This window comes from Hordeum vulgare, chromosome 2H (genome assembly GCF_904849725.1).
Source record: "Hordeum vulgare subsp. vulgare chromosome 2H, MorexV3_pseudomolecules_assembly, whole genome shotgun sequence".
NCBI classification, from domain to species: domain Eukaryota; kingdom Viridiplantae; phylum Streptophyta; class Magnoliopsida; order Poales; family Poaceae; genus Hordeum; species Hordeum vulgare.
The window spans coordinates 568,882,496-568,952,514 of record NC_058519.1 but is presented as its reverse complement, the minus strand read 5'-3'; the positions used below and the strand labels follow the sequence as shown (position 1 = coordinate 568,952,514).

Here is a 70,019-nt window from a genome sequence, read left to right as displayed (position 1 = left end):
CCCCAGCCGGCCCAAACTGGGCCAAGTGGCCCAGCCGGCCCCCCCCGCCAAACCCTAACGCCCTCCTGGCGCCACCCCACCCCCACGCCAACTCCCCCCCCTGGGCGCCGCCGCCGCCAGCCACCCCACCCTCGTGGTGGGGCCCCACCCCCACGCCGCCACCTCTCCCTCCCGTGACTCTCGCCCCCTCCCCATCCCACGACCGAGCCCCTCCACTCCCCTGCCGAGCCCCCCTCCTCTCCCAACTCCCGTCGCCCCTTCCCCTCAGATCCACCCCTCCCCGGGCCGGCTCCTTCCATCCCGCCGGCGAGCCCCTCCCCGCCGGCAGCCCTCTCCCCCGCCGGCCCCCTCCCTCCATCCTCTCCACGACCTCCTCCCCCCACGGCCACCTCCCTCCCCCGGTGGCCCCTCCCCTCGCCCCGCCGGCCGAGCCCCTCCTCCCCGCCGGCCAAGCCCTCCTCCCCGCCGGCCGAGCCCCTCCCTCCTCGCCGGTGAGCCACCCACTCCGCCGGCAGGGGGCCCCGGTTGCCTCGGCCCCCCATCTCGGCGGCCGGCCCCTTCCGGAAGGTCCCTCTCCGGCGGCCCTCTCTACGGTGGCCGCCCCTCACCGCCGGCGGCTCCATCTCCGGGGGGCCCTCCTCACCGGCTCCTCCTCGCCGGCACATCACCACCGGAACCTCACCGTCACCGTCTCCACCGTCACTTCGCGCGAACTCCGGCTTCACCGGGCCGTCACGTCACCGTCGGTGAGCCCCTCCTCGGGCTCCTCCCACCTTACCGTTCTCCTCGACGTCACGGTTCCGTTCCGGCAAACGGGGCCTCGATCCGTCGACGGTGGACTCCGGTAGAAGGATTCGAAGTTCGTGTTCTTCTAGGTGGAGTAGCAAAAGAACTTCTCTGTTAACAGAGAGATGAGAGATGAGTGTTGAGAGAAAAGAAAAATGAAAAGGAATAAATTGTGTATTAGATGCGTATGTATGAATGTATGTATGAGATGTGATGTATGTATTTGTGTATTTGGGTATTTAGAGAAATACGGTATTTGAGCGGTTAGGTATCTAATAAAAATAGATGAGAAATTAGCTTTAGGCCACTTACCGGTGGGGCCAATGCACCGCTGTCAATGACAGGGAGGCCCCATGCGATAATTAAAAATAATGTTTTTCTTAAATAAATAAATAAATAGATATATTAGTTATAATAATTAATTAACATAATTAGAGTATGACACGTGGGTCCCTCGTTGAATTAATCTGATTAATAAATAATTAATCTTAAATGAAACTTGTGCCTATGACGTTCGGGACCCGCTGGTCAGTTGACCGGTCAAATGTGATGTCAGCCTGACATCGCGATGATGTCATAATAGGATTTTACTAAATCTTTTAAATCTGTTTTTAATTCTTAAATAAGTAATAAAACTTCAAAAATTAATATTAAATAATCCGTAAGTCAGATCAAAATATTTTCAACATGAAAGTTGATCAGCAAAGCGAGACGAACCCGGATCCACGGCCCGTTCGTCTGTCACGCGTCCCTAGCATAGCAAACATGGAACTTTTCCATCGTTTCCAGTGTAACCGGTAGTAGCCCGAGACCCGGAAAATATCGTTAGATATTCTTCCGACCCGTCTATGACGGATGTTGCTCCGTTAGCTCATGTCTAGCCTGCATATTTCCATGTCATGCTTTGTGTTGCATCGGTGCTATTATTTATTGTTCCTTCCCCCTCTTCTTACCGGTAGACCCCGAGACTGACGCTGCTGCCGGGTACATCTACGACCCTGCTGATCAGTCCATTGCCGCAGAGCAGCAAGGCAAGCAAACTCCCCTTGATCATTCCTATATCGCCTATGTCTTTCTTCCTACTGCTTGCATTAGTATTTTGCTACTGTTGTAGTTAGCTCCTATATCTGATGCATAGCCTGTTTTTGATGAACTGCTACTTTCAGTCCTGTACCTTTAATATGCTTAGTATAGGTGGAGCAGTCATCCCCTCTGACCCCGTAGATCAGTTGCCCCGCTTGTTTCCAAATCTCGATCTCTGATCGACGAGCCAGACCCGACACAGCACGTTCACCCCCCTTCGTTGTACGACGCTACAGGGATACTATCGGGTACCGAGGGTGACACCTCGCTAAGTACTCCTGATGATATCTCTGTAGTATAGCTAGTCGGTCGTGGTTATCGAGGGTGATTCCTCTTTCACCATTCCCGATGACGTCTCTGTCGTGCCACCCCGCGAGTGTGGGACCCCCGAGGGTGATTCCTCTAAGCCCACCTTGATGGGTACATCGTTCGGAATCCAACGAGGGTGATACCTCGGATTCCCCCGATGTTACAACCACACAGTTACTCGACCATGTTACTGGGATCATTGGTGATTAGTTGTAAGACGGGTGGATTCCCGCGAGACCGTGTTGTTGGCCTAATTAAAATGCTAATGGATTTGGGTATTTGATCTGGGTTGGTCGGAGACCTTTTCGCACTAACCGGCTACGCGGGAAGAATTATGGGTACTCGACGTCGCGGTATCAGCCGAAGCTTTTCAGATGCCAGCAGTGTAGCGGCGCGCGCCCGAGTGGTCCCGAGATGCATCGCGCTTGTGATTAAGGGATGCTAGGACTGACGTCGGCCGCCCACGCCACGTGCAGGAGCGTGAAGGGGAACTGGGCCCATGAACCCTTTGTGCTTAGGATTTAGACCGGCGGGCTGGCCTCTCTGATTTGTCTTAGGTGGGGCTGCGACGTGTCGATATTCCGAGGCCGGGCAGGACCCAGAAAAGTATGTCCGGCCAGAGTGTTATCGAGCGTGACGGGACATGTGGTGCACCCCTGCAGGGATGAAAATTAACTATTCGGATAGCCGTGTCCACGGTTACAGGACGACTTGGAGTTGTGCCCCGATCTTATACAACTACAATTGTTACTTAACTGGAATTAGTTTGCTTCGGGATTGCTTCCTCGCAGGGAGTCGAGGGAGGATCTTTAGGCGTGACCTCACTTTAATATTGCTGCAACAATATGACTATTAATGTGTTCCCCCTGTTCTACTCTCGTCTATTGCTGCAAGACCCTGAAGATGCTAGTCTTCGATAGGACTAGGCCTTCTCTCTCTATTCTCGCATTGCTGCAGTCAGTCCACATATAACCCCCTTCTTTGATACTGATGCATTATTAGGATAGTTCTGATGTAAGACTTGCGAGTACTTTGGATGAGTACTCACCGCTGCTTTGCTCCCCCCTTGTTCCCTTGGTCCGTTTGCTGCGACCAGATGATGAAGCCCAGGAGATGGAGGTCCCCGCCACCGACGACTGCTACCCCGACGGTGCCTACTACTACGTGGAGGCCGCTGATGATCAGGAGTAGTTAGGAGGTTCCCAGGCAGGAGGCCTCGCCTCGTTCGATCGTTGTATCTTTTGTGCTAGCCTTCTCTAAGGCACCCCATGTTTTATGTCTGTACTCAGATATTTGTTGCTTCCGCTGACTCGTGTGCTTATCGAGCTTTCGTATTCTAGCCCTCGAGGCCCCTGGCTTGTAATATGAAGCTGATGTTATTTTATTTGTGTCTAGAGTTGTGTTGTGATATCTCCCCGTGAGTCCTTGGGTTTGATCGTACGCATTTGCGTGTATGATTAGCGTACGATTAAGCCGAGGGCGTCACAAGTTGGTATCAGAGCCAACTGCCTGTAGGTAGCCCCCTTTCCAACTCCTTGGCCGAAGTTGAGTCTAGTGTTTGAAAAAACTTTACTAACACTGATGTTGTGGCTTACGGGCCCACATCTCAATTGGGTGGTATTAGTATCTTTTACTCCTTTTCTATACTCTGGGCTCTACTTTCTCTTCTCTTTCGGGTCAAAGATTTTACTAACTCTAACATTAGGTTCTCGAATCACATCAATCCGGAGCGCTGGACTATCTACTCTTTTTCTCCTGAATATGTATTACACACACTGTCATTGACATTCGTCAATCTTAATTTTCAGATGCGTCCCGCAAGACAACACGTGCGCCTGACACAGGCCACCGAGACGACTGGGTTCCCGGCCATTTTGGTCGATCTCCTGACCAGGCTGGGATATCGCTGGTACCCCGAGTACACCGTGTTCGAGGATTTCCGCGAGTACAACCAGTGCCAGTACCAGGCTGAGGTTCGCATCTTCGACCAGAGGGGCGGTGAGACCCTCGAGCGCCACGTGTTCTGTGGTATTGGAGTGTCGGTCGAGATGGCCGTCCACGATGCGGCCTACATCGCCATCACCCGTCTCCGTGGAGCGTACCCTCACCTGGAGGAGAGCCCTTTCAGATACATCCCGCATGCTCCTGCTGGGGATGAGACTGGGTCTGATCTCACTGCCTACGCTTCTGACGTTCGGGAGCGCAGCGACCGTTCCTACGTCGCTGTCTGCGCCCCCTACGTAACGCGTCGGTACGACGCGCGGATTCTGGTGCAGTACACTGAGGCAATGGATCGTGCTTTCCGAGCTCTGACTGTGGAGTTGTATGCTACGCGCACTCGTCTTTACGACGCATTGACAGAGCTGCAGCCATCACACTGTCCGAGGGTTCCCCCTTTGTGCATCCGCGAGCCGAGCAGGACAGAGCTACCATCAGCTCTCGAGTGGACTGATGTTGGGGGTAGAACCCCTGCACTTGGACCTCAGCTCCTCGACTGGATGCGGTACCGTCACCAGAGTCACAACGGGACACAGGGTCCTGTCCCTACCTTCTATCACCGCCAGCTACCAGGATTCGTTCGTCCTCTCCGACGTTGATGTAGACTTATCGCTACATCTCGTTGTGGTACTCTTCCACCGCGTGCCTGCACGCCGCCTAGTGAGTCCAGGGTATCGTCAAATGCGTCCGGGCTATCGCCAAATTTCGAGTTTTTAATCATTAGTCTGTAATCGAACTTATGTATGGGTCTGTATGTCGAACTCAGCTACTATGGAGTATCTATCGCATTTCCCTTTCGTTATGCTTGGTTACTTCATGAATGCGTGCGATGCCTTTCAATTACTTTAAGCTAAACTACCCCTGCTAAATATTTAACAGGATGGTTAGACCAGCTGGCCGCCCGCGTGGCCGTGCCAACGATGCACCACCCCCGCCTCCTGAGTATATGGCGGGGATGATCCAACAGTTTGAGCTGAACCGCCAGTTTATGCAAGGGCTCATGGATCAGTTCCAAAGGCCGAACATGAACCAACCACAAGGCGTGACACTGCAAGACTTCTGCCGCCTCAACCCTGCGATCTACCGCAGCTCAACTCAGCCTCTTGATGCTGATGACTGGCTCCGTGACATTTCTTATGAGCTAGAGTCTGCCAATGTGCCCCTGGCGAGCTATGTCAACTTTGCCGCCTACTTTCTGAAGGGTCCCGCTGCTCAATGGTGGGACAGCCACAGGCGCTCTCAGCCCGATGGAACTATCATCACTTGGGCAGAGTTCAAGGCTGCTTTCCGTGCTCGATACATTCCCCAGGGAATCATGGACCGGAAGAAGCGTGAGTTCCGCAACTTGGTCCAGGGCAACAAGACTGTGGATGCTTATCAGCGGGAATTTCTGGAATTATCTCGCTATGCTGAAGAAGACATTGCGACTGATGCACGCAGGCAGGAGAAGTTCCGTGAAGGCCTCCACCCTGATATCAAGCTGACACTCCTCGTTCAGGACTATGCTGATTTCGCCACCCTCGTGAACAAGGCTATTCAGGTTGAGACTGGTCTGCAGGAATACAAAGATAGCAGCAAGCGCAACCGTGACATGGGCTCATCTTCGGGCTCATCTGCACAGAAGCGGAAGATCTGGATCCCCAACAACATGTACCATGCACCTGCTCCTACTCCGAGGCCGTCCTATGCTGCACCTCGCCTGCCTCCTCCACCGCCTAGGCAGCCGAGGCTCCCAGCTCCACCGCCTCGAGTTCCTCCTTCCCGTCCCGAGGACGGGCTGTGCTTCAAGTGTGGCCGTCCAGGTCACCGTGCTAGAGACTGCAGGCAGAATCAGAATCAGCTGGCACTTCCCGCAACTGGCCGTGGCAACAACCAGAACCGCAACTTCAACACTAAGCCGGCTTATGTTCGTGGTCAGGCCAACAACATTGATATGGGTCAAGCTCAAGACCAGCCTGCTACCGTGATGGGTACACTTCTCGTTAACTCAGTACCTGCTTCTGTATTGTTTGATACAGGAGCATCGCATTCCTTTATGTCGGAAAATTTTGCATACATGCATGACATTAGGAGCGAAGAGATGAACCTCCCGATAGTGGTAAACACCCCTGGGGGCGAATGTCGAACCTCTGTGGTTTGCCCCCATGTTCCAGTTGAAATTGAAGGATTAGAATTCCTTGCCAACCCCATCCTACTAAAGTCATCCAACATTGATCTCATATTGGGGATGGACTGGTTGAAAGCTCATACGGCATCGATCGTTTGTGCCACCAAAACCGTCCACCTCCTACACCCTTCAGATGAACTAGTAAGCTACCATGCTCATCTCGTCCGTAATGCTGAGGCACGGCTGTATGCCTTGAATGCATTAAATGCGTCGCCTCTTGAAGGGATTGAAAACATTCCAGTGGTCCGAGAATTTCAAGATGTCTTTCCAGAAGAACTTCCGGGGATTCCCCCTGCTCGAGCTGTCGAGTTTGTCATTGACTTGGTACCCGGTACCACTCCTATTGCCAAGCGTCCTTATAAAATGCCACCACATGAACTCCTTGAACTTAAGCAAGAAATTGACAACTCGCTCCGTCTGGGTTTCATCCGTCCGAGTTCCTCTGCTTGGGGAGCACCTTCTCTCTTTGTTAAGAAGAAGGATGGGACAAATCGATTGGTTCAAGACTATCGTCCTATCAACCAGGCCACTATTCAAAACAAATATCCTCTCCCTCGGATAAATGATTTGTATGATCAACTTGCTGGTTCCACCGTTTTCTCTAAGCTCGACTTGAGATTGGGATACCACCAGATCCGTGTTCGCAAGGAGGATATTCCAAAGACCGCCTTTGTTACTCGATATGGATCATACGAGTACACCGTCATGTCCTTCGGCTTAACCAATGCACCGGCAACTTTCTCTCGATTGATGAATTATATATTCATGGACTACCTCGACAAATTTGTCGTGGTATATCTGGATGATATTCTGGTGTTTTCAAAGAACAAAGAAGAGCATGCTGAACATCTTCGTCTTGTACTGGATAAGCTTCGGGAGCATAAACTCTATGCGAAGTATTCCAAATGTGAGTTCTGGCTAGACGAAGTGACTTACCTTGGTCATGTGATTTCCAAGGATGGTATTGCGGTCAACCCCGAACGAATTCAAGCTATTCTTGATTGGACTCCCCCGAAGAATGTCAAGCAAGTCAGAAGTTTTCTCGGACTCGCCAGCTATTGCCGTCGATTCGTCGAGAACTTCTCCAAGATTGCGAAGCCCTTAACCAACCTGCTTCACAAAGGTGTTAAGTATGAATGGACTGATAAATGTCAGGAAAGTTTCCAGGCACTCAAGGACAAACTAACGTCCGCTCCAGTACTTGCTCCTCCAGATACGAAAAGGGATTTCGTCATATACTGTGATGCTTCTCGTCAAGGAATAGGTTGTGTCCTAATGCAGGACCGCAAGGTGATCGCTTATGCTTCACGTCAACTGCGTGCTCATGAAGAGAACTACCCAGTTCATGATCTCGAGCTTGCCGCAGTCATTCATGCATTGAAGGAATGGCGACAATACCTTGTCGGTAATCGCTGTGAAATCTACACCGACCATCAAAGTCTGAAGTATTTGTTCACTCAACCGGAGCTGAACCTGCGTCAACAAAGATGGATGGAGCGTATAGCAGATTTTGACTGTAGTATATCATATACCCCTGGCAAGGCTAATGTAATGGCTGATGCCTTAAGTCGCAAGTCATACTGCAACCACCTCCAGGTTCATGAGGTTCACGATCGTCTGCAAGAGGAATTCCGTAAGCTGAACCTCCACATTGTTCCTCAGGGCTACCTTGTTCCGCCTCCTGAAGAGTATCAAAAGATGAACCTTCGTGTTGTTAATCAGGGTTCCCTCAGTAACCTAGTGGTTGAACCAGATCTTGTGAGCTCCATAAAGAATATACAGAACTTTGACGATGATGTCGACAGGATTAAGAGCTATATTGCAAAGGGTAAACCCTCCTTTTTCACTGTTGATGAAGGTGGCGCCTTGTATTTCAAGGGTCGCCTATTCGTCCCAAATAAGAAGGAAAATCTCAGGATGACTGGGAAGGTGATGGAAGAAGCTCATGACACACCATTGTCTATTCACCCGGGTAGTACCAAGATGTACCAAGACATCCGGCAAAGATTCTGGTGGCCCAATATGAAACAGGACATTGCACGCTATGTGGCAGAATGTGATATATGCCGGCGTATCAAAGCAGAACACCAAAAGCCTGCTGGAACTCTGCAACCTATCTCTATTCCCGAGTGGAAATGGGATCACGTTGAAATGGACTTTGTCACTGGTTTTCCCAGGTCTCAGAAAGGTAATGATGCTATTCTTGTCGTCATTGATCGACTGTCCAAAGTTGCACATTTCCTGGCCGTCAAAGAAACGATTAATGCTAGTCAGCTGGCAGATCTTTATATGTCAAGAGTTGTTTCACTTCACGGTATTCCGTTGGTAATCAGTTCGGACCGTGGCAGCTTGTTTACTTCAAAATTCTGGGAAAGTTTTCAGAAGGCTATGGGGACTCATCTGTCCTTCAGCACTGCATTTCATCCTCAATCCCAGGGACAAGTTGAACGAGTCAACCAAATTCTCGAGGACATGCTTCGAGCTTGTGTCATTTCTTTCGGTAAGAAATGGGAGGAATCTCTCCCGTATGCCGAGTTCTCTTACAACAATAGCTATCAAGCTAGCCTGAAGATGGCCCCTTTCGAAGTATTGTATGGGCGAAGGTGTCGAACTCCTCTGAATTGGTCAGAAACTGGGGAAAGATCACTCTTCGGTCCGGATATTATTCAACATGCCGAAGATCAAGTCCGCATTATTCATGAGAATCTGAAGGCTGCTCAGTCTCGTCAGAAGAGTCAGTATGACCGTCATCATCAAGATATGGTCTATCAACCTGGCGAAAAGGCTTATCTTCGTGTCACACCAATGAGAGGTGCACACCGTTTCGGAATCAAGGGCAAGTTAGCTCCTCGTTATATTGGTCCTTTCACTGTTCTTGAAAGGCGTGGAAGAGTGGCTTATCAATTAGAACTGCCGGCGAACCTTTCTCAGGTTCACGATGTCTTCCATGTTTCTCAGCTCCGTCGCTGCTTCAAGGACCCTATTCGAGCAGTGGATCACGATATGCTTGAGCTACAACAAGACCTCTCTTATAAAGAGCATCCGGTCCGCATTCTCGACCAAGCTGAACGTAAGACTCGTCGCAAGGTCACTAAGTTCCTTAAGGTGCAGTGGTCAAATCACTCTGAAGGTGAAGCCACTTGGGAACGCGATGATCATCTTCGTGATGAATACCCCGGGCTCTTTCCCTCTACCTCTTAATTCTCGGGACGAGAATTCTTGTTAGTAGGGGAGAATTGTGACATCCTCGACTTTTGCTACAGTGATTATTGTAATTAAGCTACAGTGATCAATCGCTAACGATGCCACGTCATCGGATTCCCATCTCAGACCCGCGTAGATTCGCGTCTGTCCGGATCGATGATTTGAAAGAAAAGGGAAGCCCTTTATCGGTTCATTACAAGTGTTAAAAGGATATATATGTAAGGGGAAAGTATTAAAGAAATAATAATAAAAGAAAGGAAAGAAAACTGAAAGAAAGAAATAATAAAAAGAAAAGGGAAAAGAGAAAACAAAATAAAAACAAAACAAACAAAAAAAAAAAAAAAAAAAGGAGAAAGCCCCCCCCCCAGCCGGCCCAAACTGGGCCAAGTGGCCCAGCCGGCCCCCCCCGCCAAACCCTAACGCCCTCCTGGCGCCACCCCACCCCCACGCCAACTCCCCCCCCCTGGGCGCCGCCGCCGCCAGCCACCCCACCCTCGTGGTGGGGCCCCACCCCCACGCCGCCACCTCTCCCTCCCGTGACTCTCGCCCCCTCCCCATCCCACGACCGAGCCCCTCCACTCCCCTGCCGAGCCCCCCTCCTCTCCCAACTCCCGTCGCCCCTTCCCCTCAGATCCACCCCTCCCCGGGCCGGCTCCTTCCATCCCGCCGGCGAGCCCCTCCCCGCCGGCAGCCCTCTCCCCCGCCGGCCCCCTCCCTCCATCCTCTCCACGACCTCCTCCCCCCACGGCCACCTCCCTCCCCCGGTGGCCCCTCCCCTCGCCCCGCCGGCCGAGCCCCTCCTCCCCGCCGGCCGAGCCCCTCCCTCCTCGCCGGTGAGCCACCCACTCCGCCGGCAGGGGGCCCCGGTTGCCTCGGCCCCCCATCTCGGCGGCCGGCCCCTTCCGGAAGGTCCCTCTCCGGCGGCCCTCTCTACGGTGGCCGCCCCTCACCGCCGGCGGCTCCATCTCCGGGGGGCCCTCCTCACCGGCTCCTCCTCGCCGGCACATCACCACCGGAACCTCACCGTCACCGTCTCCACCGTCACTTCGCGCGAACTCCGGCTTCACCGGGCCGTCACGTCACCGTCGGTGAGCCCCTCCTCGGGCTCCTCCCACCTTACCGTTCTCCTCGACGTCACGGTTCCGTTCCGGCAAACGGGGCCTCGATCCGTCGACGGTGGACTCCGGTAGAAGGATTCGAAGTTCGTGTTCTTCTAGGTGGAGTAGCAAAAGAACTTCTCTGTTAACAGAGAGATGAGAGATGAGTGTTGAGAGAAAAGAAAAATGAAAAGGAATAAATTGTGTATTAGATGCGTATGTATGAATGTATGTATGAGATGTGATGTATGTATTTGTGTATTTGGGTATTTAGAGAAATACGGTATTTGAGCGGTTAGGTATCTAATAAAAATAGATGAGAAATTAGCTTTAGGCCACTTACCGGTGGGGCCAATGCACCGCTGTCAATGACAGGGAGGCCCCACGCGATAATTAAAAATAATGTTTTTCTTAAATAAATAAATAAATAGATATATTAGTTATAATAATTAATTAACATAATTAGAGTATGACACGTGGGTCCCTCGTTGAATTAATCTGATTAATAAATAATTAATCTTAAATGAAACTTGTGCCTATGACGTTCGGGACCCGCTGGTCAGTTGACCGGTCAAATGTGATGTCAGCCTGACATCGCGATGATGTCATAATAGGATTTTACTAAATCTTTTAAATCTGTTTTTAATTCTTAAATAAGTAATAAAACTTTAAAAATTAATATTAAATAATCCGTAAGTCAGATCAAAATATTTTCAACATGAAAGTTGATCAGCAAAGCGAGACGAACCCGGATCCACGGCCCGTTCGTCTGTCACGCGTCCCTAGCATAGCAAACATGGAACTTTTCCATCGTTTCCAGTGTAACCGGTAGTAGCCCGAGACCCGGAAAATATCGTTAGATATTCTTCCGACCCGTCTATGACGGATGTTGCTCCGTTAGCTCATGTCTAGCCTGCATATTTCCATGTCATGCTTTGTGTTGCATCGGTGCTATTATTTATTGTTCCTTCCCCCTCTTCTTACCGGTAGACCCCGAGACTGACGCTGCTGCCGGGTACATCTACGACCCTGCTGATCAGTCCATTGCCGCAGAGCAGCAAGGCAAGCAAACTCCCCTTGATCATTCCTATATCGCCTATGTCTTTCTTCCTACTGCTTGCATTAGTATTTTGCTACTGTTGTAGTTAGCTCCTATATCTGATGCATAGCCTGTTTTTGATGAACTGCTACTTTCAGTCCTGTACCTTTAATATGCTTAGTATAGGTGGAGCAGTCATCCCCTCTGACCCCGTAGATCAGTTGCCCCGCTTGTTTCCAAATCTCGATCTCTGATCGACGAGCCAGACCCGACACAGCACGTTCACCCCCCTTCGTTGTACGACGCTACAGGGATACTATCGGGTACCGAGGGTGACACCTCGCTAAGTACTCCTGATGATATCTCTGTAGTATAGCTAGTCGGTCGTGGTTATCGAGGGTGATTCCTCTTTCACCATTCCCGATGACGTCTCTGTCGTGCCACCCCGCGAGTGTGGGACCCCCGAGGGTGATTCCTCTAAGCCCACCTTGATGGGTACATCGTTCGGAATCCAACGAGGGTGATACCTCGGATTCCCCCGATGTTACAACCACACAGTTACTCGACCATGTTACTGGGATCATTGGTGATTAGTTGTAAGACGGGTGGATTCCCGCGAGACCGTGTTGTTGGCCTAATTAAAATGCTAATGGATTTGGGTATTTGATCTGGGTTGGTCGGAGACCTTTTCGCACTAACCGGCTACGCGGGAAGAATTATGGGTACTCGACGTCGCGGTATCAGCCGAAGCTTTTCAGATGCCAGCAGTGTAGCGGCGCGCGCCCGAGTGGTCCCGAGATGCATCGCGCTTGTGATTAAGGGATGCTAGGACTGACGTCGGCCGCCCACGCCACGTGCAGGAGCGTGAAGGGGAACTGGGCCCATGAACCCTTTGTGCTTAGGATTTAGACCGGCGGGCTGGCCTCTCTGATTTGTCTTAGGTGGGGCTGCGACGTGTCGATATTCCGAGGCCGGGCAGGACCCAGAAAAGTATGTCCGGCCAGAGTGTTATCGAGCGTGACGGGACATGTGGTGCACCCCTGCAGGGATGAAAATTAACTATTCGGATAGCCGTGTCCACGGTTACAGGACGACTTGGAGTTGTGCCCCGATCTTATACAACTACAATTGTTACTTAACTGGAATTAGTTTGCCTCGGGATTGCTTCCTCGCAGGGAGTCGAGGGAGGATCTTTAGGCGTGACCTCACTTTAATATTGCTGCAACAATATGACTATTAATGTGTTCCCCCTGTTCTACTCTCGTCTATTGCTGCAAGACCCTGAAGATGCTAGTCTTCGATAGGACTAGGCCTTCTCTCTCTATTCTCGCATTGCTGCAGTCAGTCCACATATAACCCCCTTCTTTGATACTGATGCATTATTAGGATAGTTCTGATGTAAGACTTGCGAGTACTTTGGATGAGTACTCACCGCTGCTTTGCTCCCCCCTTGTTCCCTTGGTCCGTTTGCTGCGACCAGATGATGAAGCCCAGGAGATGGAGGTCCCCGCCACCGACGACTGCTACCCCGACGGTGCCTACTACTACGTGGAGGCCGCTGATGATCAGGAGTAGTTAGGAGGTTCCCAGGCAGGAGGCCTCGCCTCGTTCGATCGTTGTATCTTTTGTGCTAGCCTTCTCTAAGGCACCCCATGTTTTATGTCTGTACTCAGATATTTGTTGCTTCCGCTGACTCGTGTGCTTATCGAGCTTTCGTATTCTAGCCCTCGAGGCCCCTGGCTTGTAATATGAAGCTGATGTTATTTTATTTGTGTCTAGAGTTGTGTTGTGATATCTCCCCGTGAGTCCTTGGGTTTGATCGTACGCATTTGCGTGTATGATTAGCGTACGATTAAGCCGAGGGCGTCACAGAGACATCCCAGGACCGAGGCATGTCTGCGACCAGCAGACGCCGGAGATTAGGCAGCAGGGACGGCGACGGAACATTGTAACATTAGACATGTGAGTCGTGTGCCTTGTGGGAGATCAGTCAGCATTGTAACATTGCCGATGTCGCAATTAGCCAATTGCAATACGAGCCTTGTTGCAAAGGAACAACGCACCGCTTACTGCCACAGTCCGTCGACTTGTCGATGCTTCAAGTCCAGGGCCACAACACTGTTGTCGCAAGGATTGGAGGGGAAGGTGGCTACCGACCGCTTCAAGACAACGTGCGCTCGGATCTCACCGAGGGCGAAGTTGCAGATGATGATGTGAACATCGCAGTTGAGCATGACATTTTTGTAACATCCAAGGTGTTGCGGGAGGGGCTGGTAATGCGAGCTCGTCAGATATTTTTCCGCACGCGACATCGGGTTGGACCGTGCTGCAACGACGTTATCTTGCTGGGTGCCAGTGCATCGAGCTAACCGGATTACAATGTTCCAATCGTTTCTAGAACATCGCCGGTGTTGCAAAATGTTGTGGTGCGTGGTATGAGGAGGACAGTTGCAACATCACTGATGTTTCTGATAGATAGCTAGTTTAGGAATTTGTGAGACGAGGGGGCACTGGGGACTGCAACATCACTAATATTTCTAAAACGTAGCTAACATTGCGATGTGTGAGACGAATGGACCCTAGAGGCCGTTTTTAACAGGGACATCAAAATACAAGCAGCAACAAACCACATTAGAGTGAGTACAACAACACTTTGCAAATATTAAATCAAATTAATATTGAAAGACGAATTAACTAGACGAAATGCTCCGTTCACGTCCTGCATGGATGGAACATTCAACCAAAAACTATAACCGGAGAAGCGGTCGAGGAAGAAGGACCCCCATTATTCGTGATCTGCTTAAGCGTCCTGTCCTTCTCCTCGTCGGCCCACTGTGAGTATTGTTGTTGCGTCACCATCTCCCAGTCCCAGTGCCCCTTGTCCCGAACATGCCCCTTCTTGAACACGGCGACGAGGCGCAACGCCGGGCTGCACATTCCGATGACAGACCTGAGAAGGTAAACCTGCCTCTCCGTCCCGTCAAAACCAACCATCACAAACTCCTTGAGGCGACGGTGCCCAGGCAGCATGGCGGGCTGCCACAGTATCTCATCGCCGCTGGGTTCCTCTTCCTTGGGTGAAATGTGGATATGGAGGGTCTCGAGGGAAGGCGCCGTCTCAAGGAGGAGAAGGGGCCATGAGACATCCCAGGACCGAGGCATGTCTGCGACCAGTAGTCGTTTGAGATTAGGTAGCAGTGGCGGCCACGAGGAGGAAACAGATGGCACGATCCATCTGTCAGGTCCAGTGAAACGAATAATCAGGTCCGTTATGTCCGGGACGCCTTGGAGAAAGAAGCCAAGCTTGAGCTTCATGAGTGGCGCAAAGTATCGGCGAGCTGCTTCGTTTGTGACACCCATGCACAGGGTGAAGTTAGATTGCCTGAGACAGGGAAAGGAGGTGGTCTCAAAGCGCACTCTGGTGCCCAGGGAGGCCAGGCGCTCGAGTCTGGGAAGAGCCCTGAGGCCTATCCGTATGAACCCGAGGCAGTTGTCGACAACAAGCTCCCTCAGCTCTGACTCCGGGGCGTCCACCGTAATCTGCCCATTGCCTGCGCTGTAGCAGGAGATGAGGTGAAGCACCTTTAACTGCGGGCACGAGGTGAAGATGCCCTCGTATGCTGACTCGGGCGTTGATATTGGAGTGTCTTGCAGGACGAGCACGGTGAGCACGTTGTGCCCGTGCAGCGGTGGGATCACGCAGCCTCCAAGCTTGAGACTTGTCAAGCATGATGCACGGGGGTCCTCACAGATGCCCTGACTGGGGAAGGCATGGAATTTTCGAGGCTGCCAGTATAATGGCTTAGCAACGGCAACCAGATCATGGACGTCCCAAGCATTGACTGCCGTCGAAATGAGCCGGTTGATGCAGCCAGTGTTGTGGGTCGAGAAGAACTCAACCGTCAGCCTGCTGACCCTCCGGCCGACACCATCCAAGAGGCGCTCGACGGAGCTTCTCAAGGCTCGCATGGCACGGCGCTCGTACCTCCTGATGTGAGGCATGGACTTCTCCACCTTGGCCGTGGCAAATACATCCTCCAAGTCAGTTACCTCGGAGTCCTGAAGGAGGACCCATCGGTGGTAACGCGGCGGGAGTATGTCTCCGACGCTCAAGTCGAGGAAGGGGAGCTCGCGGGCGAGACCGGCCCAGCGCTTAGACAGCATCCGCGAGCCGCGAACTGTGCGGGTGTCAAGGCGGCCCAGGATGTCGAGGAGGAGATCGTCAGGTAGGGAGCTAATCCGGTCATCACCGTGGACCGCCTGCGGCCGGCGGCAGCGCACGAATCGATTCCTCCCGCTCCTAGCCATGAGTGAGCTACCTCCAAGTTGCCAGTAGATGCGGCTGGTTTGTGGCCGCGGTGGTGATTATAAGGAGCCGTCGGCATGGACACTGAAATCTTCTCGGATTCGATATGACAAGTTTGTGTGGATCAACGACCCGGAATCGGAGTAGAAATAATAATCCGTCGCCCGCGAGGAGTCTGTGATTTGGGGGAGCGAGAGCATAGGTGAACCTGCAGAGATTTTTGGGCAATTTTGGGCTAATTGCCGCTTAATTAGGAAGCGCCACTTGTAAATCGGAGGAGATTGCGGTGGAGCTTTTCCTGTGGACGCCGCGACGGGAGATCCTATACGGCGCTGCAGGCGCCGGTTGGTGCTTCTCGCGCCTGCAGCGCCCCCTCGGGCCGGCCAATAAAACATCTCCTGACGCCCCGCTGCAGGTCTTGAAAAAATTACATTGATTTTTTAAAACGTGAATTACAAAACGTACATTAAAATTTTATTGAATTGAAAAGCACTGAATCAGATTTGAAAAACGTTCAATGATTATTCAAAAAAATTCACAGATTTTTAGAATATGTTCATGGATTTTCATAAAGTTTACAAAATTCGAAAAAAATCATCGAATTTGGTAAAACAATTCATAAATTTTTAAAAATAGCTCGATTATTTTGAAAAAAGTTTACGAATTTTTAAAAATGTTCACCGATTTTCATAAAAAGTTCACAGATTTCAAAAAAAGTTTATCAATTTTTAAAAATAGTTCATGAATTTTAAAATATATTCACCGGTTTTCAAAAGAAGTTCAACGATTTCAGAAAAAAAATCATAAATTTTTAATTTGTTTTATTGATTTTGAAAAAAGTTCACGAAATTTAAAATATGTTCACCGATTTCAAAAAAGCGTTCATCAATTTTAAAAAATAGTTCATTGATTTCGAAAAAAGTTTGTGGATTTTAAAATATGTTCACTAATTCTGAAAAAAAGTTCATCGATTTCGAAAAAAGTTCGTGAATTTTAAAATATGTTCACTAATTCTCAAAAAAAGTTCATCGATTTAGAAAAAGGTTCACAAATTTTAAATTATGTTCACGGATTGTAAGAAATGTCCACCAATTTCGAAAAAAAGTTCTTCGATATGGAAAAAAGATTTCATCAAATTCGAAATAAAGTTTGTCGATTTGGAAAAAAGTTCACCAATTTGAAAAAAAAGTTCATCGATTTGTCTCCCAGTCCCAGTGGCCCTTGTCCCGAACATGGCCCTTCTTGAACACGGCGACGAGGTAAACCTCACGAGCTAAAACGCCGGGCTGCACACTCCGATGACAAACCTGACGAGGTAAACCTGCCTCTCCGTGCCCTCAAAACCAACCGTCACAAACTCCTTGAGGCAACGGTGCCCAAACTATAGAATTATGGTTTCTGTAACCTTGACCTTTAGTCTAGATGTTTTCTAGTACAATTCACTTGAATTTGAGTACAACAACACTTAATAAATCAAGGGAAAATCTAAATAGAAGCGCCGCATGCTGGCGGTCCTGTGCAGCCGCTCGGGTCGCATGCAAGCAGGTGCTATCTGAGCTGTACTTATTTTCTAAACAACCTCGTTAGAGAAATGGTACACAATACGCTACCTATAGCCTTCTACAGTGCACTACACTTTACACGTTTGCAGCAGGCACGTGGCTAGTGCTATTCTCTTTTACATGAAACTGGATGCTGTTTTTTCTTCTTTTTTTCTTCGCAACAGCCACACGATCATAGCCTATAGTATAGGATTACAAAGGTTAAAACCTGGTAGGTAGGTATTTTTAATATGACTAGATGTGCAATTTTTAGAAACATAACTAACTAGCTAAGCAAGTACAACTTATAATTCTGGTAATTTGATGTAATTATTTTTGCAAGCTATATGAATAAAATGATAACTCGGCACAATGAAAATGACAAGTACCATTGTGTAATTTTTTTTGTCAAGCTACATGAATTAAAGATGGCAACTCGGCACAATAAAAATGACAAGTACTAGTGTGTAATCTTTTTCTGGCAAGCTATATGAATTAAAGATGGCAACTTGACACAACTAAACACTAGACAACCAAAATGTAAAAATAGTAGGCAAGTAAGTTATTTTTAATCTGGCCAACTCATAATATGAAAACTAATTCCGGTAATTTGGTGTAATTTTGTTGGCAAGCTATGTGAATAATTTTGTCACAGGTTGTGTTTTGCTAATTTAAATATGTTAACTTGTCATATTTACATACAACTTTGCTACAAAATTATTTTATGTGCTTGCTAAGTTAACTATGCCGAGTTGTCATATTTACAAACGATTATCCAAAAAGATTTATTTTATGTGCTTGCTAAGTTAACTATGTCGACTTGTCATATTTTTGCACGTAATCACCCAAAAAAGTTGTTTGTGATTGTCAGTTTAATTATGTCAAGACGTCATATTTATACACAATTTTTAAAAATATGGTGATTAAGTTATATTTTATCAGACAAGTAAGTAGTTACTAATATGACAAGTAAGTGCATCAAATGTGGTAAGTACGAGCAAAAAAAAGTTATCGAAACATATCGACATGTGATCTAGTTTGAAGATTTCGTCGAAACAAAATCAACGGTGAAAACGGATCATCGATTTAATTAACGGTTTAAGAGATAAAACTTTTTAAAATTCGGTCATTTTAGACCAAATCTGATGACATCATTGGATTTGCATGACAAGGGTTTGGCGGTAGGCAATGCTTTTTAAAGTAATCTAATTAGTAAAGCAACACTATTTTTACATTAGAAGGATGATTAGCTGGGCCGCTGCACCGCAAGACATAGATGCGGCGCCGTTATGTAGTGTTCTCCATAAATCAAATCAACCAAAATACCGGAAACCTACCAATTAACTACAGAAATGCTCCTTTTCTCCTTATGGATGGGCAAAAATAACAGATAAAAGATCAGCCAAAAACTATAACCGGAGAAGCGGCCGAGGAAGAAGGAACCCCATTATTCATGATCTGCTTAAGCGTCCTGTCCTTCTCCTCGTCGGTCCACTGTGAGTGTTGCTGCTGCGTTACCATCTCCCAGTCCCAGTGGCCCTTGTCCCGAACATGCCCCTTCTTGAACACAGCGACATGGCGCAACGCCGTGCTGCATACTGCCATGACAAACCTGACGAGGTAAACCTGCCTCTCCGTCCCCTCAAAACCAACCATCACAAACTCCTTGAGGTGACGGTGCCCAGGCAGCATGGCGGGCTGCCACGATATCTCATCGCCGCTGCTGGGTTGCTCTTCCCCTTGGCAGGGCGGCGGGGCAATGTGGACATGGAGGGTCTCGAGGGAAGGCGCCGTCTCAAGGAGGAGACGGGGCCACGAGACGTCCCAGCACCGAGGCACGTCGGCGACCAGCAGACGCCGGAGATTAGGCAGCAGGGACGGCGAGGAAACGGATGGCACGATCCATCTGTCAGGTCCAGTGAAGCGAACAATCAGGTCCGTTACGTCCGGGATGCGTCCCACAAAGACGCTAAGTTTGAGCTTGAGGCGTGTCGCAAAGTATCGGCGAGCTATTTCGTCTGTGACACCCATGTGCAGGGTGAGGTTGCATTGCCTGAGGCAGGGAAACGAGGTGGTCTCGAAGAGCACTCTGGTGCCCAGGGATGCCAGGCGCTCGAGTCGAGGAAGAGCCCTCAGGCATATCCGTGTGAAGCCGATGCAATTGTCCACAACAAGCTCCCTCAGCTCTGACATGGGGGAGTCTACGGTAATGTCCCCATTCCCATTGCCTGCGCTGTAGCAAGAGATGAGGTGAAGCACCCGCAGCTGCGGGCACGAGGTGAAGATGCCCTCGTACGCCGACTCTGGCGTCGACATTGGTGTGTCTTGCAGAACGAGCACGGTGAGCGCGCCGTGCCCGTGCAGGGACGGGAGCGCGCAGCCTCCGAGCTTGAGGCTTCGCAGGCGTGACGCACGGGGGTCCTCACAGATGCCGTGGCTGGGGAAGGCATGGAAATTTCGGCGTTGCGAGTAGACTGGCTTAGCAACGGCCACGACATCATGGACCTCCCAAGCATCGATGGCCGTGGAGATGAGTCGGTTGATGCAGCCGTTGTTGTGGGTAGACAAGAACTCAAGCGTCAGCCTACTGACCCTCCGCCTCCGCCCGACACCACTGGCCGCCGCCTCCAAGTCCAAGAGGCGCTCCACTGAGCTGTTCAAGGCGCGGATGGCGCGCCTCTCGTACCTCCTGATGTGAGGGATTACCTTCTCCACCTTGGCCGTGCAGAATTGGTACTTTAAATCTCTTACATTGGAGTCCAGCTGATGAAGGAGGACCCATCGATGGTAGCGCGGTGGGAGTATGTCCCCGATGCTGAATTCGAGGAAGGGGAGCTCGCGGGGGAGACCGGCCCAGCGCTTAGACAGCATCTTCGAGACGCGAACTGTGCGGGTGTCAAGGCGGCCCAGGATGTCGAGGAGGAGATCGTCAGGTAGGGCGCTAATCCGGTCATCACCGTGGACCGCCTGCCGCCGCCGGCAGCGCACGAATCGATCCCTCCCGCTCCTGGCCATGAGTGAGCTAACTCCACCTGCGCCACCAGTCGTCGAGCTTGTGGCCGCGGTGGCCATTAAAAAGAGCCATCGGCTGGCATCCACACTGAAATCTGCCCGGAATCGGACTAGAAACGGAAACCGCCTACAAGAAGGGAAGGGGCTGGGATATGCATGGCGGCCAGAAGGAATTTGGCATTTTTTTTACATAGTACACACGCCAAGCCAATATATACACGCGCATACACTCATCCCTATGAATACACACACGCACGCCCTATCCCTATGAGCATCTTCGAAACACCAAGCCGGCATATCATCTTTAGATTTATGAAGTCACTGTAGGCGCCTTCGAAAACGTCTCTTTTCAATGAAAGTGTATCGCCGAAAATCCAGAAATAATGCAAGCATCAGGATTTGAAACCTGGTGGACTCGGGATACCACTGTCCCTCTAACCATTCAACCACATGTTGGTTTGCAAGGAATTTGGAATTTGAGGCGTCAGGGAAGAGTGGCCCAAAGTTTCCTATTCACGCTATTTCTATGGAAAATCGTTTAAAATCAACCGGCTCATCACCTTGCTTTGTAAGTCGCCTCTGATGCGCGCCAGGTGTTCGGTGGACCTCTGAGCCGCTTATCTCTCTCTGTCTTATCCTTTCCTACTCTTATCTTTTTTCCTATAGATGCGTTGAGCCGCTCGTTCTTCTCCTTCTTTTTCTTCTTCGCACGAAACATCACAACCATGGCAGCGCCATAGACCCATGCACTGCCGTCACCGCTCGTGTTGCTGCAACGTCCGCCCCTACACGCCACGCTCTACATTGCTGTTGTAAACCGTCGTTGCCTCGCGCCGCTGCATCGCCACAGCTCCTGCGGAGCAGCTTGCGTCATCGTCGTCGCGCTCTGCTTTGAAGCTTCCGCCACGCATAGTGCATCCTAACATCTGTCTTCATCGATGACATTGCACTGGAACACACACAAAGTTGCAATGGAGCGCCGCCGAGGTTGTTGAAGCTCCGTCGTGGCTCCATTGAAGCTTAGCCGGAGCTGCAATGGAACGCCGTCGGAGTTGCGATGGAGCTTCATCGGCGGTTTGATGGAGCGTCACCCGAGGTTTTGGGGAAGGGGCCTTTTGGTGTTGCATTGGAGCGTTCACCGCCGACACCATTGCAGCTCCACCGAAGCGCTCGCCGGTGACTAGACATAGTGTTTTGGTGTTACTATGGAGCTCTCGTCATGGCGGCTCTCCGATGCTGTGATGGATGTTCGTCAACGATTTGCGTTGCTCGGAGATAGAAGCAGGTAGGCTGGTTGGATGCACGCAAAAGAAAAGCATCAATGTGCGTTAAAATATGTAAGAGATCTCCAGCAGACCCCATAAAGACCCCATAAAAACTGATCCGTAAAAACGCATGCGTATAAGGTGCAGTGTAAACATTTCTAAAGTGCGAGATTGCCTCGAATAGAACATACCTCGTAAATAAAACTGTATCCAGCTATAGCCCTTTTTTTCCTTTTTCCTCCCGTCCCGACAAGTCTGTCTCGAGCCACGACGTGCCTTGCCCTGCCGACCTGGCGCCGCTCGCCTCGCCAACGCCTCGTCTTGGCGCCGCCCATTCCCTGCCACGCATGCAGTGGAGGAGCCCTGCATCGCCCTCCTGGCCGCGGGTTCCCTACCGCACCCGCCCATCCCCGATTGAGCCTGACACTGCCCGCCGCCACGCGCACGTTCCCCGTAGTGGCCGCCCGAGCTCCCTCACCCCTTCATCGCTCTTCTTCGATCTCGCCTCGTCGTGATCAGGCCGCCGGTGGCTTGCTCCGCCCTGCCCATGGACGGCCTCGCCTTGGCAGTAGCCGTAATTTCGACCTGCCGCGAGAAATTCCGGCGTGCGGCGGCTTCTTCCAACGTGCGACAATGGATTCCGGTCAGTTCCGCGGCGGCGCATTTGCTTCGAGGAGGTTTGGCCGATTTACGGGTTAAATTGTATATTGTCTTCAAAACCGTACATATAAGGGTTTTGCGGATATATTTACCGTGTCCTTTAAAAAGTTTACGGGTCAAACAAGTTTTACGGAGTCGCGCCGTTTTTTTGACCAAAATTATAAACGTGTCTTTGTTTTATGGGTTTAATCATTATATGGGAACTGCTAAAGATGCTCTAAGGGTTCGAAAGAATTGATCATACGGCTTGTGCCCCCGACTGATTACACTAGGAAGGATGTCAGATGATTCGTACTAGTCGCCTTTTTCTATTTGGCACACCATGCAACGAATGGGAAATACTATTTGCCGCTAGTTGCGTTAAGCCGCCGCCGCTTCGCACATGCGAACGAACGAGCAGCACCGCAATCCGTTTAACCGTTTCAACGCCTGTGGTTTTGAGAAGCTTATGAGGTTCTAGCCGATTTTTTTTGGTTTTGAGAAACTTCTAGAAGGTTTCCTGAATCGGTTTTCTTCTTTGTTCTACTTTCTCTTTTTTCCTTTTTTTGTATTTTTATTTTGTTTCTATTTCATTTTTTTATTAACTTAAAATTTATGCACAATTCAAAAAATGTTTACGATTTCAAAATTTATGCATAATTTGAAAAGTGTTCATGGTTTCAACAAAAAATCATAAATAAAAAAATGTTTGTGGTTTCAAAATTTATTCACAATTCGAAAAATGTTCACAATTTTGTATTTTTTTACGAATATGAAATTTGTTCATGTATTACAATTTGTTCACAATTCAAAAATTGTTCTCGTCTTAATGAAAAATGTTCACAATTTTATAATTTTGTTCAATAATTTAAAAAACTTATGTTTGAAAATTTGTTCACAATTGAAAAAATGTTCGTGGTTTCAAAATTTGTTCGATTATTCAAAAAATGTTCACAATTTAATAATGTTGTTCACGAATTTGAAATTTATTCATGTTACAAATATTTGTTTGCAATTCGGAAAATGCTTACAGATTCAAAATTTGTACACAATTTGAAATTTGTTCACAATTCAAAAAATGTTTCTGTTTCGAAATTCGTTCACAAATTCAAAATATGTTTGCCGTTTTATATTTTTGTTAATGAATATGAAATTTATTCACGTTTCAAAATTATTTCAAAATTTGAGAAATTTTTATGCTCTCCTTGTTTCACAATTCAAAAAATGATCATAATTTTATAATTTTGTTCACGAATTTGAATTTTGTTAATGTTTCAAAAGTTATTCACAATTCGAAAAATGTCGCGGTTTCAAAATTTATGAACATTTGTTTTCAAGTTGTGAACAAATTTAAAGTTCGTGAACATATTTTGGATTTTCAAACAAAGAATTCAAAACAACGTATTGTCTAGGCAATACACTGGCAGCGCTCGAAATGGAGCAAAATGGGCTGGCCCATTTTGTGGCTCAAGGCAATCCTTTCTGTATCCGGTTTTGGCAAACTAGTCTTATTAATTATTTTTGGAATCCATCTAGAAGGTTCTTGAACATTCGTTTCAAATTTCTTTTAATTTTTTCAATCTATCTTTTTCCTGCTGATTTCATTTTTTTTCTTTGATTGTTTTTCTACAAATGTTTACATTTTTCATATTTTGCTCATTTTTTCTAGATGTTCCTATTTTCAAAGTTTGATCACGAGTGTTATTATTTCAAAATACTTTCACCTTATTAATAAAAATAACAAAATATTCAGAAATAAAACTAAATTGATGGAATTTTAAATTTTTGTTTAAAGTTTTAAGAAATATTCGAGAATTCCTGCTTTAAAATGTTGCTCACAAATTAAAAATTAAATGCTTTATTTTTTAAAATATATTTATTTGCGAAAAATAAAATCTTGTTCCAAATTTCATAAAAGGTATAAATCTTTCGCTACTTATAGTTTATATAAACTTACCTGCATTTTAGACAACAAATTTATGAACTAGAGTAGCTAGCGACGTGGTTCATGAGACGTCATGTGATCGATCCCAGTCACACACATATTTTGGAAAAAATTTGTCAGCTGCCCTTTAAGTTTTCTTTACGTGCTGCAAATCTTGCATTAAACGCAGCTGATTGCATTGGCTGCGATGTCCTATTCCGCGTGTAGGTCGCAAGAAAGAGACTTAATGCTTACCCCCTCACAGGCTAGTTCTAGAACCATCCCAGTGCTAGTTTTTTTTTCTTTTTTTAATTCCTTTTTATTTTTCCTTTTCATTTCCTTTTTTATTTCTTTATTATTTTACTTTTATTTAATTTTGTACATCTTTAATATTCATGAACCTTTCAAAAATTCATGATTTTGTAGCCTATATTAATAGTTTTGACAGTAGTGTGAAGCATAAACACAGTTTGTTTGACAAAAGAGAGACAATTGGACAGCATGATCCATGAATTAGGAGATGATTTGGCATCATGACCCATGAAGCAGATAGGCAAAATAGTTGTCATAACACAATTTTTTTCATTGTATTTCCTTGATCTGTTGCAAATAATAGGAGAATGATATGTTTTATAAATAGTAGGAGAATATCATCAACTCCAAAAATATTAAACAGGGTAAATTGGGACAAAACAGTTGGACATGTCGTTAGAATGCTCACAAAATATTAAACATGGTAAATTGTGGCCACACTTTTGCTAAATGGGGTAAAACGGATGAGATCTCGCTAAATAGGGTAATTTGTGTCAAAAATATCAAAATAAGGGGTAAAAATCGGAATTGACTCTTTTAAATAAAAGTTAGCCCAAAATATAATGAATTTTGATACAAGACTAGAATTGTGGTTTCTGCAACCTTAACATGTTTTCTACAATTCACTTGAATGCAAGTACAACAGCACCTTATACATCAAATCTCCCCTAATAATAAAGCGCGGAGCGCTTCTGTCGTCCGTCGTGGCCGTTTTGCAAAAAACACCCTGTCGTTTTCGTTAATCAACCCGCAGTCCGTCTTCAAGTGAGCCCGAACCGTTATTTTTGTATTTTACACAAAACCCCCTGACATTAACGCTAAATAACCCGTAGTCCATCTTTCCCGTCACTAGCCCGCCGCCCACGCCCAATCCCGCCCCGCCTCACCGCGCGCCGCCACCACCTACCCTGCCGACGCTCGCAGCTTCCACCATCAGTGCACCTCCTACCATGCCCCTTCCCTCCCAGCCTCACCACGCATCGTCACCACCTACCCCGTCGGCGCGCCTACCCCTATCTCCGGATCTAGGCGGGTCAAAGAGCGTCTGGGAAGGCAGACGGATCCGGTGTGAGTGGCGAGGCAGATCCGGAGGTGGGAGGCGAGGCGGGGGTCGCCGGTGATGAGGAGGGAAGGCCAGAGTGCGGATTCTCGGGAGGATCCATGGCATTCATGGTTCCGGCAAAAGGAGGACATGGAGGCGAGGAATAAAATACGAGAGAAAGGAGGGGTGGGTGGCGATCTAGGAAGGAGCTCGCCGGAGCCGTACCCAGAGGTCAACACTCTGCACCATTCCTCCTTGCTCAGCTCTTCCCTGCCGATTGATGATCACTCAAATCACAACCGGATGGGTTCCCTCACAGGTAAACTCCCTCCCCAACCTCCTCATCTCGCATCGCTTTCGGCGGCCACCTGAAGTCCGGGAACGCCATCTGACTCCGATACTCTGCAACCGCAGCTCTGAAGCAGATGTTCGACTCCTCCACCTGCACGAACCATCTGGCAGCGACTGGCGGCGCCGTGCTGCTCAGGCTTGTGCTCGCACTCCAGCTGCTTGTCAAAATTCCTCAGAGCAGAGGGTCGGCGCAGCAGCTCGTCACGCTCGGCTCACCGCTGCACTTGTCTGCTCTGGTGTTCGGTGGCACCCTGGGTTTGGTCTATCTTGGGCTAGGACTCTGGATGCTGGGGAGTAACTTCAGTCAGGATGCTTCTACTGTTTACCTTCCACATTGGTGGCTTGTCACGTTATCTCAGGGCTTGAATCTGATCCTTACCAGCGTGGCTTTCAGCGTCAGGCCTCGGCTTCTCGGAGCGGCATTCGTCAGGTCTTGGCCGGTCTTGCTGACCATCTAGGCAGCATCATCTGACAAATAGTGCAAGCAGTATGTTGGAAATGAATGGATCCATGTTATGCAGCTTTGTGGCATCGGCAAGTGAGTGCTGCCCTCTCAATTCTTTTGTTGGATATATGAAGTATTTGTACAATGCTGTTTCTTTTTCAGTCTGATTAGTAACTCGAAGTTATTCTTACTGCAGGTATGCAGCTGATGCTTATGCAATATTTTGTGCATGTTCGATGTTGCTATGTGTTCGTGTCACACATGTGTGACACTTATTATGGTAAAAGAAAATATTTTGATGGGAGTGCCATGTCCAAATCCAAGGTAATCCAGTATTTTAATATGTATTTACCGTAGTATCTGAACGTTATCCGTGTTGTCGAACATTGATGTTCTCTAATCATGGCGTGCGAGCCTGTCGCGTGATGACTCGGTGCCGGCGAAGCAATATGCACGCCACGCCATGCCACGCCGGCATGAGTCCCTTCCCACCTGCACTCTTGCTTGGCATCTCTCTCTCTTGTGAATCAGTCTGTTGGATTCTGGCGAGGGCCAAATTCCCGATTTTTACTGCAAGGACAGAGACAGACAGTGTGAGTGAATCCCCTCCCTCCCCTCCCGTGCTTCGGCTTGGGTCGTTCCCCTCTCTGACGACGCGTGGATTGCTTCTGATGTTTTCCGCTTGTGTTTCCTGCAGCAAACAGTCCTGGACTCCGCACTCCATTGATACGGAGATACCTGATAGCAGCCGCGAGCGAGCATGGGCGGTGTTGGATGGAGGAGGCTTGGTTCCAAGCTGCAGCAGGGATGGGGCTGGGACTGGGAGAGCCGCCTCCGCGCCCGGGGCTTCTCTTCCGCTCCTGCGCTTCCACCCCACATGCAGGTTCGTCCTCTTATGATTTATTATGTTCATCTCGCGTTCTTGCCTGCAGTGTCCACATCTGAATGCTTAACAACTTCCTCTCTGCTTGTGTCACCTGAAACTTGAGTGAGTGCTGCCCTCTCAATTCTTTTGTTGGATATATGGAGTATTTGTACAATGTTGTTTCTTTTTCAGTCTGATTAGTAACTCGAAGTTATTCTTACTGCAGGTATGCAGCTGATGCTTATGCAATATTTTGTGCGGGTAGGGCGAGGGAGGTGGTACCTGATAGATCATAAGTTAGTTGATTACTCGAATTATATTTTCTTTAAGTTGCCCATGGCACATGTAGTATTCTCGACACATCAATTTAACGAATTGCTCTGTGCTTACATTTCACAGTTTCATGGCTTTGTGAGATGCTAATCATCAGCTGAAAATGCTCATGAGATTCTCCGAACTTCTCCCTCTCATGCCATGCTTCGGTTATGTCTTTTTTTGTCTTTAACTTTCCTTTGACAACATGTTTCTCGTTTCGAATTAAGGAGCAAAGCTCCCGATTTCATTCCATTCAACAGATCCCTTGGTAACAAATGGTTCAACGGAAATTAACATACATAAACCAGCGCCCAACGGTTACCCCAGACGATTGAGATTGTTAGTTTGAGTTGTACATCAATGCTACATTTTCGTGCTGAATAATACAACATGGTTATTTGACACACATGACTGAATCCTATTTCTCATTTCCTAGCAGATAGATTAGTTCAGTTCTAGTACATGTTCAGTGAAGTGCAAGGGGAAACATATGTGTTTCAATATAATTCATTCTTAAGGAGTATAACGTAAGTGTGGGGTATAACACATACGCTCCCCATTACGGTTTTCTTTTTGTGAGATCTCCCCCTTGCGGTTTGTTGAGCCTATGTCATTGTTATTTTTGTTTGTAAGTTTATTGCATCTCCTTGTCCGGTTAGATTATGAGATGCATTAAATTCTCAAAGCAAAAAATTAAAAGAAAATTACCTTGTAAAATTAAAAGAAAGATTAAATCAATATATGTATTTCTTCTACATGTAGGCATGCTCTCTCTGCCTCCAGGGATGCTGTCATGCCACGCTGATGGATGTTTTGATGGACACAATCATTTTTTACTATACATTGCCATGGTCGTCTTTCTTACTATAGATTGGAAGCCAACCACGACCGACGACCCATGGTGTGTAGATGATACACCGGCAAGGCGTTTCAAGGGATGAGGAGGAGCTTGCGATTTCCGGTCTGCCTGATCTGCTGACGCATGTGAAGGACTAGGAGTCTTTGTGTTTTCTCTGAAACAAAGCATGGGCGTCCCCCATTGCAACGAACATTTTTTTTGCTACTGGATATAAAAAATAATGCATAATGACACATAAAGCATGTTGTGTTTTTTTTTTGCCGGTGCAACGCACGGGCATTTGTACTAGTTGACTAAAATACTTGAAGCCTACGAATTTCCTAGACAAATGCTCCCTTTCTCGTTATGAATGGACAAAACAAAAAACAAAAAAGATCAGCCAAAAACTATAACCGGAGAAGCGGCCGAGGAAGAAGGAACCCCATTCATGATCTGCTTAAGCGTGTCGTCCTTCTCCTCGTCGGTCCACGGCGAGTGCTGCTGCTGCGTCACCAGCTCCCAGTCCCATTGGCCCTTGTTCCGAACATGCCCCTTCTTGAACACGGCGACATGGCGCAACGCCGTGCTGCATACTGCCATGACAAACCTGAGGAGGTAAACCTGCCTCTCCGTCCCCTCAAAACCAACCATCACAAACTCCTTGAGGCGACGGTGCCCAGGCATGGCGGGCTGCCACGATATCTCATCGCGGCTGCTGGGTTGCTCTTCCCCTTTGCAGGGCGGCGGGGCAATGTGGACATGGAGGGTCTCGAGGGAAGGCGCCGTCTCAAGGAGGAGACGGGGCCACGAGACGTCCCAGCACCGAGGCACGTCGGCGACCAGCAGACGCCGGAGATTAGGCAGCAGGGACGGCGAGGAAACGGATGGCACGATCCATCTGTCAGGTCCAGTGAACCGAACAATCAGGTCCGTTACGTCCGGGATGCGTCCCACAAACGCGCCAAGCTCCAGCTTGGTGCGTGGCGCAGAGCGTCGCCGAGCCGCCTGCTCCGTGACACCCATGCACAGGGCTAGGTTGCATTGCCGGAGGCAGGGAAACGAGGCGGCGTCGGACTCGAAGACCACCCTGGTGCCCAGGGAGGCGAGGCGCTCGAGCCTGGGAAGAGCCCGCAGGCGTATCCACATGAACCCGGCGCAGTCGTCGACGACGAGCTCCCTCAGGTCTGACCCGGGGGCGTCCACGACGATCTGCCCAATGCCCGCGCTGTAGCAGGAGATGAGGTGAAGCACCTGCAGCTGCGGGCACGAGGTGAGGATGCCCGCGTACGCCGACTCCGGCGTCGACATGGGCGTGTCCTGCAGGACGAGCACGGTGAGCGCGGCGTGCCCGTGCAGGGACGGGAGCGCGCAGCCTCGGAGGTTGAGGCTTCGCAGGCGCGACGGCGACGCGTGCGGGGCCTCGCAGATGCCCTGGCTGGGGAAGGCGTGGAACTTTCGGCGCTGCGAGTAGACCGGCCTGGCGACGGCAACAAGGTCTTGGACCTCCCACGCATCGATGGCCCTGGAGATGAGCCGGTTGATGCAGCCGGTGTTGTGGGTGGAGAAGAACTCGAGCGTCAGCCTCCTGAGGCTGATCCTCCGGCCGACACCATCGTCCAAGAGGCTCTCGACGGAGCTGGTCAGGGCGCGCATGGCGCGGCGCTCGTACCTCCGGATGTGAGGCATGGCCTTCTCCACCCTTGGCCTGCCGAATTTGTACTTCGAATGGCTTGCCTCGGAGTCCCGATGATGGAGGACCAATCGGTGGTAGCGCGGCGGGAGTATGTCTCCGACGATGAAGTCGAGGGCGGGGAGCTCGCGGGCGAGGCCGGCCCAGCGCTTGGAGAGCATCCCGGCGCCGAGGACCGTGCGGGTGTCCAGGCGGCCAAGGATGTCGAGGAGGAGATCGTCGGATAGGGCGCTAATCCGGTCATCACCATGGACGGCATGTGGCCGGCGGCGGCGGCGCAGGAATCCATCCCTGCCGCTCCTAGCCATCGGTGAGCTACCTCTACGTGCATCACGAATCGTCGAGCAGGAGGTAGATGCGGTGGCGATTAAATAGAGCCGTCGGTATCGACACCGAAATCTGCCCGGGTTCGGAATGTGAAGTTTGTGTGGATCAACGACCAGGAATCGGAGTAGAAATTGAATCCGAAACAGCCTGCCTGCCTGGCTTTTTTTTGTGTGTGTGGGAATGAAATACTTCTGCATGAACTATGCAAGCAGTCATATTATTACATAAAACATAAAAATAAAGTCTTAAAATCATGAACGATTCATCTATACTACTAATAAAAGATCAAACGAGAACTTCTCTAAGTACACACAGCTATTACACCACAAAAAACAAACACCAATCACCATCACATAATTAGTCAATAAATTACAATCTAACGGCCTTCCTCCATCCATGCACCACGACGGTGTATAGTTACCAAATTCACCAAAGGCTGACCGTGCTCCACCTCCTTATAGCGAGCAAACAAAAATAGATCCAACTGTTGCACCTCCCCGCAAAAAAAACGAGCCAATCAACTACAGAAATTTAGCCACAATTAACGCCTGCCCCTCCCCGTCCGCCTCCGCCTCCCCCTTCCCCTCCCCGTACGCCTCCGCCTCCGCCGCCGTCGCGAACTGTTGTCGCGAGCAGCGTCGCCATCACCAGCGGAGGATGACCGCATCTCTTTTCCCCCGCTCGCCCCCGCACCAGCCTCTCATTCCCCACTAGCACCCGCACTCCCCATCCCACTCGCCCCCTCCGCCGCGCCGTAGCCCAGCCCAGCCTCACGGCGCCCCCGTATCAAGCATTAATTGGGGTTTTTGACGGGCAAAGGCGCGAGCTTTTAGCGCTCCGGCGCCGTCCAGATCCGCCGCGCCATGGTGGAGGCAGAGGCGGCGGACGGCGACAGCTGGCAGGAGATGATGCGGCAGATCCTGCCCCCCGACGCCCCCGTCCCGGAGAACCTCAACTACTCCATCGCGCTCGTATACGACAGCCCGCCGGTGCCCTACGACCTCCCCAGGGTCGACCCGGTGGAGATCCCCGCGGAGATCCCCACGGCGGAGCGTGCGTCGGGACCCCACACCCGAGGGCTCCCTGTGGCGCTGGTGGTCGAGCCGGTCCGCCTCCCCGTGTCCCGGATCGCCTGGTGCGCGGAGCCCGCGGCGGCCGCCAGGCAGGGCGGCGACGGCAGCTCGGGGTCCGTCAACTCGGTGCTGCATGCAGAACGATGAGTTCGACGACGAGGACGACGACTCTCGGTCGCGGTCGCACGGCTCGGCGCAGAGCTCGCCGGGCCCGGGGAGCCGGGACGGGAGGAGGGCCCCCGTGGTGACCTTCGGGTTCACGCCGGACAGTAAGTACGGCGGGAGCGGCGACGACATGCCGGAGCAGTACGTGGCCGTCACCAAGCAGGAGAAGAGGCGTCGCCGGAGGCGGATGGCGTGCAACCGGTGTGGGAAGAGGAAATGGGAGAGCAAGGAGGCCTGCATCGTCTGCGACGCCAGGTACTGCGGCTACTTCGTGCTGAGGATGATGGGGTCGATGCCCGAAGGCCGCAAGTGCGTCACCTGCATCGGGAGCCCCTTGCATTGTGGTTGCTTTGTGCAGATCCCCTTGTAAATGAATTTGACCAAATCATATCGAGCTATGCTTTCAAGGATGTTCACAGTAACACTGTCATTTTTAGAATTCATACATCAACTGTAGGTATCATTTATGCCTTTTGTTGGTTGACGTATCATTTATCTTTTGATAACCAAGCCCTGTTATGCATGATTCATGTTATGTGGGAACTTTATTTTGTTGTTATCATTTGGATAAGAATACTTGCAAATATTTAAGTTGGTAGCTTTTCTTTTTTCCAGGTAAGAACATAAACCGTCCAGTTCACTTATCATTTATTGCTAGATTCGGTGAGTTGGTGGTATTATACACGAAAAACACAATATTTCATATTTAGCTATTGTACTCTGCTCATAGGCGACTGCCAAAGATATCATTTCATTATCAGGATGCAGCATTTGTTCCTAAACCCAAACTGTCCTGGTGTTATCTTTTGACGGATGACTTTAACTCTTCTATGTTTGTTCATTAGTCATTGGGTTTTTTATGGTTCATTTATTGGCTGAAACATCATTTTTTATTGCAGTTGACCAAACCCAACTAGACTGTGCTAAATCATTAGTGAAATCAGCTATCTCGGCGAACCTAGAATCAAAGGTATGCATACTCATGTGATATTTCTGTAATTGTGTCTGACGGTCTACTAATAATTAAACTCACAGACATCAGCAACTGAAGACATGGGGCGCCAAGTATTAGCATTTGTTGAAAGGTACAATGTTTAAACATTTCCGCTAAACCTTAATATTTTTGCTGGTGCCTATGGTTCGATTCCCATCAAGGTCGAGAAAAACGTATGTTTATTCTTTGCTCTAGACATTTTAGAATTTATGGCTGGGGGATGATGATGTCTGCTTTGCCATTTTAGTTGGTTAGTAGAATAATTAATAGCTCAAATTGACAATGACATGTTAATGTATTGCACATATTGTAATCATATTAGATATGAGTACGAGGGAGCCCTCTTAACCATCTTTTCTTATTTGGTACAAATTATATGATTATTAATGCAGAGTTGCAGACCCATGCTACTTGTTTTTTTTAATAATGGTTGCTTAACCAAACTGTAATTTTGTTCCCCAGATGGTGCAAGTACAGAAGGAGCAGAAGATTGTACGCCTGAGTGATGCTTGCTTAACCGTACTTAATTTGTTTTACTGAGATGGATTAAGCCTGGGAGGAGGTACCAGTTGTGTGCAGGATGGATGTGTGCAAGCTAGAAGTTAAAATTTTAATTGTGATATGTTATTAATCATGCGGACGGTTTAACATATATTTTAGTTTATAGAAATAATAATAGCATAACCATCTCTTGTGGCCACACATTGAAGGAACCAACCACAGAGTGTGCAGTATTGGCAGCATGAGGAAGCATGGATGGTGACCTGACGAGGAGAGGAGGAGGTTAATGGGAAGCAGGTAACAACCTACGATCTCTTCCTATTTTTTATCACCTTCTTGTTTAGTACCACAACAGATAACCATCTCTTGACACTTCTTCTCTAAACAGGTAAGCATCATGGGCAGTGGGTATGAGGAGGACGATTTTTTGGGTGCTGATTTCCCCAATGCTGGTTGGTTAGATGATATATCTCTTGATAATGCAGTGTGCTTTCAATTTCGTGAGTTTGACCTCTTTTAGAAAGCTTCTCAATTGCGGGCCTCTCTCTTATGGATGGATGGTCACATGGAAGTAATCAATTGACTAGCTATGAAGATTGCTGGGATTGACAAAAACGCAAAAGTGAACCAGTTGGTGAAACTATTGTAGAACTCCTCGAGGAGGTAACCCTTTACGAGAGGGTGCAAGTGTTACTGTCTGCTGCTATATTTGACAGTAAATAAAAAACAGTCTACAAGTAGTCAAATATTCTTGATTGAAAGTCTGCAAGTAGTCAGGTAGTCTTACAAAAGGCCATTCCAGAAGATCTTTGCTTGTTGTAGCTATACATTTTACCTCTATTTTTTGAGAGTAGCTACCACTGTATTTAATTCTCTTTGTGGCCTTGGCGAGGATTTTTTTGCCCGCTTTTTTTCTTGCACCAAATTAGCTCCTTCGACTTTGATGCGATTAAACCTTGTTATAATAATATGTTAGGAGCAGGCTAGCATTGCTTTTATGTAACTGGGCATGAAACACAAACAACAAAGAGAAAAAGGCACCACCCAACTTTCACTCAGGCGGATCAAGATGTGCAGAAACAAGATAAGTGCGCACAGGCCTGCCATAGGAGGCGCCATCAGGTGGCACCCACACCAGATTGTCCTACCGAAAAGCAGTGTCGTGGCTTTAGAAAAGTGAAAATTAGTTTATTTTGTCGAAGTATGTATATCTTCTAATTTACTAGTAATTTAAACATAACAAAAGCAAGTACTCCCTCTCTTCCTAAATATAAGTCTTTGAAGAGATTCTATTAGAAGACTACATACAGATGTATATAGATATATTTTAAAGTGTAGATTCACTCATTATGTTTCGTATGTAGTCACCTAATAAAATCTCTTATAAGACTTATATTGAGGAACGGAGGGAGTACTTAATAAAAACTGTCACATCCCGCAAGATAAAGAAATCAAGGTACGATATCTGTACACATAATCTATTATTAACTCGGTATTCAAATCAGCTGAAAATAACCCGTGCAACCGTCTTTCATCGATTGTACCCAATACTCATAAGCTTCATGTAGTCCACACGAGTGAGCAACGTCCGCGTGAAGATCCAAACCGAGGCTATAGGTAACTTACAAAAAATGTTGAAGATCTTACCATAAAAAATCATATCATTTATAGTGTTCCATCCTGTGTGTAAAATAATTTTTTTTTATTTCCCTAGATATGTACTCCCTCCGTCTCAAAATTTTTGTCTTAGTTTTGTTTAGATATGAATTTACCTAGTCACATTTTAGTATTTAGATACATTCATTTCTAGACAAACCTAAGACAAGAATTTTGGGACAGAGGAAGTATATACGTGCAATATTCTCCTCAATAAAAAAGGTACATGGAATGTTTATTCAGTTAAATCATTTTATCATATTTTCATTACCATGCATTCATTAAAAGGAAAATAGTTACTCAGTTAATTAAAGAAAACTAAACAAAAAACAGATTGCCGAGGTCACCATGAAGAACAGGCAAAAATCATCACAACTATTGAGTGGCACACACAAAAACCACATGAAACACTTCAAAAAGGGCGTCGGCGAGATAACACGCACACGTCATCGTCATCGCTCCTTTCCTAGAGGCATCATCACCATCCGTACACTCCGAGCAAACGATTTTGACTTCGCCATAGGTGGTCGTCGACTCAACCCACACTGCAGAGGTCGTGAGGGGTTACATGAAGATTCATGACAAAACTCAAACACCCACGACTAGAAGACGCTACTCCGACTGGCAGAGAGCTACGAAGGACGAAACCACGCATGAATGATACCACAAAAGATCGTCGAACGGGGCACCTACAACCATTCATCTTATACCACAGGGCTCCGCCATCACAACTTCCAATTCACATCAACAAATAAAACGAGACCATCCTGCGAATACATCAAAAAAGAACCGGCTACCACAACCATTGTCGCGTCACCCACATCGCTCTCACCATCATCGTTGCCACAGAAGCCATGGCATCACAACCGCCGCCTTCTGTCGGCCTCGCTCGCCGATGCCTAGCTCCCAAGACGAAATCCCCAAGAAGGAATAGGACACCAAGGCACCGCCATCGTCCAATCAAAGATCAAGGTTTCCCCTGAAGAGGCCAAGATGGCCAGATCCGCGCACGAAGGGTAGGACCAACGATGGCCATAACCGCCGCATCGCTGGTCACGACACGAGACCGAGACAGGATGTTTACCAAGTTCCCACACCACCTCAGTCACAAACTATCCCGCATCGACGTCGGCAAGCCCACCAAACACCACCACCATCGAAGTTTCCCATCGACACAGAAGCACCAAGCTGCGCCGCAACAAACTGCACCTCGCGAAGACCACGACTGCCGAAGACTGGATCTGCATCATTCACCGCCAGGGGCACACTTCCTCGCCGCCTTGGGCCTCCACCCCGCGGACCCTAGGTCCTCGCGATGCCAGACCGCACGCACACACACCTGCCGCGCCATCGCGGTCCAAGCCGCCGCTTGAGTGTCGTACAGGCTACCCAAGCCCCTCCACCATGGGCTTCGTCGAGGCAGCAACGCCGCCTGATCAACATCACCACGCCTCCAACAAGCCAGAGCAGGCAGCCACCAGGGCGTGGATTCTCGCTGTCCATTCCTTCACACCTCGTTTGGATGTTCATGTTCAGGGCCATATATTGATATTGGCATTGGATTCCCCGATTTCCGTTGTTCAGATGGACAGGGAATCGGTCCACCGAATTGGACCGAACTGTGGCAGCCGAATTCGGGAAGCCCGCGTCTCTGTTTTTGAATTCGGAGGGGGCGAGCTAGATTTTCGCTGGTATTCGGGACTGAGCACGTAACTTACCACTTCGACCGCGTTCCAACGAAAGGAAGGGGAGCACCGAGCGGGAGAGGAGGCGAAACATAGGCGCTGGAGAGGAGGCGAACAAAGGTGCAGGTCAGACCTCTCCCCGTCCTCCTTCTTCCCTTCTCCTTCCGGCGGATCCACTCCGCACCCTCACTTCCCCGCGTGGTCGCGTCATCCACCCCGCGACCTCACTTCCCCGTGCGGTTGCCGCCCATGGTCGTCGTCTGACCGCTCCCCCCTCTCTTGCCGGATTGGACTGCAGCCTCCCCCCCTCCCCCCCCCCCCCCCCCCGACGTGGCCACTTCTTCCTCAAGCACCATGACCACTTCTTCCTCATATGACAACTGACCAATTCCAATGTAGAGAATGACCATCCAAACAAGCTTCAGAATTGAGCCACTCCTGAGAATTCCAAGTGCCAATTCTGTGCACATCCAAACAACGGAATTGGGTTCAATGTCAATATCAAAGTCAAGGAGATTTGATATTGGGTCCAATTCAATTCCACGGCCCTGAATATGAACATCCAAATAAAGCATCAGCGTACCCCCAACGCGAAACTAGCACCCCACCCTCCAGATCCGCGTCAGCCAGCCATCACACGCGCCCACGCCACCCCTGCCGCACTGCTCGTGGTTGTCGCGAACCGGGCAGCTACCCTGAGTGCCGTGCCCCTCGTGGCGCCCGTTATGGTTTCAGAAGTCAGCGAAAAAGTTTACATTCTGCTGTGATGGCAGTGTAAAAAAAATCCTGCAAAACAGGACACAGACATTTCTGCGACAGCTTAAACATAAATTGAGCACAACACAATTTAATAACCGTAAACTGGACCTTTCGTGAAAAATATTAGCAATTCATATCGTATTTTATAATGTATAAACTTTATCTTCAACCTTGAATTGAAGACCAAGTCTGAAACTAAGGCAAAACTTCCAATGCTGGAATTTCAAGCCCCGAGCTTTCATAACCGGTGATCTAAAAAAGACGTCCATATCCGGTGAACCCCGGTCCTTTTTCCGCTGAAAACCATGCTTGGCGCCAAAAAACGTGTGGAGCAGCGTGAGCGCACCGTGCTTCATCGGCCTCTTCTCTATGCGCCCTGAATGGCAGAGTACTTGTTTTGGCCTGCGCCACGTTAGCAAACCCAATTCCCAAAGTATGTCATCTAGTTGTCGAAGCTCTCCGCTCCCACATTTCAACCTGCCTAATTGAATTTTCTTTCCTCTGTTTTAGCAGTGTGAGCTCCCGAGGGCTGAAAGGTGGGAGGAGATCACATGGACCTGAATCATGGGAAGACTTCATCATGGATTCCATAAGAAACTTCTTCTCAGTGCCTTCAGCTTGGCAGACCAAAGATTCAGGACAGACCTCAACAGCTTCAGGTGGCTTAGTTGGCTTGAACTTTAGAAGCTTGGCATACTCGGTTAAAAGGTGAAGCATATAGTCATACACATGATCCATATTAACCTCTTGCTGAACGAAATCGCTTGCTTCCTTTCCTATGCGCTGTGCCTATGGAGTAGATTTGTCAGGAAGAATGTAATAGACTAATAAATAGCATGGTTAAAATTCTCAATATTCAGGCTGAATAAATGTCAGCTCTTAAGGAAATCAAATACTATATGGCAAACTCTAAATGGTTATTAGTAAAGAAAAGTGAATGTATCCTTAAACGCTAGACATGCATTCAGCTCGGTCAAATTCAATTGAGGAACACAACATAAGTTTGGATGAAAATTTCAAGTTAGGCTTAACTGAAGTACTAAAACATCACTGCATCAGAAAGTCAATGTTTGCTTTCATTTCATGTTTTGGTTATGGTTCACAGTTTACATCACATCTAATCTTGATGCTATGTACTTTCAACAGAAGTAAGAAGATAATCCATGACACTCATTTCCATCAATAATGTTTAGCACTGAAAAACGTAACCACATGCATATTTAAAATGCTGATAGACGGAAAGTACCAAATGCTTGTGAGAGTTGCCCCAGTCAACAGCATATTGTATTGAGGCGCATTTCTTGTCATCCCGAACTGGCCAATAATGCTGAAGCGGCATAAGAGACCTTGAAAAGAAATCATAGTATTTTGGTGTGACCAACAATGTCATTGAATCACATGCTAGAATATATTTCTGACTGATAGACCATGCTGATCCTTCTATATAGATCTTGTACCTGTTGAATGTTCACAGTGTTACGAACTCAGCCACACAAAAACAACCTGTAAATCATTGTTTTCTATCACCAAAAAACTAACACAAACATAAAGTAAACCTGTGAGTGCACTGACTGCCCAAATCCGAGGTCTTATACCCTTCCTTGCTCTCTTTGAACCAGTCCTACAACCCAAACAACAAAGTAAAACCATAAGAGATGTTAACGTTCGCCACCAAAAGCAAAAATATTTGCACAAGTAAGCACCCGCATGGCTGTGTGCACGATGCATTGACATTTGAGAACGAAATAAATAAAGTTTTCCTTTTCCAAAAAAGAAAAACAACCAGCAGAATTTGATGGTTTCGAACATGCCAAGTTAAACCATGTGTTTTAAATATGCCAAATTAAACTATGTAGATCCACATGAAAAGGGGGAAAGGAGCTGATGTACTTTCTTCAAGGTTCGTTAACTACATGAGTGACACCATTAACATGCAGTTACCTGAGTGTAAATCCTTGCATTCCAATCTTGCATACTGGAGACATTACACTTAACCAATTCCTGTCGTGATGTGGCAACTGCTGCATTCCCTTTCCAGTAAGCATAAGGTTTTCTACTGAACCATCTTATCTTACTATTGCCATCCTTCAAATCTTTATGCAGGGCATCCCATGGTTTTATGTTGATCTCCGGCCTGTCAACCATGAAGAGGTATTATAGTGAGAGTTTATGTGCACAACTGAGTATGCAGGGCCCACTTTTATGTCTTGGAAATTCTTAGACATATGAACTATTAGCAATACTCAGAAAGTGCTTGCTTATACGTAGTAGTTTACCAGCGTGTGGATAAATGAGTGGATAATGCTTATCACAGCAGTAATAATCCATGTGGATGTGGTACAAAATTATGACTAGTAGTCCAGCATATTATCGGTAAACACATAATCAACTTCACTGTCATCAAGGTTCTGCACTTCTGATACTAAGTTCTTCATTACCGTCGTTCATTTCAGATTAAATGTAATCACACAGATGGACAACCAATTTATATGTTATCTTCTCAATTATCAGTGATGAAGCATACCAAATTTAGGCATTAACCGAAGAAGTATTCTATATATACAGTTATAAAGTGCGTATGAAGAAGGCGAGCAAGCGTAATCACCAGCCCCAGAACGACCAATCCGGGAAGACGATGTCCAGCGTCCTGTCATCCCCGCAGTACCGGAACAGAGGCGGCATGAAGGGGGCGTGCTTCCCGCGGTAGAGGTGCGTGCGGACGACGGGCCAGTCGACGCAGTCGAACATGAGGTCGAGGTCGGGGACGCGGCCGGGGTAGCGGCGGAGCAGCTGGAGGATCCCCCAGATGGTGAAGAGGTCGCGCGTCTGGAACGCCGGGCGGTAGCGCTGGACGAAGGCGCGGCCCCGCAGCACGACGAGGCGGAAGCTGGCGGTGGCGCGGGCGCGCGCGAGCATGGCGCGGGTGACGCCCCCCGCCGCGCGCCATGGGCGGAGGTCCTCGTGGATGAAGCGGAAGTAGGATGGGCACGAGGAGTTGGAGGATGAGCGGTCCGCGGTGGCGGTGGTCGTGGCCGGTGGGGGGTCCTGGGAGGAGCGGCAGGAGGACCGGGAGGAGAGCGCGAGGGACAGGGTTTGGGAAGATTTGCTCGCTCTGGCGGCGTGGGAGGTGTTGCCACGGAGGGAAGGGATGGGGCAAGAGATGGAGTAGGCGGCGGGTGGTTGTCGTGGTGGTCTGGAGGGGAAACGCGGTGATGGGTTGGGGTGCTGTGTTTTGGGGTGGAGAGCGGCGGCGGCGGCGGCGGCGGCGGCGGGAATGGCCGCGGTGGTGGGGAAGCTTGCCTGCAACTGCAAAGACGAAACAGGCGATGCGGATATTCAATTCGGCTGGTGCACATGCTCTGCGTGTCAAAAATGGATTTTACAAATGTAAAAAATAAAATAAAATAAATAGATGTGTTTCGTTGGCACAAGTTTACAGGTGAAAAACTTAAGCATTTTGAGTTGTGCCAAAAATAATCAAATGCCAAATATTACCTTCAATTGTTACACTTAATTTTGTTTTTTCACCAACGAAACACCCTATATCATATGGCATGAAAATTGACAAACACACTTGCCACACTAATACGAACACCTACAATTTTTTCTATAATTTTTAAATTTTATTTATTATTTATTTTGATTTTATTGTTCATTAGGTAGCAAATGCTCTCTAGAGCCAAAATTTCAGGTCCGGTCCATTGCCTCATTGCAAAAACAGATGAGGCTTCTGGATGCGGAGTATATACTCTCGAGTCCAAATGCTCCCAGGTGAACAGTGAAATCGAAAAAAAAAATCAAAAATTCTAAAAAGTTATTTGTGCAAACATCAAATAAATAAATTATGTGCTTGTAGAAAATACTCCCTCTGTTTCTAAATATAAGTCTTTTAAGCAATTTTACTAGAAATCTACATCGGAGCAAAATGATTGAATCTATACTCTAAATATGTTTATATACATCCGTATATAGTCCAATACCGAAACTTGTAGAAAAACTTATATTTAGGAACGGAGGGGGTATATCTTAAAAGGGGACTGCTACGCGTCCATCGGTGGATGTATGTTATACATCCGCCACCTCGATGGTTGTTGGATCTACGCGTGGGCAGCGTCCGATCGATGTCCTGTCACGTCCTGCTTGTCCCTTCCTCACTCATTAATTCCCGCAACAACGACTCTGTTGCAGAAACATTTATAACAGAGATTGTGTTGCAGATTCCCGCAACAACGGCTTTATTGCAGAAATTTTTATAACAAAGATTGTGTTGCAGATTCCCGCAACAACGGCTTTGTTGCAGAAACAGTTATAACAGAGATTGTGTTGCAGTTTTTTTTTCCAAAAACTATGGTGATTATTGCAATAAGAGCTTTATTTTAGAAACACGTCGGTAATTAACTAATTATTGCAACAAGAGATTTGTTTCAGAAACATTGGTGAAGTTGTAAAACATCTCTGCGTATAATCCCTCTTTGCAGCAAGAGCGGAGTGTGTCAGATCTCACCCGCAGCTTCGTCGGCGTGCATCATGGCGCGCCCAGAAAAAGATGTTAGGTCAATCTCTTCTCTCTATTCAAGCCCTCTTGAGTTCCATGGGCTACAACGTATGATGAGTATGAGCATTGGTGGATGGTGGTTGTGATGGGCGTGAACAAAGGAAGTACATCAATGGCTGGGGCAAGGACTGGGAGGGAGAAAGACGATGGGAGAAGGAAAGCACGAGTGGGGATAAGAAAAAGAAGGAAGCGGTACGGAGGGTCCGTACAGGACATGCGGCCCACGCTAGAGATGACGGATGCCTAGAATTAAATCAGACGGTAGAAGGGGATCTTTTCCCATCTTAAAATGATATTTCTCAAAGTCATGGTAAAAATAATGATGCTCCAAAGATGGTACATTCGAAAGCGGTATCGGAGTGCTGATTTCGTTAATTTTTGCTTGAATTTACTATTCATCAGCTCAAATGAGATGGGGAGTAGAATGGGACTTTCGCCTTTTAATTCTTTTTCTTAAAAAATAGGTTGGGAACCCTGACCCCAATGTACTCCTTTCCCTTCGTTTCTAAATATAATTCTTTAAAAAAATTCTCTACGAAATACATACGAAGCAATATGAGTGAATTTACATTCTAAAACATATTTATATACATTTCTATGTAGTTTGTAATGCAATCCTTAAAGGACTTATATTTAAGAACAGATGGAGTGGTAAGTCTTTGATAAATTTGATCACCTTTTTCAGTATTTTGAAATAAAATGAAAATGATTTTAGAAAGTGAGAAATTCTAATTAGGCGTTAATAGCCACTCAGTCAAGAGTTCTGCATCACTTCCATACTTGCGCGATTGGATAGTCCTTACCAACGACTTTCTTGGTTGCATGAAAAATAGAAAAACCGTGTCGAAAAATAAAGCAGCTTGGAAACTTTGACAGTCATTGCTCTATCATGAGCAAAACATGAAGGGTACAAATGGAAACATGGCCCACCATTTTCAGTACTACTTGTCAAACCTTTCTTGTGTTTTCCGGTGAGCGCCGACATACATAACTATCTAAAAATACATTTTTATGTCTATATGCAATAGTGTATAATACTGGAAAAAGGCTTTTGCTCCATTTTATAAATAAAGCAACGCTCCACATACAAAAAACATACAACCCAACACCACACAAACCCAGGACAAATACAAGGGGCTCACGAGTGTCAATCAGCAACATTAAAACTCGACGATCCAGAAAACTCCAAAGCGGTACTTTCAAGAAATAAACGACACCGAAGAGTCGCCCGATCCACTGAATCGAGGCTTTCATCTGGAGTACGGTGAAGGACACACGGCTACTGCGATGGAGCCTTCAAGAAGGGAACGACGCATGAACGCCGTCGCAATCGGTATGGGCCGAACCATACGAGGTTTTCACCTCGGCCACCACCCTCCGCCTCCGCCCCATGGTACGACACAGCAGGAGATCGCCGGCCGCACCACCACCATAGATCGTCGAAGGCCCGCCCCCATACCGCCCATGCGGCCATGGCAACGAGCATGTCAGCACCCAAGCCGCAAGCTCCGCCCACGAGCCAGCAGCACCCACCACCAAGGCCGCCGCCCCGCTTCCAGATACTCCGGAGACTATCAAAGGTGCCGACTTGAGCCGGCCGAAAGGACCCAAGCATCAACAGAAACCGCCGGTGGTCGTCCCACCCCGCAGCATCGGTTTGTAGCCAGGAGGCCAAGCCTGGAAGAGGGGAGAAGGGAGCCGAGCTCATCCGGACCGGCGCCCCCGCGCCAGTGATGAGCAGTCGGTTTGCCCGTCCCTCCAACAGCCTCCCCTGCGTCGCCCCTGACGCCCTACCAAGGCCTCCGGCCAGATCCATGCGAGAAGGGGCAGCCACCCGTCGTCCGTCGACGAGGACTGTCGGATCAACCGCACCCCGCCGCCAAAGAGGGGCTCCAGAGGAGCCAGCACCTTGACCCGTACCACCGTCGTGACGCGCAGGCGTCCCGACGCCACACACCATCTCCTGAGCCGCCCATCGGTCGCCAGACCCGCTTCAAACTAAGCCGACGCCGCCCGCGGGGCAAATCCAGCCGAAGTCGCCGCCGCCACCTGGCCAGGCATCCGCCCCGAACCACCCTCGTCCGGCCCTTCACTCTCGGCTTGTCGCTCCGCAACGCCGCCACTGAGCACGGCCGAGCGTCGTCGTTAGGGAGCGCCCGCCCGCGCGAAGCTCCATTGAGCAAGCAGAGAAAGCCCCCCCCCCCCCCCCCCGGCCACCATCACCTATCGGGCTTTGCCCGGCGACGGCGAGGGAAGGGAGGAAAGGCGGCGGCGAGGGTAGCTTCCGTTGGAACAAAATGGGTTGGAAGCACTCCACTTGATGCACCTAGCCGCCGCCACGTGTTGCCCGATGGGCTCACCACGTGAAAGCATGTGTTTTCTTCAACACGCATTTTCGGTATTTTGGATTATGCTTGGTTTCTCCTGCGTTTTTCTTAAATAAAAATGAACCATATTTTTTTCTTGTGTGATTATGCTTTAAAAAAAATACACAACTGTGCTTCTACAATTATGAAAAGAGCAATGCTACACTTACGTGAATTTCCTACGAAAGGTTACGTACATGCTGGTGTGGCTTGTTTAATTGGCTGGCACGCCCCTCCGCCATGAAAATCAGGGGGGAGTGGTTAGGATTAAGGAAGGAAATATCACTTTTACGTAAGATTAAGTAACAATTTACGTAGGTGTAGCATTTTTGTTATGAAAAAGAGAAAAGCACATGTGTGATTCCTGAAGAAAAAAACGTAGCATGTGCTTTTACGGGAAGCACATTTGCTTCCATGAGAAGAGAAAATAACACTTGTGCTTTTCAGAAAAGGTGAAAAAGCACAACTGTTTGTTCGGTGTTCTTTATTTTATTTCTTCATTTTTTCAGGTCTTTTGTGAAAACAAAAACCTATTAACAAGGGACATAATAAGATCTCGACGCAAAAATTCCACGATAAAAATGGTTTGTGATTTGGAATTTTGAACGCACTGTACAAGTGATAAAATATTTTAGAAATAAATTTAAAGAAATAAAAAAAACATTCAGGCAATAAGTGAAATTCAACGATAAAAATGGTTTGTGATTTGGAATTTTGAACGCACTGTGCAAGTGATAAAATATTTTAGAAATAAATTTAAAGAAATAAAAAAAACATTCAGGCAACAAGTGACACATATGTAATGCGTCACTTGTCACCACCAGAGAAGATGAGAGTCCTTTGCAAGGGTATCTCTTAATTAGTGATTTTGATTTTTTGCTCTTTCGTCCATAATGAAACGACTTTCGTCAGCATCAGAAACGATTTTTTGTTCTTTGGTCCATAATGGGCAGCAACAGGGGGAGGGCGGCGGCAGCCATGGCCAATTCCGTGGACATTCCCCCTTTTTTTTCTAGACGAAAGCGAATCTCACAAGTCAGAGAGCAATCGCCGTCATCCTCTTTATTCCAGCATCAAATGAAAACCTTGGCTAAAGAAAGCTCACTGACCAACCGGAGAGGCATATGCGGCCGCCGTCCTCCAAGTTCCAACCACCCGCGCGCACTCTCGTACGTGAGCCCTCCTCCTTTCTTCTCGTCCTTTCATCCGTTCTCTCCACCCCTTTCTCCGTGAACGCTCGCGATCTTGTCAAATCACCGCTTTCTCCTTCCTTAGCCCGTTCGTTTTCAGCTTTTCTCCCGAAAAAAGTGGGCGGCAGCGGCACGCCGGCACGGCCGGCAGGGAGGAAGACGACCCGCCGGGTTACACTGACCGACGGGGCTGATGCTAGCCCCTCTAGTGTGGTACTGTACGTAGTGTGTCCATGGGCACCGTGACGTGAAGGGCACAGCGCAAAGCAGACACGGGAAAGGAGAAGACTAATACGGCATATACCTACCGGCTTTCAACGCCGTGGTCCATGCCGACGGCTAACGGACTGGGATGGACTGAAGCACCGTGTCTACACTCACAGGAACGTTAAGAGCAAGTACAATAGTATAACCAGCTGCTGGCTATAAGCCATTGTGATGTCATCTATAGCTCACCTTATAGCCAACATGTACAATAGTTCATTGCAAAAGTGTGCTACTTGTTTATTATATGGTCCACATTTCATACTCACAAAATGCCTAGTAGCACGTGCTAGAGCTGGCTCTTAGCTAAGAGCCCGCTTACCTTCTCTCTCCTTCTTTAATTAAATAAAAATATATTAGTTTATTTCTTATAGCCAGCTGACTCAGAATCCACAAACCTCGAGTGGCATTCATGGCTGAGCGGCTATCGCCGCCGTAGTCCTTACTCCTAGTAGGAGTAGACGACGGTCGGCGTCGTCCCTCAAGTCAACTAAAGTGTTCGTGCTACATTAAAAGGCCAATCATGCAGCAATAAGAAGTTAGTTTACGCTCTCTTTTGTAGGGCCAAGAACTCGATCCTTTGAGAAGGGAAATTCTAGTCGTTTGCATCAAGAAGCTGGGCTGCTGCTGCCGATCACGCATGGCAACCCGAGAAACAAATTCGACCAACGATTCAAAAAGCTTCAAGTAGCAACTCACAGTGGTGGTGGTGGTGATCCAGCGAGTAGATGTGGCGACTGCTCCGACGACGACGACGACGACCGAGAAGAAGAGGAAGGTCGCGCTCGTCCTCGACAACGCCGCGACGAGCTTGCTGGATCGCTGTCCCTCCACGGCCCCAGCTGCTGTCACCGCCATCGCCATGGCAGCCGGCCTTCTTCGCCAATCGCCGGTGTTCAGTGCTATTCGAAAGAGCAGACGAGTGAGCGGGTGCTCTGTTTCCTTTGACAGTAAGCACGAGCACAGGCCACAGTACACGGCCCAGAGGCAGACAACGACCCCAAATTTATGACGCCTGGACAGGCTAGAGCAGCAGGCGCTACGTTGAACGAACGTCAACGACTTTCCACAACCCATTTGGCCTAAGAGGGTGTTTGTTTCCAGGGACTTATTGGTTTTGGGACTTGAAAAAGTTCTTATAAGTCCCACCTAAACCAAACACTAGGGACTTATTGGGACTCATTATGGTTAATTGGGACTTATGAAATAAGACTCTCTAATAGGAGCTTATTGGGACTTATTCTGGTCCCATTACGCTCGCACCGCCCTGCCCCGATCGCTCAGGACTCCAGGACGCTCGCACCGCCCGCCGCCGGCTTCCCCAATCGCCGCCGGCCGCCCGGCCGCCGGCCCGCCCAGTCGCCGCCCCGCCGCCCGCCCGCCCCGCCGCCCGCCCGCCCAGTCGCCGCCCGCCCCGTCGCCGCCCGCCCGCCGCCTCGTCTCCCTCGTTTGCCGCCTCGTCGCCGCTGCAGTTCATCTTTTCTGCAGGTTCGCCTCCCTTGGTCCTGCTAGTTCCCTGTAAACATGGACTTATAAGTCCCTGTAAACAAACAGGTAGGGACTCGGGACTTATAAGTCTATGTAAACAAACAGGTAGGGACTTATGACTTATAAGTTGGGACTTAAAAAAGTCCTAGGACTTATAAAACAAACAGGGCCTAAATGTAAAGAGAGGAGAGAGAGCTGATGCAAAGAGCTCTTGAAAATTATGAAAGTAATTATAATGGTAAATGTAAAACATGTAATCACACAAGAATCCGCAAGACTTCGCAAGTTTGGTAGCCTACATTAGGCCCAGACCCACCTGGACAGTTTTTGACATGTTCGTTTGCTCGGTTGAATTAAAATCCGCATGGAACTTAAAGCATTTTCGGGCATGCATGTAGAGGAACGACCAGATCGGTTATTTTGAAAGTCAATTCCGAGCGATGCAACCCGAGGCACGTGGCCGGTTGCATCATTGTTTTCCGAAGTCGCGCCGTTTCCTGAAGCCGCTTCATAAATTACCCTCACCTTCCTTCCCGCATAGCTCTCGTTCCTCTCTTCCCCACTCACTGGCAGCGGTGAGCACTGGGACGACTGATTGCAAGACGATCGTAAGCGGTGGCGAGCACCGGATTTACCAGTGCGGCGGTGTCGGTAAGCTCTTACCCTATCTCTTGATTTACCGCTTTCGAATCACAATATTTGATTTGCGGACAAGATTGAAGCGTCTGGGGATTAGACACATCGAGTGTGGGGGATTGGTTTAGGGGAAACACTACCAATGAACCCTCGAATCCATCGATTCCGATCAGGTAGATTCTAGGGTTCTTATGGTCCTATTTTATTACATCGGTGATGGGGACTCGGGTAAAACTAGTATACAAGCACCTAAGCCTAGTCGCGGAGACCTTGGAGGCGCTTCGAGCGGTAGGAGGCCGTAGCCATCTTGTTTTTCTTCCTCCACCGCGTCTATCGCACAAGCCACAATCTTGTCCTCATCGTCTTCGTCAAGAATGATGGGTCTTCTATGGTCGCCTGTCGCCCGGTGGCCTGACCACCATTTGCACCACGTCGTGGTTGTCCTCCGGCGGCACAAACGTCCTAGCCTATAACGTTGCAAAGCACTAGTCTTGAGGAGCCATGTAATCCTTGTACTTGGCCCAACTTGCCCATTTTCCAACATCGCTGGAGTCTGCTTGATTCATGGCACATCGAAGGATGTCCACTGACATAGCGTCTTGCGTTGTGTCAGGAATTAGTGTCTCCAGCTCCTTTGTGGTATCCTTATTTAACACAACGTCTGCCTCCTTGTGCATGTCTTCGATGTTGCTAAAGTTCGAGCAGACTTTCATGGTGTTCTCGAATTTGGTGCGGTCACCAAGCGAGCATCCAAGGAAGAAGACCCTCCATTCAATGCCCTAGGGGAAGGGGTTCATAGTGCTGGAGAGATGATGAAACAGAGAGGTGGAAGAGGAGAGAGATAGAGGTTTTGAGTGTGGTGATGGGTAAATAGGGTGGGCAAATATAAGAGCATTAGGCCGATAGGAATGAATGTTGATCTTTGGACTTCGTGTTGTTCTTACTGTAGATCAACACAGAGGTTGTGCCGCCATTGTACAATGGCAAGGAGGTCGTACCGTCATTGGACAAGGGCAAGGAGATCGACGTTGTTGTGGGACGACGTGGTGGTGCAGGAGCCCTCCAGCGGCAAGTAGAGGAACCGCAGGTACTACCCCAAGGAATCAGGGCCAACCCACACTTTGTAAGGTGATTCTTGCTCCGAAGCTGGAGAGCCTGTCTTTGCCTCTAGACTTCACAAAGCACTTCCTCGCTGTCCCTATGGAGTTTATGTTAAAGATGAACACATGTTGCGCATGGAGGGTCACGGCCTAGGTGATCCACGACAGGGCCACTCTAGGTCAGGATTGGGCCCCCTTCGCTGCTGCATAAAGCTGGTCATCAAGTGCAAGAAGCATGACACAACCTTCATCATGACCATCTAGAAAGCTCTTGTTGCATGTGACATGTTGCCTGGTTTGGTTTAAAACTATATTATGTGTTGTCGTTTGGTTTAGACGTTATCCTAGTATGTTAAACTTGTTTTAATGCATCGTTAAGACTATATTATGTGTGCCTCCGTTTGTTCTGCATGCTCTAATTTGTTGTTAGCTATTTATGTGTGCCTCTCGTAACCTCGTCACATCGATGATGAGGTTATCATTTAGTTTTTTTGCATGTAACCAAACGAACATACCCGTGTTTCCTCCAAAACAAGCCCGCAACCAAACAACATGCCTTTCCTTCGACACATGCATGCTAGAGGGGATGCATGCAATCAATCAACATGTATACATTGTTTCTTGCGAGCATTAACTGAACGAGGCCCAACTCGAACAAGTATGTAAAGTGCCTAAAAATGATGTCGATACTCAAACGCATCCTAAATGAATCTTGGCTCAGTCCAGTGGTCAGCAGGTGTTGATACCTGCCCACACGCTCGAGTTTGAATGGTTGTAGTCGCATTTCCGCTATTGTGCTTACCATTTGTCTTAATGAAACGTCGTGGGTTGTCTAACTCGTGATCTGGTTATTAGAAAGAAAAGAGAAAAGAGAGAAGGTGTTAGTTTACACTTCTTTTTATAAAATCTATTTGCGCATAACTAAACTCTTTTTTTTTACCTTGATGTGCTAGAGTTATGGTCTCGTTTGATTTTCTAACCCCTATAAGGATATCAATGTGGAGAAATTAGACGGCTGGAAGCATCAATTTAGAGTTAAATAAGTACAAAATAAATCATATTTACAAAAATAAAGTACAAATAAACATTTTGGTACTCGAAAATGATGAAAACACGTTGAAATCTTGAACCTTGCTGTCCCTGGAACTGGATTCGATGATGGCTAACATTCTCTATACTTCATCGCCAGATAGTTACTATTACGGGTGGATGAGGATGATCTCTTGGTTCATAGGGTTACAACTTACAAGGAAACATGGTTCAAACTTCTGCTTCAAAAATATTTCAGAACCTACCGAACTTCAGCGATATTATGGTTTGCATTTTGGCCAAAGCATTAAAACAATTATTTGAAATTCAATGGATATTTCAAAAATGCATTCTTTTTAAACAAACTGGATTCTTGTCTACTGAAATGACAACTTAAATGACTAAAATATCTTAACCGAAAGGTAAATATTTTGATGTCTACTAGTACTTAACTTAGGTCTCGTTTGGTTAAGGAGGATTGGGGAGGTTTTGAAAGAAAAATCCCCGGAAGGGCCAGAAACCCCACAGATCCTTGGACGTCCATTTGGTAGGAGGGGTTTGCTTAGCCTAATCCCTAAGCAAATCCCCTCCGTTCTCCTTCAATCCCTTCCTATCCATATGTTTCAAAACCCTTCTCGGGGAACTAGTGAAAGTAAAGCCCCGGGGGTTTGAGAGGATTGGGTGAAACAAAGGGATTCACCTAATCCCCTAAAATCTCTCCTTCTCAAAACCTTTCCAATCCCCTTAACCAAACGAGGCCTTATTGAAATTCAGTGGAATGCATAGTCAATTTTTCTCTGCTTTGCCGTGCGAACGCAACGTGGAACCGAATACCGTTGCCACAAGGTCAAAAAGACATGCTACAAAAAGATCTCCTCGGGACACAGTCCGAGTGACGAGTACGGACACCGTGGATCAACTGCTTCATCACTTCCACGGCTGACAGGCGAAGCATACCAATAACCCAACGATATCTTCCAGGACGCACTTTGGTACCGCCGCACGGCACCAACGCTACGGAAGATCGCTAGCGCACTGCATTCTCTGCATTCCCATTTTACTGTTCTCATCATCGTGTTTCCCTGCCATTTACACCACTCCGATTGCACTATGGTGGCTCCAATGCGCATGTGAGAAACTCGGAACACGTACGCCATCCTCTGACTCTTCTCTCCATCCTTCGTCAGTTCTCACCGCTCCTCCCACGTCTCCACCCGCCTCACCGCATCGGCGTTCCTCCTCCGCAGCGCCTCCAGCTCCTCGGGCCCGAAAGGCGACGGCAGCTCGCACGGTTCCGCGCTGCCGGGAGCGTCCACCGCCGTGCCCACCATGAACTCCCTTTCCAGCCCCCGCCTTCCGCGCGCCATGGACCGCGCGGTGACCTCCACGGCTCCGCCGGGCACCGTCGGCGTGTACCGCAGCAGCCTGGCGTACTCGCTCAGAAGGTGGTACATGTAGTCGTACACACGGTCCATGGTCAGCTCCTCCTGCACGAACCTGCTCGCGTTCTCTCCTATTTCCCGCGCCTGCAATGGACGGTGTGTAGTTCAGACTTCAAAGCTTGCGGCGCTGCGCCGGGCTGGCGACATATGAGGTAGTACGTACCTTGTGCGGGTGCGAGTTGCCCCAGTCCACGGCGAACTTGATGGACCGGCACTGGCCGCGGTCACCGCGGACGGGCCAGTAGTGCTGCAGCGGCACGAGCCCCCTGGAGAAGAAGTCGTGGAACCTCGGGCGAACGACGAGCGCCACGGAGTCGCACGCCAGGATGTACTTCTCGCTCACCGACCACCCGCGCCCTTCCACGTACATCTTGTACCTGCCCGTCGGTCGTTGCACCAGCAGTGCCAACAATGTCACCGTCAGGCGCCAGCGTGCCAGTGTGCCCGTGCACGAGCGTGGGCGAGAGGAATTTTACCTGTGCGTGCACTGCTTGGCCAAGTCCGACTCCCTGAACCCGCCCCGTACCTCCGTTCTCCAGTCCTGAAAAAATGAAGAGCGTGCGCTGATGAGCGTTACTAGCACTGGCTCTGAACTAGGGCAGAGTTGTGTGGCGTGCCTGCGCATAGATCCGGGCGTTCCAGTCACGCTTGCCGGACACGTTGCACTTGAGGAGCTCCCGGCGCGCCGCGGCCACCGCCGGGTTCCCCTTCCAGTACGCGTACGGCGCCCTGCGCGTCCAGTCCAGCGCGGCATTGGCCTCCTTGATCTCCCTTCTCAGCGCTTCCCATGGCTTTATGTTGAGCTCCGGCCTACGTGAGTTCAAACAGAGTTAACCAAAGCTCGATGGATAGACGTAAGGCTGACGCCGAATTGGATCTTGTCTATTTACCAACCCCAGAAGGACCAGTCCGGGAAGGCGATGTCCAGCGTGGGCTCGCTGCCGCAGTACCGGAACAGCGGCGGCGGCGGCGGCGTGTGGCTGCCGTGGTCGCCGGCGTTGACGACCGGCAGGTCCTGGCAGTCGAACATGAGGTCGAGGTCGGGGACGCGGCCGGCGTAGCGGCGGAGCAGCTGCAGGATGCCCCACTGCGTGAACACGTCCCGCGTCTGGAAGCACCGCCCGTAGCGCGCCACGTAGAGCCGCCCGGAGAGCACCGTGACCCGGAACTTGGCGCCGTACCGGCGGGCGCCTTCCAACGCCTCGCGCGTGATCCCCGTGGCTCGCCATGGCCGCAGGTCTTCGTGGATCCACCGGAAGTAAACCGGACACGTCGTCGGTGTCGGTGGTTCTGCGGATTCCGGCGCCGGAGCAGGTGGCTGCTGCGGAGGAAGGGGCGCCAGACCGGCAGGCTCCGACGGTGTCCGGTTCGCGCCCAGGGCAGTGAAGCGTGTCGGGCTTGGCACCGGCTCCGGACTCGTTGCCGCATTGTGTGCCATGGCTGCAGCGGGCACTGGGATGATCGAAGCAACCTGTAACTTGTGCGAATTTCATAATAAGAAACGTCTCGTAAGTCGTAACAAGTGATGTAATCCAGCACTGCTAAGATGGTCCCGTTAATTTTAATCAAACTGTTTTCGAAAGTTCAGTGGCTGGTGGTTCGGTTGCACGGCAGGCTTGTCGGCAACCGTGGTACTGTTCTATGCTCTGACGCGTCGGTCGGCCGGTGCCAAGTACAGTCGCAAACTCTCAAGTCCTGACCTGTCCCATGACCGTACCCAGCTTACGGATGAACAAACCCAACTACTCCTACTACTATAGCATGTCATAGCATGTCAGCAAGCAAGAAGAGAGAGAGAGAGAGCGAAGCAAGAAAACTTTACTCTGGCGCTGGCAGACATCCAGTAGTCGGAGACGAAAGCGCCGGCGACGATGGCGGCGATGAGGATGAACACGCCGCCGCTGACAGGCATGCAGGGGGCTGCCAGGCTCCGAGTGAGCCGGCCAGCCTTCGCCGGAGTCTGCATCTCTCAGCCTGATACGCTGCCTTCTTCCCTCCTCGGACGAACCAACGCACGAAGTGATGAACTCGTCCCCTCTTCTTTTCCTGCCGTTTATTCTAACAAATTTAGATGATGCTATGCTAGCTTGGCATATTTGGGAGGTGGGAGCGTACGAGGATATTGAAATGCGTGGAAGAAGGAAGGATTCAAGGATGTGATGATGCAAGAGCCCTTGATCATGTGATGTGGACTGGCTAGCCATTCTGCTCCCTTCATCCAACTCGCTGCACCAGATATGAACTTTTAGACGGAAGGTGGTCATCCGCCTAGGGGTTGTTTTCACATTTATTGGCGTGCAGAAATGCTAGTACGGGTCGCATGGAGCTTTCTCAGAGTGCATTAGCATGTAAGTGCATCTTGGTGCTTCTCTTAATGGCCGACCTCCATGTATTAAGTATCACGTGTTCTTACAACACTCTTGTGTAAAAGTAAATAAAAATACATTCAAATACTTCGGGGTGTCGAAGCCTTCTTCCTCGTGCACCCACCATCACCGACGGTGCGCTGTGAGGAAAGCTCGTTCCCGGCCTCATCTCTGCTGAGCAAACGTATTTAAATCAAGGATCTTGAAGAAGCAGAGAGTGAAAAGCCATCGATGTATATGAAAAGATAACAAGGCTGTGATGTGTGTAAAAATAGCCGTCCGAGAGAAGAAAATGCCGAAAAGGACCTGCAAATACTCCAAAACCAGGACGCCGGCCGAATCTATAATGTATACACCGGAGACCAAATCCGATCGAATCCAAAAAGATCCATCGGAGTTATGCCTTCATGCGCCCATCGCCAAGCGCATCAATGGGACGGGGATAGGATAAAGAGGGACTTAGAGCATCTACATCCGGACGTTCCAAACCCGTCTCAAACACCCATACAGCTGACCCGGTCACTGTCCGGTTATGAAAATGGATCCAGATAGGTTCCTCAAACGGGCCTCAAATGCGTGGCCTGACCGTCACCCGTCATATCCAGCCTAAATCTGGGGCAGATATGGGGCGCCCCGGCGAGACGGATCACGTACGACACGTCAGACTGATCATGGTCCGACGCCCGTCTCCTACGTCGTCGAGTGGCGCAGCTCCGGCGTTCGCATATACCCCTAGACCGAATATTTAACCCGGCCGCCGGCATCGAAACCCTACCCATCCACATTCCCCCCTCCCATCCATCGTCGCCACTTTCCGTTCGCCGTCCGCCACTATCCGGTAGTAGCTATGACCTCATGCGAGCGAAAAACTTAACTAACGCCAGATCGTCGACTGCATCTCCTTGAGCAGGTCCTAGCAAGGCGCGAAGGAGGAGGAGGAGGAGGAGGCTGAGCCCGAGGCCGAACCCGAGGTCCTAGCAAGTGAGCCTCGGCGTTCGGGTATTTTGATTATTTCGGTGCGGGGGTTATGGCTAATTCGGGTACTCAAAAATGAGAATCGATTTTTTCTGAAAAAAAGTACCCGGACCAAAATTTTGGTTCGGGTAATTCGGGTACCAAAAAAACCCAAAATATTCAGAGAACATATCAAATTTGGTATGAATAATTTGGCTAGTGTGGGTATTTTGGATAGCCTAGCTATTTTAGTTAGTATGTGTAACATGCCAGTGTAATAATAGCATGCATAATTTGGCTAGTATGAATAATTCGTGCAGTATGGTATTTCGGGTTTTTCAGAATAGAACCCGAACGCTAACCCGAAAATCGAACAACCGGGAAATGAGAACGAACCCGAACCCGATACTCGAATTACTCGACAATTTGGGTTATTCGGTTCGGTTCGGTTCGGGTTTGGGTTGTGGGTTAGGGTACCCAAATTCCCAGGCTGACTGGCAATGATGCGGTAGATCTGGAGGAGGAGGATGGTGAACCCAAGGACGGGGAGGAGGAGGAGGAGGCGGATCCAGAGCCAGAAGAGAAGGAGGCAAGGGAGGAGGAGGAGGCAGCGGAGGAGGAGGATGAGGTGACGACGGAGGAGGAGGACATGGGGGCTGCTGGGGCCACCGATCTGCACGCGGAGCAACACGCGATCCTTGATGTCTATTACACAACTTTATTCTTATAGACGTTTTTGGATCTCCAAGTGTAGAGTTTTGTAGGACAGTGACAGTTTTTCATCAAGTGGATGACCTAAGATGTATCAATCCGCGGAAGGTGTATGATGAAGATGGTCTCTCTCAAACAATCCTACAATTAAGTACGAGAAATCTCTTGTGTCCCCAACACACCCAATACAATGGTAAATTGTACAGGTGCACTGGTTCGACGAAGAGATGATGATACAAGTATAATATGGATAGTAGATATAGGTTTTTGTATTCTGAAAATATAAAAACAGCAATGTTACAAGTAATAAAAGTGAGCATAAATGATATTGCAATGCTTGGAAATAAGGCCTCGGGTTCATACTTTCCCTAGTGCAATCTCTCAACAATGCTAACATAATAGAATCATATGATCGTCCCTCAGTGTGCGACAAATAATCCCTCTAAAGTTCATTTTTCTAGCACACAACATAAAATAAAATTATTGTAGATAGAAAAATCACCTAAAAGTTATTCTTTCCGATCAATCTATTGAGTCATTCCTATAAGTGTCACAAATAGCCCTAGAGTTCATACTAGAATAACACCTATGACATATATCAATCAACCCTAATGTCATCTAGATACTCCAATGTCATCTCAAGTATCCATGGGTTAATTATTCGACATGCATGAGACAATTTAATATTCTCATGCTCAATCCAACAAAAAGAACTTTAAAGAGTACCCCAAGATTTCTATTAGAGAAAATAGGACAAGAACGTGCATCAACCCATATGCATAGATTACTCCATTGTCATCACAAGAATCCGCAAGTTGAGTACCAAAACATATATCAAGTGAATCAATAGAACACCCCATCGTTACCATGGGTATCCACGTGCAAGACATACATTTAGTGATCTCAAATCCAATATTCATTTCGAGATAAGAAAACCTCAAAGGGAAAGATTCAATTCATCACAAAAAATAGAAGGGAAGAAGATAATATAATCCAATTGTATTAACAGAGCCCGTGATACATCAAGATAGTGCCGTCTCAAAAACACGAGAGAGAGAGAGAGAGAGATAAAGAACATAGCTACTGGTACATAACCTCAGCCATGAGGGTAAACTGCTCCCTCCTCGTCACGGTGACTACCTGGATGATGAAGATGGCCTCCTTGTGATGATTTCCCCCTCCGGCAGCGTGTTGCAACAACAATACTGATGGGATCGCATCGAAACAAAGGCTTGCAGCGACGGAGCAGAAGTTCTAGGTTTATTTCTGAGAGTTTCTCTATTTATAGGATTTTCCAGCGTTGGAATCACGTGCAATGGAGCCACGGAGTGGTCCCAAGGGGGGTGGGCACGCCCCGTTGCCCTGGGGCAACTGGTGGCCCCCATCCGATGGTTCTTTGCTCCCGTATTTCTTATATGTTCCAAAAAGATCGTTAAAAAGTTTTGGGCGATTCTGGGAACTTTTATTTTCAGAACAAAAACAACAGAACGATAATTCTGGTGAAAACATCATCAGTCCAGGTTAGTTCCATTAAATCATATAAAAGTGCATCAAAACCATACAAAAGTATTATAATCATGGGTAAATATGGCGTCAATACTTTATAAATTATTGATACGTTGAAGACGTATCGATCCTTGATTCCCTCCGGTCGAAAGCGACATCATTTGTAGGAGGTGGAGGTGGAGCACACCGCGGATGGCTTCGAGGTGCCCATGACTATGGATGAGGAGGAGGACAAGCCCAAGCCCTTGTAACGCCCCTGACACGCCCACAACGTTCCCTCTTGGCACAAACGTCTATGCATCTAGCCCAGTACATGTGCCATGCCGTGTGCCATGACGGGTGACAAACGTCATGAACAACATGACCACACACCTATCCGCAAACATCCGTGTAAGCGCGAGGGTCGTCTCTGATACCAACTTGTAACGCCCCAGACACACCCGCCGGCGGTCTTTACTTCTCGCGGGATCTAGACTGGCCTCACATATCAATACTAGCCTTTTCTGCGCACTTTGTCCTCACTCATGCGCACTCGGGATCAAATTCCCAGTCGGTCACCCCTCCTAGAACTACTCCAAGCCAAGCACATTTAACCTGGGAGTTCTGTTCGAATGGGCTGCTCCCAGGAAAGAAGGAATTTCTTATTGATAAGAGTAGTCTATCATCCCTAATAAGCCACACTATCACAACCCTCCTACGTGCCCATCTACCCAATGCCCGACACGGAGGCCACGGACATCTCTGGCAATGAAGCTTAGGCTAGCTTGGTAGTACGTAGGAACTCTTTTGCATGGTTTGCATGGATCTAGGGGATGGAATATGAGGTATTCGGATACATACCACCAAATATGAGGTGTAAGTGACCAGTGCCTGCAGACACGCCCGAACGCATCCACGGGCATTTGAGGGCCCGAATTTTCCACGTACGGTGTAGATGCTCTTATTCCTATGTTAGAACAACGCCTCAAACAAGACACGAAAACTACCTAAAGCAAGTTTGAACCAAGCCATGCACGCTGTTGCATGCTAGATCCGGGTCTAAGGACCTCCCTGCCACTCTTGAATGATTGCGGGAGGGTTAATCATAAGTGGGCGGCTTGTTCAAGTAAGAATAACACCCAAGCACCGGTACACAAACTAATCAAATTATCAGAGTACCTAATGCGAATTAACCTAACACGACGAAAGTGACTAGATGAAATTCCCTTGTGCCCTCAGGAACGCTTTGCCTATTATAAGAAACTGTTCTGTCATGTCCATTTCCATAAAAAGATTGGTCTATCTTGCTGTACCTATTGTTATTATTGCTACTTTTCACTTGTTACAATTATCTTGCTATCAAATAACTTCTTACCGCTATTTCAGTGCTTGCAGAAATTACCTTGCTGAAGACCACTTGTCATTTCCTTCTGCTCCTCGTTGTGTACAACACTCTTACTTATTGAAAGGATTATGATTGACCTCCTGTACTTGTGGGTCATTAGGCGTGCCGAATTTAGGGCATAAAACTAACTTCGATTGCGTCCATTAACCAATAGCAAGTAAGAACTATGGATTCTACGTCATCTACCTCATGATGGAGTTCAGAAGGGATTGCCAACAACTTAGCAGGACAAGGAGAAACGATGACCATATTCGCAAATGGGCACAATCATTAGGAACCGAGTCGTATTATAAAGTCGGAGATGACTTATTTCACATCTAGAGGTATATTGCAGCGATCATCATGAAAGATGTTGTCAAAGAGAACGGGATGTTCCACCACGGCCCTATATCATGAGCTAATGTCCGAACTCGCATAGCCATGCAACATCTGGATATGACGTCGTTCACGAAGCTGGGTTGCGTCCTCCCGGATCTGGATGGATGGAACATGCAGTGATTGACGATGTCGATGATGATGGGTGGATTGAATTTGTACTTTCTGTATCGATGAAACTCTATGATGTAAATGGTCCTGCTAAACTTGTTAATGCTAGCTAGTTAATTAGTGTGCGTACAATGAAATTGTGTAGATTATATATGCTTACTATATGTTGCATCTATTCGCTAACTCTTTCTTTTCGTGTTGCTCAAGTATATTATGTTGCATATTATTGTTGAATTCGCTTGATGTAGATGCATCTCTAACATGTACATATGTCTTTGATGACGAAGAAGTGTTATGTCATGTACGTAGGGAGGGTTTTGGAAGTGTACGACGAGTGGCGAGAGTGTCAGACCCAAATGTGTCGGTTCCCGAGCCGCAGCCAGAAAAGGTTCGACGCTAGAGAGGAAGCGAAAGCTAGTTACTTGATGTGGGCACTAGCGCAAGAGAGGAATCGGAACCGATGCCTCATGTACTGCATAATTTCGCCCTTGCTCGTAGTGATGGCTCTTCTCTTCTATATTGTATTTTAGATGGATGATTAAACATGTGTATGGGATGACCGTAGTTGCATGTATTCGAGACATATTATAACTTGTACCACGATATATTTCGAGGTGATGACAAGAGACATATCGATCATTTGTGTTGGATGATGATGATCATGCATGATGACATGATATGATGAGAGACTATTGTATGTGTCTTCATGATATGATGAGATTCCTATGTATATGACATGATGAGACTATTGTATGAATGATATGATAGAGAATATTGTATAAAACCTATAGAAGACAGAGTAAATACGTTGTAGGAAAATACACAGAAAATGATAGCAGTAGCGCGGGGTATGAGTGTAGCAGCAACACTCGTGTATCAGTAGCGTGCGGCAGATAGGCGCGTTGCAGCTTTTAGCAATAATGTGGGGCTGGAGCAGCGCTATTACTATAAGTACATAGCAGTAGCGGGGGATAGTACCAGCGCTACTGCTAAAGCTTAGTTGTAGCGCCGTAGGAGTAGCGCGGATACTTGTGCTACCGGTACGCCTTTAACCCGTGCTACTAGTGGGTTTTCCTTAGTAGTGAAGAAGAAGATATAACGTACACATCTCACATCCTTGTAGTCTCCTCTCGTGCAAGGGGCCCATCCATGTGTGCTTGTCTATCTTACACGTATACCTGACCATATCTCGGTTTGGGTCGGGCCTCATGTCAGACCTAAAAAACCCGTGGTAGAAAACCCAGGCCCGAGCCCGGTCCGGCCCGACCATCGGACCTAATTTTTGAACCCATGCCGAGCCTGAAAAAGCCCGGTCTGGTCTGACATGCCCGACCCGACGTAGGCGTAAAATCAGGTTTCTACGAACCCAAACCCGGCCCAGCCCGGCCGCCGGGCTTGATTATCATGCCCGAGCCTGGCGTGTGGCAAGGTTTGACCGGGCCGACCGGACTGGGTTGCGCATGGCCACATAGTTTTACACGCGTGAGATTATGCACCTATCATCCTTGTCGTTGCTTTAAGGTGCATGCCATGTTTTTTTGGTGTGTAGCCAAGCTTGATTATTTCAAAATATTATATGATGTTTCGTTGGTTTTTTCTTGTTTCAAAATGTATCTAATGTTTCGTTGTGTATCTATAAATCGAAATTGAAACAAGTGTCCGTACGCAACAAAATATTATGCTGCACTTTGTTGGTACACAACAAAACATTATTAGACACTTTGAAACGAAGAAAAAGACCCAATGAAATGTTATGCAAGCTATGATTTTCTTCTTCTTACCACAAACTAGAAAATGTGGCACGAGTCTCAAATCAGTGACAGATGGTGAATACATATTCCGACGCACGGTGAAATATCATCTCTCGGGAGAACAGTTTATACATCCTTGGAAGCATCATGCATGATGACACCTCAAACTATAAGAGAGAACAGGACATATGGCCTCACTCTGCTCTACGGAGTGTTTACAGGGAAAAGAAAGATTGGTGAAATAATTGTTGTATTGCTTGAGCCTCATGGACATTTATATAGGAGTACATGATCATCTTGGAATACAAGTCAAGACAGGAACAAATCCTAGTCTATCTATGTTTCCTAAACAATCATGATACTCAACTTTTCCCCGCAGTCACAACGATAGCGATGTAGATGGTGAGACTGGAAAATAATCTGACGGTAAGCTAACGGTCACCCCGCTCACAGTCGTAACAGTCCATGCATCACGGAAGTTGTGGCTGGAGTGAAAACCGACAAGGTTGCTCAAGCAAGGCGGTAGCCCTTTGTGCGTTTGTCGACGTAGCCGAGTGCATAGGATGGTGTAGCCGTGGTCGAGGTAGCCATGTGAACAATGCCATGGTCGATGTCGAGTCAGGGTAGACGGTGTCGAGGAAGTCACCATGAATCCGCGGGCGCAAGGAGGCGCCAAGTAAGTCAGGCCAGTGGTGTCGAAGTAGTGATGCGCCGGGAAGGAGACGTAGTTGACGACGCGTTGTGCCGGGTTTGCCAAGCCCGGGGACACTTCGTGGACGAAGGCACGTATCGGTTTTGCCAGCACCGGGCATGCGTAGACGGACGAAGACGATGGACGATGCGTCGCTCCAGGTTTGCGAGGCCCGGGAACACACATGGGACAAAGGCATGCGACGGTGTTGCCAGCACCGGGCATGCGTAGACGGGGACCTGCACATAACTTATACGCCATGTCGAGGAGGCTAGCAGAGAAGGACTCGACGACGGTTGCGACGCAAATCGGCGGGGGCCGATGTAGCCCGCGATGGTCGGAGTAGACGAAGTGGTCGGGGAAGACAACGGCGACGCTGACGATGAGCTGGTGTTGGACGAAGATGAAGGAGTTGGACGGGTGGCACGACTCGGGTGGGCGAGCCGCAGCAGCACCAAAGGAGAGCGACGATGGAGGTCTGATGGCGGCGGCGGCGGCTGGTTAGGAGTGCGGCGGCGATGCTTGAAATAGGCGAGGAACAACCCGATAGCATTGACGAAGACCGACGCAGACGATGGTGTTCCGGCACCGAAGGAGACAACGTGGCGCATACCATAGGAAGTCAACGTGCGGGGATGGCGGAGTGGACCACGCGCCGCGGCGCTACGACCCGAAGGGGTGACGAAGCGTGAGTGTGCGGAACGGGGCATCGGCGGGAAGACCTCGGGGTGGCGGCGTAGACCGCATGTCGCGACGCTACTGCCCGAAGGGGCGACGCAGCGGCGGTGCGCAGGTCGGTGCAGCCATAGGGACGACCTCGGGTGGCGGCGGGGACCGCGTGCCGCCTCGCTATAGCCCGAAAGGGCGGAGTAGCGGCGGGTCGCGGGTTAGTGCAACTGCGAGGAGAACCACGGGATGGCGGCGCTGCGGCCCGACGGGGCGACGCAGCGGCAACCCGATGCTCGATCGGTGGAGGGGCGCGCTTTACTCGGGACAATCTTCACGGGACGTGCGAAGGCGCGCGCAACCGACGGGCCAGGTCGGTCGCACGGCGTAGCTGAGGTGGATCGCGGACGTGTGGTGATCAATCCGACCGTGCGCGAGGTCGGGGAAGTCGTTCGATGAAGGCGGTGTGGCGACGTCCGAGATGAAGCCGTCGATGAGATCGCACCCGGAGCCGACAGTCGGCCAAAGGCAGCCGATGCATACGACAACTAGCAGCCGGCCGAAGGCAGCTGACGAGACCGACGTAGCCGACAGTGAGCAGCCGGCCAAAGGCAGCCGGCGAGGCCGGCACGACCGGGCCGAGGAAGCCGATGAGGCCGACGCGGTCGGAGCTGGGAGCCGGCCCGACGCAGGCGGTGCACGAAAGTACGAAGCGATGGCAGAGACGGATGATGATGAAGCAGTCCTGGTCGGAGAAGGGCGGCAACGGCCGGTGCAGGACGATGACGGGAAGACGCGCAGTTGACGGCAAGAAGGGGTCGCCAAGTCGCGTGAGGCCCCCGGGTCGGTGTAGAGGCCGGATCATGCCGATATCGAAGTAGAGGCACGGTGATCGACGGCGGCGACGAACGACGCAAACCGTCTTAGATCGAAAAACCAAAAAAGAAAACGTCGATCAAGAGACCGACAAAAGAGAGAAAACCCGAATCAAGAGATCGAGAAAAAGACTATTTAGGGCAGCCAACCAACAAGACCGGCGGACAAACCCTAGGTACGTCCGACACGGCCCCCGACGACGGTCATGTAGGCCTACCGCCCCGAGGGCGGCGCGGTGGCTAGGTCTAGAAAATTGCGGCAGATACCATATTGAAAGAAAAAGGAAGGATTGATGGAATAATTGTTGCATTGCTTGAACCTCATGGGCATATACTCCCTCAATTTCAAAATAAATGTCTCAAGCTTAGTATAATTTTATACTAAAGCTAGTACAAAGTTGAGACAGTTATTTTAAAACAGAGGTACTATATTTAAGTACATAATCATCTTGAAGTATAAGTTAAGGCAGGAATAAATTATAATTTATCTATTTTTCTTAAACAATCACGAAATTCAACACGGAGCAAATGACATGCTCAACGGTTGTGGCTCACCAAACTATCCTTCACAGTCACTCTGCAGAGAGGGACGTTCAACCAAATTTACCAAAATTTCCACCGACTTCTGAATATTGCAAGGCGCAGACGCGAAACAAGCCAACTCGGTCACACGGCACCTCACAGCACCGAGAAACGAAACACGGACAGATGAAACAGGAAGTAGGCACCAGACAGGTGCATGATGGCAGATAAATAACTGCTGAGCCACCCGGCATTGACAACACGGCAATATTTTGACAAGATGCGTCTGATGAACTACAAAAATCAGACTTCATAGGTTGTGGTTGGTGTTGCCTACTCTCCTTTCTGTCCCATCCGCAGCGACCAACAAAATGTTCTACTACTTTGTTAGCTGATCACTTTGAATTTTGATACAGCCGTGCACTCAAGCTGGTCTTAAGGACAAGAAGAAGGAAGCTCGTACCCCGCGACGCTGTAGTACAAATTTGTGCTGTGTCTCCCAGCCCGGCTCGGCTCATTCTGCGGTCTGCACATTCAATACCACAGGCAGCATTCCCTTCCCCTCCGCCTCCACCCCATCTCTGCCTCTCGTACGCCTGGATGGCGCCGCAGGTATGGTTCCAGTGGATTTCCTGCATGCAGATCAAGTCTCTCTCGCCATGGACAATCTCTTGGATGTGCTCTCAAGCTAATTTCTGGGTTCTTTGCATGGCAGCAGAAGGTGGTCGTGAAGGTGTCTTCTATGAGCGACGAGAGAGTGAAGCAGAAAGCCATGGAGACCGTCGCAGACATCTACGGTGAAGTAACTTGCAATTTGCATTGGTGTTTCTTTTTCTTCTGCTTGTTTCTTTATCCATTTCGGTTTTCGCTTGCTATCTTTGGTGAAGTAAGTAGTACCCAAGGTGGAGTCAGTCTGCTGACTTGAGTATGATCTGAATCAGGTATTGATTCGATAGCCGCGGATCACAAGGATCAGAAGATGACGGTGATAGGTGACATGGACTCCGTCGTGATCGCCAAGAAGCTGAGGAAGTTCGGGAGGATTGATATCCTCTCCGTTGGGCCGGCCAAAGAAGAGAAGAAGGATGATAAGAAAGGGGAGAAGAAGTGATCAAACTTGTATTTTTCTTTTTTTTGACATACCGAGTGATCAAACTTGTTTTTGAGGGCGAACATACCGAGTTTTCCGGTTCGCTCTGTAGACTGTAGTCTAGTCTATATATGTTCAGACATCTCCAGACGTAGTGTTTACACTTACAGGGTTGTGAAGCGTTCGAGATTCAATCAGAGATTCAGAGGTGATATTTCATATCTGTATAATTGTTCGCGTTTTCCTGATGACTGATCGTTTGGCAAGACGTTCAAAGTCGAGTTAGGCTTGAAAACGTCGGGGCTTCCAACTTTGTGAAGGGTTTTGGCTCAGTTCGTCGTCAAGATAAATGCTCCCAAAGTGTGACGCCAATTAGTGAAAGGAACAGGAAATCGCCACCCAGTTACAAACCAAATAATCCCTCCGTCCGAAATTACTTGTCACACAAATGTATAAAAATGGATGTACCTAAAACTAAAATACATCTAGATACATTCATTCCTATGACGAGTATTTTTGGACGGAGGAAGTAATAAGATTCGTCAACTATATCAATCTACAAAACGTTCAATAAATCAATAAAACAAGTGTTTTCTGAGCGTTGTCTAATAATGCAACCAAATTAAGGTTCGTGGCAAAAGAACAGAGGAATGAAACAGAGACGATGGGACCTCATCCATCGCACTCGCAGCCCTACGTTGGTCTCGACTAAATCGAAACCGTCCATCAACTTTTCAACTGGAAGGATCCACGACGTGGCCGAGGAACAAAGCCTCGCCCTTGCCGTACTCGACAATGGCGAACAAGAAAGGGTGGTTCGCCACGAAGCTCATGGGCGGGGGCGGCGGCCGCATACACGGTGAGTAGGTCGGGCTCGTGTGTGTGTAAAACGATGCCACCGCCGTCGTGCCTTCCTCGTCCACCTCCACGGCGCACATCTGCTCGACGGCCGACACGTAGAGCCCTTCCATGGGCATGTTCGACACCGCCCCCGACAGGTCGGCGGCGAGCGGGTCGAACGGCGCGGCGAGCCCGAGGCCGCGCAGCGCGTCCGTGGCGTCGAACCGGAAGGAGAACCTGAACTTGGGGAGCCGGCACGGGGCGACCATCTGCTCGCGCCGGGGAGCGCAGCGCATGACGAAGTCCGGCTCGGTGACGGCCAGCCGCAGGAGGTCGCGGAGCCCGTCGCGCCGGTGCGGGAGGAACACGAGCATGGAGAAGAGCGGCGCCTTGGGATCGAGCTTGCCGTCGCGCCCCGCCATCTTGTTGAAGCTCTGGAGGACCTTGAACCCGTGGTCGTTGAAGCTGGTGGCGTACTGCATCCCGGGGTCGCAGAGGAACGGCACCCGCACGGACGTGCCGTCGAGGCGGTGGAAGTCGCCGCGGACGGTGTCTGACCGGTCGAACTTCCGGGACCAGGTGGCCTTGAAGCGCATGGCGTTGGCGAGGACGATCTTGGGGTCGCCTTGGAACGAGCCGGGGGAGACGAGGTCATTTCATACTTGAACCATACCCATTCATTTATCTTTCAAAACCATATTTGAATCATACCTATTTAATGTCATTTTTAGCCCAACCAAAACCAAACCCATTATTTTTTCCACCCAAACCAATTTAAACCCAAAACATAACCATGGGTTTAAACCCAGTACATAACCATGGGTTTTCTTTATTATACATATGATTGCACAAATTGACATGTTAAGAAACAAGTAAGACAGAAAAGACATAAGTGCATCTACAACAGTTTAGAAACAAAGTAATCCTTAAGATACAGTCAACACACAGTAAGAGGCAAAAGGAAGCTCACTAACAAGTGTATTAAAACCAAATTGCTTAGCGAAAGCACAAGAAAACATTTCCGATTTTCATCTACTGTTTCCCCATAATACATAATTACATAGTGCATTACAACATGCACGCGGATCAAAGATACTTGTTCTCGACCGTAGTTGATTATTGCATATAACCAATGCCTAGAAACCGGTTTGGATCCATAGTTTATAACCGCTAATAACCAAACCGTTTAAACCCATAACCAACTATATCCAAACTGGTTTCTTCACATACCCAAACCAAAATCAAACTAAAAAAATCTCAGCCCAATAAAACCTAAACCAATCAAACCCAAAGTAAGAACCGAACCGTTACACCCGGTTTTTTAATAACCATTCTCACGTTTAAGTATGCGGCTCCGCGTGGTCTCTGCGACCAGCGCGTTCACCTCGGCCGCCGCTGCCGCCAGCTGATATCATGCATGCAAAATCAGTTTCTTATTAGTCACGTGCTCGCGTTGTCATGCCGTACTTATCGTTGATTTCTTGGTTCGTTTTTACTTGTATAGATTGATTGTCAGTTTAGTAGCCACTATGGTCCTCGTCCTACCTGGTTCTGAAAGTCCAAGGATCTCACGGTGGCCCGGTGGGCGGACGCGGCGGAGGACACGAACTCCGGCCTCAGCGAGAACGATTTGTCCGCGAAGATGCCGGCGGCGAAGGTGAGCTGCGGCCACGCGCGCATCTCGGCGACGAGGCTGGCAATGGCCGCGTTGAGGAGGTGGGGGTCCTGGGAGCCCAAGAAGGCCAGCAGCTGGCTCAGCATCTCGCCGTTGGTGCCGGTGGCGAGCAGCGCGAGCCCGGTCCGCATGGAAAGGGGCGAGAAGATGAAGTTGGACCGCCTGGCGATCGCGTCCGTGCCGGCGAACAGAGCGACCTGCAAGCACTGGTCCATGGCGAACTACTGGCAGAGTCCACTGCAGCCACGAAGTGACGTCGAGCAAATAAAACCTGGAGGCGAAGGCTTTTGGGGCGAGTAAAAGGGGGGAAAGGGCAGGGGTCGGCCAGTATTTCTGGACGGGAGGGAGGGAGGAGGGCACCGTGCGCCGAGAGTCCGAGACCTCCTAGATGACGGACTTGAGGCCAAGGCGAATAGGCCGGCCCAGTTGGCCCGCAATCTGTTCTTTCTTCTTCTTCTTTGGATTTTAGTCGGTTCTTCACACAAAAACCCGGCTCCTGTTTATTAAGATAAGAGCAGGATATTAAAAAAAAACACGGTATAAACACAAACATTTATATACACGCATATACACTTATTCTTATAAACGCATGCATGCACATCCTATTCCTATAAGCAATGGCGAATCTAGCATTGCAATCAAGAGTAGGTTCAGAGTATCAACTTTCTAATCCAAATTAGCAATTGCATTGTGATTCTTGCATGTAAAACACGTAAATATAATTATTAAATGGTATGGTTAGCTAAAATATGTTTGTGGAGGGTAGGCTTAAGCCTGATGATGCCTATCTAGTAGACTCGTCACGGCCTATAAACATCTTGAAGAGACTCAGCCGTCATATCATTTTAAGATTTACGAAGTCATCATAAACGCCTTGTTATTGAAGGAAACGTCTTCTCCCAATTAATGCACATCGACGAAAATCCTGAAATAAATTCAGAGTAAATGTGAGCAATAGAATTTGAATCCTGATAGGCTGGGAATACCACAGTCTCTTTAACCATCCAATCACAGGTTAGTTCGTAGCTAGATATATTTAAACCTATATAGAAACATAAAATCTATTTTAAAAGATTGTTCAATGTGTGTTTTATATAAAAAATCACTGTATATATTTTTTGTGGTGTATTAAAATACTGTTATGCGTGTATTACAAGTATAGAGTGCATCATATAATTTCAAATTTTCATCGTACAACAACAACAACAACAAAACCTTTATTCCCAAACAAGTTGAGGTAGACCGGAGGTGAAACCCATAAAATCCCACGATCAACTCATGGTTCTGGCACATAGATAATAAGCTTCCACGCATCCGTGTCCATGGCTAGTTCTTTGGTGATGTTTCAATCCTTCAAATTTCTCTTTTTGGACTCTTCACATGTCAAGTTTCGTCTACCCCGACCTCTTTTGACATTATCAGCATGCTTTAGCCATCCGTAATGCATTGGGGCTTCTCGAGGATTGTACTGAATATACCCAAACTATCTCAGAGGATGTTGGACAAGCTTCTCTCCAATCGGTGCTACCCCAACTCTATCTCGTATATCATCATTCCGGATTCAGTCTTTCCTTGTGTGGCCATCCATCCATCTCAACATGCGTATCTCGACCACGTCTAACTGTTGGACATGCCGCCTTTTAGTCGGCCAACACTCAGCGCGGGTCGAACCGTCGTCCTATAGAACTTGTCTTTTAACTTTATGACACTCTTGTCACAGAGAATGTCAAAAGCTTGGCGCCAGTTCATCCATCCGGCTTTAATTCGATGGTTCACATCTTCATCCATATCCCCATCGTTCTGCAACATTGACCCCAAATATCGAAAGGTGTCCTTGTAAGGCACCACCTGCCCATCAAGACTAACATCATCCTCCTCCTTGTGCCAAGTAGTACCGAAAGCGCACTTCATGTACTCGATTTTAGTCCTACTAAATCTAAAATCTTTCATTGTATGTTAAAAAAATTCAAGTTATATAACAAAGAAAATCATTGCATATTGTAAAAAATGTTCAGTTTGTATTTTTTCAAACCAGCTTGTACAAAAAATGTTCAGTGTGTATTAAAAAAAATGTTCACCATGTATTAAAAAAGACAACATATATTGCAAGATCGGACATTATGTGGCCGACTCGTGTGGAGGTGTCTTCAGCGAAGCCTCAACGCTGAAATCATATAGGATTGCCTGTGTGTATCACCTACAAAATACTATCTTGATCATCAAAATAGTCCACGGAGAATGGATGGCTTGATCAAAATTATATACACGACTACTCTATTAACAAAATAAATTAAACAATTTTGTTTCAGACACACATAAATGAACATGGTCAACCATGATCTATAAGCCGCCAAACCAGACCAAGATCACCTAATTGGAATTAATAAAATGATGATAAAAACGAGCAAGAAGAGGAACTCGGATTCAAGATTTATTTTGGCATCATAAAATAAATCAAATGGGAATGCAACTCATGTTCTTGAAGGTGCTCATTTTGAAATTTCATAATCATCTAGCAAACAATTCCTGATCTGAATACTAGCTATGTTATATGTATCCCTCCTTTAGTGTTTATCTGAACCTTTGAATCTTTTTTATCTATAGCAATTTCGGTAGAGAAACAGTACAAGGAAGACATGCAGAAAGAAATGTGACTGATTAAATGGTCACATGACCATATAATCTATTATGTTTTGTTCCCTCTTTTGCTAGTTTTCCCTTACATCCTTCGTATGTGATACTTGTGATCTGCGTTGGGTTTTTCCTAAAAAGGAGGGGATGATGCAGCACGGTATAGATAAGTATTTCCCTCTGTAAAAACCAAGGTTATCAAATCAATAGGAGGATCACACATCTCCCGTCTTCAGCGCTTACGCATAAAAGAGCAAACACTTGCACCCAACACGGGTAAGAGAGTTGTCAATCCCCCTGAACTTGTTACTTGCAAGCAAATACGTAGTGTAGATGATACTTGGATAAATCTAATGTGAAAAATAAATAAAACATAAATAAGAACAACAAGGTAATAGTAGCGTTTGTAAATA

At 48.3% G+C, this 70,019-nt stretch overlaps 7 protein-coding genes across 12 annotated transcripts; 1 reads left to right on the top strand and 6 right to left on the bottom strand.

Annotated features, from left to right (window-relative positions):
* Window positions 1–14,419: 14,419 nt before the first annotated feature.
* On the bottom strand, window positions 14,420–15,991 carry LOC123428663. The gene has a single exon (XM_045112855.1). The coding sequence runs from the start codon at window positions 15,989–15,991 to the stop codon at window positions 14,420–14,422; it is 1,572 nt and encodes a 523-aa protein (XP_044968790.1).
* A 2,937-nt stretch (window positions 15,992–18,928) lies between these two features.
* On the bottom strand, window positions 18,929–20,545 carry LOC123428662. The gene has a single exon (XM_045112854.1). It carries the CDS (start codon window positions 20,543–20,545, stop codon window positions 18,929–18,931), a length of 1,617 nt encoding a protein of 538 aa, XP_044968789.1.
* An 8,389-nt stretch (window positions 20,546–28,934) lies between these two features.
* LOC123428661 lies at window positions 28,935–30,536 on the bottom strand. Its single transcript, XM_045112853.1, has one exon. The coding sequence runs from the start codon at window positions 30,534–30,536 to the stop codon at window positions 28,935–28,937; it is 1,602 nt and encodes a 533-aa protein (XP_044968788.1).
* Window positions 30,537–37,475: 6,939 nt separating this feature from the next.
* LOC123427345 (O-glucosyltransferase rumi homolog) lies at window positions 37,476–46,717 on the bottom strand. Of its 2 annotated transcripts, none has more exons than XM_045111366.1 (6): window positions 46,463–46,717; window positions 39,994–40,694; window positions 39,330–39,522; window positions 38,945–39,009; window positions 38,635–38,734; window positions 37,476–38,177 (listed from the first exon to the last, which is right to left on the bottom strand). In XM_045111366.1, the coding sequence occupies exons 1-6, from the start codon at window positions 46,625–46,627 to the stop codon at window positions 37,827–37,829; spliced, it is 1,575 nt and encodes a 524-aa protein (XP_044967301.1). In that variant the 5' UTR covers window positions 46,628–46,717; the 3' UTR covers window positions 37,476–37,826. The 2 variants fall into 2 exon arrangements, with proteins under 2 accessions (XP_044967301.1, XP_044967300.1); XM_045111365.1 differs by having other exon boundaries at window positions 38,635–38,845; window positions 46,463–46,716.
* A 4,068-nt stretch (window positions 46,718–50,785) lies between these two features.
* LOC123427344 (O-glucosyltransferase rumi homolog) lies at window positions 50,786–53,846 on the bottom strand. Of its 4 annotated transcripts, none has more exons than XM_045111361.1 (7): window positions 53,574–53,846; window positions 53,281–53,504; window positions 52,353–52,929; window positions 52,076–52,268; window positions 51,935–51,999; window positions 51,622–51,835; window positions 50,786–51,542 (listed from the first exon to the last, which is right to left on the bottom strand). In XM_045111361.1, the coding sequence occupies exons 1-7, from the start codon at window positions 53,720–53,722 to the stop codon at window positions 51,207–51,209; spliced, it is 1,758 nt and encodes a 585-aa protein (XP_044967296.1). In that variant the 5' UTR covers window positions 53,723–53,846; the 3' UTR covers window positions 50,786–51,206. The 4 variants fall into 4 exon arrangements, with proteins under 4 accessions (XP_044967296.1, XP_044967297.1, XP_044967295.1 ...); XM_045111362.1 differs by having other exon boundaries at window positions 52,349–52,929; window positions 53,574–53,663; XM_045111360.1 differs by having other exon boundaries at window positions 53,281–53,846.
* A 9,861-nt stretch (window positions 53,847–63,707) lies between these two features.
* LOC123430579 (heavy metal-associated isoprenylated plant protein 39-like) lies at window positions 63,708–64,702 on the top strand. Of its 2 annotated transcripts, none has more exons than XM_045114437.1 (3): window positions 63,708–63,982; window positions 64,086–64,167; window positions 64,312–64,702. In XM_045114437.1, exons 1-3 carry the CDS (start codon window positions 63,971–63,973, stop codon window positions 64,479–64,481), a joined length of 264 nt encoding a protein of 87 aa, XP_044970372.1. In that variant the 5' UTR covers window positions 63,708–63,970; the 3' UTR covers window positions 64,482–64,702. The 2 variants fall into 2 exon arrangements, with proteins under 2 accessions (XP_044970372.1, XP_044970373.1); XM_045114438.1 differs by having other exon boundaries at window positions 63,710–63,982; window positions 64,089–64,167.
* A 492-nt stretch (window positions 64,703–65,194) lies between these two features.
* On the bottom strand, window positions 65,195–65,896 carry LOC123430578 (putative non-inhibitory serpin-10). Its single transcript, XM_045114436.1, has one exon. The coding sequence runs from the start codon at window positions 65,894–65,896 to the stop codon at window positions 65,195–65,197; it is 702 nt and encodes a 233-aa protein (XP_044970371.1).
* Window positions 65,897–70,019: the final 4,123 nt, after the last annotated feature.

Excerpts from the sequence above, each read along its gene's own strand:
- LOC123428663 (XM_045112855.1), bottom strand. The coding sequence starts at position 15,991 with ATGGCTAGGAGCGGGAGGAATCGATTCGTGCGCTGCCGCCGGCCGCAG.
- LOC123428662 (XM_045112854.1), bottom strand. The coding sequence starts at position 20,545 with ATGGCCAGGAGCGGGAGGGATCGATTCGTGCGCTGCCGGCGGCGGCAG.
- LOC123428661 (XM_045112853.1), bottom strand. The coding sequence starts at position 30,536 with ATGGCTAGGAGCGGCAGGGATGGATTCCTGCGCCGCCGCCGCCGGCCA.
- LOC123427345 (XM_045111365.1), bottom strand. The coding sequence starts at position 46,627 with ATGGCGATGGCGGTGACAGCAGCTGGGGCCGTGGAGGGACAGCGATCC. Across the intron at positions 39,523-39,993 it reads GATTGGTCGTTCTGGGGCTG|GCCGGAGATCAACATAAAAC; the intron begins GTGATTACGCTT and ends CATGGTTGACAG. Across the intron at positions 38,846-38,944 it reads GGCAGTCAGTGCACTCACAG|GTACAAGATCTATATAGAAG; the intron begins GTTTACTTTATG and ends AACATTCAACAG.
- LOC123427344 (XM_045111360.1), bottom strand. The coding sequence starts at position 53,722 with ATGACCACCTTCCGTCTAAAAGTTCATATCTGGTGCAGCGAGTTGGAT. Across the intron at positions 52,930-53,280 it reads GGATGTCTGCCAGCGCCAGA|GTTGCTTCGATCATCCCAGT; the intron begins GTAAAGTTTTCT and ends CACAAGTTACAG. Across the intron at positions 51,836-51,934 it reads GCCAAGCAGTGCACGCACAG|GTACAAGATGTACGTGGAAG; the intron begins GTAAAATTCCTC and ends ACCGACGGGCAG.
- LOC123430579 (XM_045114437.1), top strand. Across the intron at positions 64,168-64,311 it reads GACCGTCGCAGACATCTACG|GTATTGATTCGATAGCCGCG; the intron begins GTGAAGTAACTT and ends GATCTGAATCAG.
- LOC123430578 (XM_045114436.1), bottom strand. The coding sequence starts at position 65,896 with ATGCGCTTCAAGGCCACCTGGTCCCGGAAGTTCGACCGGTCAGACACC.